A 72089-nucleotide genomic window follows, 5' to 3' on the forward strand; every position below is an offset into this window, starting at 1 on the left:
TGCATACAGAACCATCTTAACAGCAGAACCACACATTGTGTTAGATGGTATACGTCTCCGGTCCTTATTAAAAGCCGTGCCCTCCAGGTGTCACAGGAAATCCTGGTAGCAGCTTCATTAAAAAAGCAATTTCAACAATAGGAAGTTGGACTTGATTTTTTTTATTACAAAATGAAATAGCTACAGTCATTGTGCATTTCTTGTACATTTATTCAACATATACTACATTAACCTGTACAAAACCAGTAATGTACACTAAGGGTTTTTGAATAAATTAAATAGTCAGGAATAAAACTCCATGCTCAAGAGAGGTTCCACACTTAACACTGACACAGGATGAGAATTTTTTTAAATATACAAGTTATTTATTGTGCATTGTGATTTTTTTAAGTCATGTCGGTCGATCTCTCAAACCCTTTACATTTTTATCCCCCCCCCCACCCCCAGGTCTATATAAATGAAACCATTTACAATTGGTCCCAAAATAATTACATAATATACATGTGGTATTCATGTGGTTTTTGCGCAAGTACAGAGTAGCTGTTCCCTTCCCCATGGCTCAGTTGCTAATTGCACTGTCTGGCGCGGTGTGGAGTAACCTAGGTTTGACTCCTAGTCCAATCCGAGTTAGCTATTCTCAGCTGGGGGTGATGGCGAGGGCTATCGAGTTGGCTTCAGCAGCTCTAAGTAGGGAGGGAAAAATATCAGTCGTCTTTACAGCTCCTGATTGCTACCTAGAGTGCTCCGCCGTAATGGACATAAGTATGGGCATTGGGTGAAGATAAGACTGAGATTGGCAGCGACGCCCACCCCACTTGTAAATAACCAGCTTGCCACTCTTACACCCAAACTTACTCCTGGAGAATGGACACTTGGGCGAGAGACTGAAGCCATGGAATCATACCCCAGCAAGAGTCAGTGCCTTCAGGAGAGGAAGGGAGAAAATGGGGGTGGGGGTGGGTTAAGGGAGTGAGAGATCAAGAGAAAGAAACGAAAAGGATAAAGGGGAATGAGATAGACAAAGTAAAAGATGAGTGTTACCAGATTAATTTTAAGGTAGTTGAAAACCCCAATATTGCAGAATATCTTCAACACAGCTATTTTTTTCTGAACATTTAATTTGTTCATTAGAAATAAGACAATTAAAAAAAATATTTAAAAGGCCTTTTAATTTAATGGTCCTGGCCCACTTACAACAACATCACAACCCCAATACTGTGCGTTCCTCTAATAGGGGAGGGATCCGTTTTCTTCAATACTCTTTGTTGACTTTTGTGCTGCCATTTTTACTAGCAAGGCAATGTAAAATAATTTTAATTTTATTTAAAAAAGCACATTCTTAAAGTGAAACAATACGTCTGGAAACACAGTAAAAAAACAACAGATTTGGGCTCCACCTCTTGGCAGCCATTAAATGGTTCAAATGGTCGACAATTATCACCAGTTAAAAAGATCATTTTCCTTCTATATATTGCAATGCTAAGAGACCTGGATGGGATCCTGCAGCCTACATAACAGTGCAAGACACATTGGGACAGGAAAACCCACCAGCAATTGATAAAATTGTGCTTGAATGAAATGTTTTTATTTCCCTCCACCACCCATTTATATCACAAAATTAACTTTTTAACAGACTAGCCCCTCAATATAAACACGTCCTACACCATGACCTCAAAATATTGCAGCTAGCTCCCTCTGTAGCAGAGGACAATTTTACAAAGAAAATACCCCCTTAGGGCTATAAAGCTTTCTTTATCTCTCTCAAGGACAATTTTGTTAATATAACTTTCTAGATCTGGAAAGGGATTTTTTCCCCTCCCCTCTGTGAGGTGGCGATCAGTCTCAGGACTCGATACAGAGTTGGTTTGCAGCACAGATGACGTATCGTATGGCATGTTGTGAAACCTGGGCTTGTCCAACACAGGAGCGATTCAGTTGGTGTAAAAGCTGTAGTACCCAGTATCACTTCCGTTTTCCTTCTCGTACTTCTCACCGTTCTGATTGGGGGGAGAGTTCTCGGTGCTTGAGGTATAAGGAGACACTTTCCTCCGTTTACATTCAACCTCGTACAATCCTGAATCCGAAGAGTCCGCTGACTTTACGGAATGAGGCTCGAGCCAGGAAGAGTCCTCTGTTTCCTTGCTTTTGTCCTCTATGCTGGCCAGCGTTGGCCTGGTATCAGTGACTGGTCTGTACCAGGTCAGTGCGGAGCCAGGCTTGCTGTGGTGATACTGAGAAGTTCCCCGGGTACCCCATGCATTCCCTGAACTGAACGGATGCTCCTGGTAGTAGCCAAGAGCATGGGGGGTCGCTTGAAGAGGAAAACCTTTCATGCTGTAAGTCATAAATGCATTCCCTGTGTAGTCGGGATCGTACGAACTGAAATCCAGCCGGTTGGTGCTGGTCTGTTGCACTGGCGACATGAACCATCGGTGAGGGTTTGTAATGTCTTCCCTGTGTTTGGACGTGTGGGACACAGTCCGATCTCCATTGTAGTACCTGCCCTGTGGCAGGGCATTCATGTACTGATCGTGCAGGAAAGGCTGGTACCGTGCCCCTGGAACCAACTGCTGGCAGTTTTGCTGGTCCGGTGGCGAGGGAGTTAGTCGGTCTCCTTCGGAATTGCTGTACATTCTGAAAGAAACAATTAGAGGGGGAATCAAAATGTTTTGAGACATAAATGTACACACTCTGTCCACTAAATGGATGATTAGATAACTAGATGGTTAGATATTACATACTGAAAATGAATTGGTAGATCATACCCAGAGAAGTGATTACAGAACTATAGTAAATTCTCAGGTATGAGTAGGATTTTCCTAGAACAATTCTGGACTATCCTCCTTTGGGGGGGAGGAGTTAACAGGTCTCATTGTAATGGACATGGCTACAAGATGGCACACTCAATGATGAGAAATTGGAATCGAGTTGATCTGAATGTCAGGCTCGATATGCCAATACCTACCACGGCCCAACCAGTTTCACTTATTGTAGGTACCCAGAAGGGCAGGCTAGAATGCTTCCCACGTGGCTCCAGGTAACCCAGCAAGATGATGCCCCGGTGGGTAGTCTGGTCCTTGCTGTACAAGCAGCGGAAAGCTCTGCACTGATAAGTTGTGTGGTTTTAGCCATTGACTTCCTGCAGTAACTCTACACACACTTAATAAGAATAAGAACTAGAAGTAGGAGTAGGCCATTCAGACTTTGAGTCTGCTCCGCCATTCAATAAGGTCGTGGCTGTTCTTCAACCTCATCTCCACCTTCTCGCCCATCTCCACATCCCTTGATTCCCTTAGTGTCCAAAAAATCTATCAATCTATGGCTTGAGTTTCAACGACTGAGCCTCTGGGGTAGAGAATTCCAAAACTCCACAACCCTCTGAGTGAAGAAATTTCTCCTCATCTCAGTCCTAAATGGCTGACCCCTTATCCTGAGACTACATCCCAAGGCACTTCACAGGAGTATTATAAGACAAAAAAATTTGACACCGAGCCACATAAGGAGAAATTAGGGTGGGTGACCAAAAGCTTGGTCAAAGAGGAAGGTTTTAAGGAGCATCTTAAAGGAGGAAAGGGGGGTAGAGAGGCGGAGAGGTTTAGGCAGGGAATTTCAGAGCTAGGGCCGAGGCAACAGAAGGCACGGCCACCAATGGTTGAGCGATTATAATCAGGGATGCTCAAAAGGGCAGAATTAAAGGAGCGCAGATATCTCGGGGGGTTGTGGGGCTGAAGCAGATTACACAGATAGGGAGGGGCGAGGCCAATGGAGGGATTTGAAAACAAGGATGAGAATTTTGAAATCAAGGCGTTGCTTAACCGGGAGCCAATGTAGGTCAGTGAGCACAGGGCTGATTGGGTGGTCAGCAGTTTAGTGGGAATAGGGTCGAGGGAGCAAGAAGTGGGTCTCATGGACAAGATGAGCGCAGAGAGGTCATGAGGGGAGATCGGAGAGAAACTGGAGAAAGATGCGAGTTCAGGGCTAGGGCAGGGAGAACCTTAGAGGAAGTTTGGCCTAGTGGGCTAGGGGAAGGAAGGGAAGTGGCAGAGGCAGCTGAATGGATGGTCTCAATCTTAGAGATAAAGAAGTCCATGAGCTCCTCACATTTGTTGTCGGAGCTAAGGGTGGAGAAGACGGGAGAGGGGTTTAAGAAGATTCTGTACAGTATAACGTTTAAGAATAATTGAGGTAATTTGCAGCTTGTGTAGATACTACGTGATAAATATACTTACGAATCAAAATTGTCTCGGAAGCCTTTTGCAAAAGGGTTGTGGTCTATTTTAAGTTGTGTGATCTGGAAAGGAAACATTCCAAAACAGTTAAGCACTGTTACATTCCCCTTTACATAGCCAAGCATTGTCTGCCAACAGCAGATTTATTTGTTGAATGTCTTGCTGAATAAGTCAGGTCAGTCTTTTCTATTTAGTGGAAAATATTTTTTTAAATGATTCTCTTGTTCCTTGAAGTTCCTCTCCTAGGGTTAAATATATTTAGAATCTGTTTAACCCATTCAGTACTACAGACCCAATTTGGCCTTATTCTCACTGGAGTTAATGATCAAAAACAAATGCTCAGTGAGTCAACGCCTCTGGTAAAATCAAAGTGTGTCGTACAAGCGTAATAAGGGCATCGCCAGTGGTCATTTCTAGTCTCATATCTCCAGACCAGTGCTGAGGGAGTGCTGTATTGTCAGAGGTGCTGTCTTTCGGATGAGACGTTAAACCAAGGCCCCGTCTGCTCTCTCAGATGGACATAAAAGATCCCATGGCACTATTTCGAAGAAGAACAGCAGTTATCCCTGGTGTCTTGGCCTATATTTATCCCTCAATCAAGATCACTAAAAACAAATTATCTGGTCATTATCACATTGCTGGTTGTGGGAGCTTGCTGTGCGCAAATTGGCTGCCACATTTCCTACATTACAACAGTGACTACACTTCAAAAAGTACTTCATTGGCTGTAAAGCACTTTGGGTGGGATGTCCTGAGGTTATGAAAGGCGATATATAAATGCAAGTCTTTCTTTCCTACAGGGTTGCAAGAGCGATCTGTAAACCAGCTTTCGTAAAATACATTAATCCATCACGATTTCCTGTGGATGCACATGTTACGAATTCAACAGTAAAAAGCCTCGATTTTGAACATCACTCTGATACTTGTATCACTGATATATTCGGACACAACAACACAGCACGGTGGCATAGTGGTTAGCACTGTTGCCTCACAGCGCCAGGGACCCGGGTTCGAATCCGGCCTCGGGTGACTGTCTGTTTGGAGTTTGCACATTCTCCCCGTGTTTGCGTGGGTTTTCTCCGGGTGCTCCGGTTTCCTCCCACAGTCCAAAGATGTGCGGGTTAGGTTGATTGGCTATGATAAATTGACCCTTAGTGTTAGGGGGATTAAATACGTGGGGTTACGGGGATCGGGTGGGATATGTGTTGGTGATGGGGTCACGGGGATCGGGTGGGATATGTGTCGGTGCAGGCTCGATGGGCCGAAATGGCCTCTATCTGCACTGTGGGGTTTCTGTGATTTCTGTGAAGTGATGCATGCTGCAACTATAAGCTCTCTTACTCCTCTCTTCCCAATAGCTTGCTCTAATGTGCGTTAGAAAAGAAGTCACCAAGTTCAATCCATGGTTGTCCTGAGTTGGTTGATCTCAGCTGGAGTAGCAGTCAGAGTGCCACAATTGGCCTGTTTGGGAGCAGGGGAATCCACCAGGCTTTCTGCTCCCAATTGCTTTCCAGTGACCCTTACTGAATAGTAGCTGTGAGTGGCTATCAGGTGAGAGCAGGGTTTGACTCGGCTATAATAGAGCCATCCCCCCAGTTGCACAACCTGCTGATTCTCACTGTTTAGGCTTACATGTGAAGAATGGTGAAGTTGGCGAGATACTATAGGGCGCCCAGCAGCAGTGGGACCATTCCTCAACACAAGTCACTGCCTTTGGGAGGGGAAAGAACCCTTTAATGTCCTCAGCTTTTAAAACCACATTCCATATGCCTTTGGGACCTCTTCACATTCAATGCTGAAGGTGCCAGTTGGCATTTTACATCCCAGGGAAAGATTGCTAATACTTAAGACTTATGCTGGGAGAAGGCGCAATGAGTAGGTGTCCACTCCACGGTTTGTGTTAGGACTTACAAGAGATACAAACGGATGAAAAGAAGAGCGAGAAAACACCATGCGACCCGCCCATGCTCACCCTCGCCATTAGATGGTACAACCTCATGCACCGACCTCCCCAGCCACTAGCAATGCTAATTCCTAGGAGATTAAACAATTACGGTCAATCTCAGCAAATTACTCTCCAGGAGACCACGAACTATTGCTAAACATGCTTAATTAACCCGCCCACTAATATATCCCAATTGTCATTAGGAACATGCACTAGATTCCACTCTCTCTCATATCCCCCTCAATAACCCTGACTGACAGAAATGTATCATCAGCTGAAACGTTTACGGATGCCAACTCACGTCTGCGTTCTGGTAGGCAGTAACTGCGATGAATTGTGTTTCGGGGAAGGTGAACGCTTGCATTTTTGACGTGAGGTATGGGTCTTCGGTGCCGTCCTCCTTTACTTGTACAATGTGGAGCCGCGGCTGGTACTTGTGTAGAGACTGCAAAACAATCATCTGCAATAGAATCGGCACACGTCAGTGAGATTGGAGGAAGCCCCTCACAGTGCAATGCCACCTAGTTAAATGAAATGTGACCGTAGCATGCTCCTGGCAAGACTCAAATGCCCGGATAAGGTGAACACTTGTTGATTCTCACTGTGCTCACGCGCAAAGAATGGTCATGTTGGCGAGATACCAGACAGCGCCCAGCAACAGTGGAACCATGACTCAGAAAGCACAGCAAGTCTCCGACCGCCTGAGATCCTTCCAAAATTTGGCCTCGGGCCTCATCAGGCAAGCTGTGGATGCCAATCAGGCAGTTCAGTGGTAGGGCTGGTAAATTTTGGCCGACCCAGCCCACAGGTAGGTCAGGTCCCGGGAGAAGAGGTTGGGGGTGGGGGGCGCGGTGAAGGAGAAGCAGAGCGGGACTAGCCCAGACTGTCAGCAGCTGTCAGTATCCTGATCCTCCCGGCTCCAGGGAAAGTTAATCGTTAATAGGTTTTCTGGCCTCTTTAAGGACCACTGGAATGGTCGCTCACAGCACGGTACAACTGGGTGGAGCATGTGCGACGCAAACACTGCCCATTTTTAAACCAATTTCAACCGGGTTCCTACAACTGGTATTAGGACCCCACTTTTCATATGCAAGGCACGTTTCAGCAGGCGCCCTGCACACCCAACAGACCCCTGCTTCCAGTATGGCAGCCAGCGCACTTCTGCAGACTCCTGTAGGCACGGGAGCTCATGTCACAATATTGGTCTCCCCAACCCTCATTGCACACCCAAAAATCAGGTGATACAATGCAAAATTTCTCCCCCGATAAGTGTCTTATACCATGAGCTCTGATGCATTAGCTAAGCTTCTCTATTAAATAAAACCCTTTACTCAAACCTCTCAGGAGATATTCCTTCCCCTCCTTTGTGCCTGTCAATGACCCTCTCAGTCCTCCGGCAGTGGCTGAATGTCCATCCCCAATTCTGGGCGCAGACAAGAAACAAGGCCCCTGCCAGAGGGTTGGGCCTGTTCCACGAGCTGTTGAGGCCATTCTAATGGACCTGAATCCAGAAATACAAGTGGGTGCCGGTCATTGCGCCGTCCACGCTGGGGCAGTGGCGATCGCATCATGGAGGGAAATCAGCCCCTTGTTAAATAAAATGTACTTGTAGGACTGAATTTTCTTCGGTGAAATGGAAGGGGTCGGCTTACCTGAGTGACGTTGTTAGATGCTCCTTTGTTGTTGGTTAGCTTGAGTTTACCGAAGGAGATTTCCTGGCGCATCCAGTGCGCCCCTGTGTTTGGTGAGTCTGGGTGCATGTACATCCGGTTACCTGCAATGGGATGATTGTGTTCGAATCACAAAGTCAATCTTCAGGCAGATTTAGTGCATTTGTAACCTGACTTCGCGAGGAACTAATGACTCACAACAATCGGTACTGAACGATGCACTCAACAGAATTTTAAATGACTCACACGTGCTTCCAAGAAAGGGATTAGCCAGTTACAGAGTTAACAAGCAGCCGCTTCCAGGCTATTGCAACTGGTGATCAATTTTATAGTGCGTTACTACAATTTTTAGTTGTTGGCTGTTTTCCCGTTGTCACCGTCCAGCGACTGTAGAAATATTTCCACGTGGAAATGTGCCGCTGATTAACGCGAAGCCGAATATGGTTTCCTAGAGAAACGGCTATAAAAGTGGCCCACTGACCTTTAGGCAGAGTCACTCTACACCGTGCTAAGACCAGCGCTGGCTCCCACTGCCTGGGTCTCATGCAGTTGGCTGCTATCCAAAAGTTTAAAAAAAAGGGTCTTCCTGCTCTCCGGCCTTAGAAAGGCCCGGCAAGTTTACTTTTGGATCACAGCTGACAGATGAAGACCCGAGCATCAGGAGGTAGCACGGTGGCTTCCAGGCTGTCAAAAACTACTCGGCAACTTCAGCAAGACACGGACAATTAAATACCATTTAAGTGTGGCCACTGTTGTAATGTAGGAAACACGGCAGCCAATTTACACACAGCAAGCTCCCACAAACAGCAATGTGATAATGACCAGATAATCTTATCTTTATAAGTGATGTTGGTTGAGGGATAAATATTGGCCAGGACCCCGGGCAAACTCCCGCACCCTTCTTCAAAGAGCCATGGGGTCTTCTACGTTCACCCGAGAGGGCAGAGGTTTAACGTCTCATCTGAACGACGGCACCTCTGAAAGTGCAGCACTCCCTCAGTGACAGCACTGAAGTGTCAGCCCGGATTGTATGCACTCTGGACTGGGGCTTGAGCTCACAATCTTCTGACGCAGAGGCAGGAGTGCTACCACTGAGCCATGGCTGACAGCTTGACTTCTACTTTCTTCTGGGTTTGTAGACCAAGAAAGAAGCTCCATTTTTTTTTAGTAAAAGACTCACTAGGCCAGAAGATAACTAAATGCAGAGCACTGGGAGAACCAGCACTGGGTCCAGCAGAAACCTCATTCCAGGGTTGTTGATGTGAAAGCACCAAGCGGGGGTTGGGGGCGGGGGGGAGGTCTTCCAAGGGCCGCTCTAGTGCCTCCTAGTGGCCACCTCAGAGGCCAAGGCACAGGTTGGCCTCCCACCCTCAGCTGCATGTCTGTAATGGTCTCAGCCGTGGGAGGAGGGATGAGGTGAGCATGCTCAGTATGTTCCAACTTTTGAAATTTATTAGTCCAATTAATATTCTGATCTTTTCTAATTTGGGAAATAGACCCCAGTGGTTTAACTGGTAAATCCATGGGCCAATATGGATCTGAGCCATACAGACAGGAAGACTGCCAGATTAAGTTTCCTCAGTCTGTGTTGGGTCAGCAATCGGGATGTCACAACCAACCCCCAGCACCCCTGGGGAAAACCAGCCAGGGGGCACCTCATTTCTGATTGGAAAAAGGGGAGAGAAAATGTTTTGGTGCATTTCTCCAATATTAACCATTACAAAATTTCCTGAGCTGCTCTTTCTGGAGACCACATCCTAGGCCAGTCTGAATGCTGAGGGGGTTAACTCACAGGAATGTCAGCTGGCGAAGGCGCTTAGGATGATGTGTAGGGAAACAGCTGCTGTAATACTAGATTGTTATAAAATAAAGAATTGGCTGGAAAATGTTACAGTGCAATGGCTGCTGGGACCGCTGATCATTGTCGGAAAATTCGTGAGTCATAGAAACTGCCTGTCTAAATGTCTGAACCCCAGTTGCAGCACAATAGGTTGGGGTGATCCATTTATTTACTTTTCAACAGACTGGGCCATTCTGCCCTGGATAAGGAACAGCATTAAGACAGAATAACAGGTTTGTATGTGTCAGGACAGGAACTCTACCAGCCGTAGGGCAATATGCAGCCCCACAAGCCCTGGCAACATAAGTCCTACTTGTATTGCTCACTTGCTGGTTTGTTTATCTTTCAATTTTCTGGGCTTGGGAGTTTGGAATAGTACTTGCATTCCACCATTTCACTGTTGCTGCAGCATTCGCCCTTTGTTAACCAGTATGATTCCACAGTGCCGGCAGCCCCAGCATATCTTAAAAGCAGTTCAGTATTGTAACAAGTTCTGTCAATTCTCCACACTGTTGTAACAGGTGCCACAGATTTGCAATGTGCGCTGGATTTGATACAGGTATGTACAAAGTTCTCAGTCACTGTGGGACCTTAATAGCTGGAAATCAAGCCATGACATATCTACTCATTTAAACAATAGCCAAAATGTTCTACTCAATGTTCAGATGAATGGGTGCCTTCAAGATTGGCTGTTAATGTAGCTATTAACAAGTCATTAAGATGAGGGAATGTGATCTTAAGCTGCATTTTATGACCCTACTGCTGCCAGCAGCCAACTTCGATGCCAGAACCGTAAGGTGAATGAGGCGGCCCATGTATACTGCAGGGTGGATTCAGCAACAGCAGAACTGTGCAAGTGAATTTCCTTCTTTAAAAATAGGAGGACAAAAACTATTTTAAAAACACCATGAGAGCCAAGGTTTTACAAACAAGGGGTGCAGAGGACAAAATCAGAGGTGATGCGAAACATATACAAATCATTGTTTGAATCCAGTTTTCATAGAATCATAGAATGATACAGCACAGAAGGCTGCCAATTGGCCCATCGGGCCTGTGCTGGCTCTTTGACAGAACTATCCAATTAGTCCCGCTCCCCTGACCTTTCCCCGTAGTCCTGCAAAGTTTCACATTCAAGTGTTTATCCTAATTTCCTTTCGGGTACCCTACTTTAGGAACCTTGCCAACATTATGGAGAAGTACAGAAGAAATTCACAAAGATGATACCAGTGATGGGAGGCTTTAATTATGAGGAAAGTCTAGAAAAACTGGTGCTGTTTTCACCAGAGGGGATCTGATAGCTGTTCAAAATGATGATGTGCTTTGATAAAAGTAAAACGGGAAAAACTATTTCCACTGGGTACGAATTTAATATGATCACCAAAGGGAGTGGTCAGGAGAATCTTTTTATGCAGCGAGTTGTTCAGACCAGAAACAGGGGTGGAAGCACAATCCATACTATTTTAATAGCGAAGTGGTCCAATATTTGAAAAATAAATGTTTTTAACAAAAAGAGAATGGGGTAAGGGCAGGGGGGGAATATGAGATTAAATGGAAAACTCTTCCAGAGAACCGGCATGATGGGCTGAATGGCCTCCTTCCGTGCTGTAAAATTATGTTTCTCTGCTCACGTCTGTAACTTTGCCAGCCAACCTGACACATTCCCTGACGCTGGGAGTAGGTTCTGCACAGTCTAGTGATTGCATTACTAGCCTGCATAGCTACCGCTAATTTAAATCAGGCACCAATGGCGGCCAGAGGTCAGGCGCACAGACCAAAAGCCCTCTGAAGGTCATTGCTATGCCGACAGTTATCTCCGCCAGCATACAATCCACTGTTAATTGATGCTGGACTGAAAGGATGAACCAAGATTGGATTCTGTTATCCCCCCCCTGTTTACATTGACAAACTGTTGGCAACGGTAGTGCAAATGATGTCACACTGCTGTGTTCGAAGGGTGGAAACGACCACCAAACGAGTATCAACAGCTCTAAAGGTAACTTCAGAGTTACACTGCCACTTTAAGCCAGTTCCCATCCCAGAATTGCTTTGCATGGATACAGAAATGGCAGTATAACTGCAATAATCTGCTGCATTCAGAGGTTGTAAAATACAGAAGACTGTGTAATGCAAACAGTCCTTGAGCTTTAACCACGGTTCGTAATATCTCAAATACACTGCAGAAATAAAGAGGAAAATTACAAGGAACAAAAAGTAGCGTTCAAATTCCCCACTCTCTGCTACTTTAATGGAGGTGTTACACCATTTAAAATAAACAGGCTAAAGTAGTGGAGAGGGAAACTGCTAGCGAATGTTAAAATTAAAATGAGAGCCAGGCCGTTCAGGGGTGATGTCAGGAAGCACTTCTTCACACAAAGGGTAGTGGAAATCTGGAACTCTCTCCCCCAAAAAGCTGTTGAGGCTGGGGGTCAATTGAAAATGTCAAAACTGAGACTGATAGATTTTTGTTAGGTATGGGTATTAAAGTTTACGGAACCAATGTGGGTACATAGAGTTAAGATACAGATCAGCCATGCTCTAACTGAAAAGCGGAGCAGGCCCGAGGAAGTCTGAGAGATCCCCTCATTCAGTTAATCTGCAAACCTTCTGTTCTCTCTGGTGTATGTATGTACACTCAGCGAGGTGTGTGTCAGCCATGGCTCAGTGGGTAGCACTCTCACCTCGGAGTCAGAAGGTTGTGGGTTCATGTTCCACTCCAGAGACTTAAGCACATAAATCTAGGCTGACACTCCAGTGCAGTACTGAGGGAGTGCCGTACTGTATGTAATCCGTGGAGCTCTTTCCTTTATCTCCTCCAACTCTCTTCTTCTCTCCCAGCTTTTAAGGGCTCTAAAACCCCATCATTTTAACCATGCCTTCGGTGCTGATCTCTCCGGACTGTTGTCTCCTAACTCTTCTAATCCCTCTTGAAATCCATTTATCCTCCGTTGAAAATTACCCCCCATATAAAAGTGAGTTGCTGTCCTGAAATATTACCTGGATTTCTAAAATATCTTTCCTAACATTATAGTGTTCAGTCCTTGGGGGAAGTATTATTGTGGCTCCACAATGGGCTGGTGAATGTAAATAAAGAATTATGTTAGGGTGACCATATTTTCTAAATCGAATCCGGGGACACACAGAGTGGAAGCACAGCAATTTTTTAGCCGCCTGTATTTTAACAGTTGCACAGATACACTACAAATGCAAAACAAATGTACATATAATTACCGCAGATGTGACGTCACACTATTGAAGCGCATTCAGACACTGTTTATAAATAATATATAACACTGTTCAGTCCATCGACCTGAAACTGTGATTCTGTCCAACGGTATGAAATGCATAAATTCCAATGACTATGGCTCTAGTCTAGTCGGGGATGAGTTTCGTGAACCGGGGTCTCTTCCGGGGACATTGTTTGCCTGGGGACACAGTACCTCACCCGGGGACCGTCCCCGGAAAACGGGGATGTATGGTCACCCTAATTATGTTGCAGCTTTCATCTCCACAGAACAACTCAAAGCATTCCGATTTTGCTTTAAGGCTGAAAAAAACTCTGCTCTGATGGGACCAATTTTTAAAAAATTATTTGTTCATGGGATGTGGGCGTTGCTGGAAAGGCCAGCATTTATTGCCCATCCCTAATTGCCCTTGAGAAGGTGGTGGTGAGCCGCCTTCTTGAACCACTGCAGTCCGTGTGGTGAAGGTACTCCCACAGTGCTGTTAGGTAGCGAGTTCCAGGATTTTGACCCAGCGATGATGAAGGATCGGCGATATACTTTCACATCAGGATGGTGTGTGACTTGGAGGGGAACTTGGAGGTGGTGGTGTTCCCATGCGCCTGAGAAGTTTTGGGCCTTCAGTTACAGACTATAATGAATGGGAAATAGTTTGGTATTTTGTAGCTCTATTTGGAACAAGTATGCTTTTAGAATAAATTGGCCAGTGCTCACGAATGCAGTGTTGCAATATCAAGTGCCCCATCATGCGCTAACATTGAGTTTTCACCATTATCCATTAACATAACATTAAGTGTTATGGCGTAAGTTTGATTTTTCCTACAGTGTATCAACACCACTACATTAAAATATACTGAGTGAAAACATTGCGACAAAGCTATTTGCGCCCTGTAGAGTTATGACTGAAGAATTATATATGTATCTGGGTCTATGCACAAAGCCTTACATCTGCTGTCTTGTATAAAGTCTACACGCGTACCTAGGCAGCAGGTGGGCGGCACATTTCAGGCCCCAAGTGTGCATCTCTCTTTCCTTGTGGAAAGATTTAAAGCACAACGCAGAACAATCTGGAACACTACCCATGGGTGTACACTCTAGGGCCTCTGGCACACTGACCTTGCATATTGCCTTCTGCTTTGCCACACTGTACCCACTTTCCTCCCTGGTACCTCCAGTGATGCTGATCTGCCAGGACAACATCCACATAAATATTATAATGAGCAGAAGGATCCAGCCCCGTGATGTTAAAACTCAGGAAAGGAAACATCCGCCTGGAAAAAGAGGGGGAGAAAAAGGTCAATACTTTGCATGTTTGGAATAGAAAAAAAACTGGTCGACAATATAATGGACTTTCTGCCACCCAGCCTACATTCACGTTGTTGAGGGAATAGTCTCTAATTGTCAGCTTTTGACTTTCATGGTGATTGTCATTTCCAGAGACGGACACAATGGTTAATCAGAAACCCAGTAGCCTGGTGTCCTGGCTAATATATATCCCTCAGCCAATATCGCTAAAATTACCTGGTCTGTTATCTCATTGCTGTTTGTACGACCTTGCTGTGCGCAAATTGGCTGCCGCGTTTCCAACAGAACAAGAGTGACACCACTTTTATTTTTTTATGTAAAGCGCTTTGGGATGTCCTGAGGTCATAAAGGCAAGTCATTTCTTTCAAGAGGGGAACGATGAAGAACCAAAAAGGCATCAAATTGGAAAGAATGTCAAAGGTTTGTTTCTACACCACAGCCAATTGTTTATTCAGTCGTGGAATTTAAATAAAAATAAAGCACATAAGAAACCATAATTTACACAAAAGCCACCAGGAAAATGGACAGCTGTCTTTGGATGAAAATTGACATTTTGTCCAGTGACCAGCAAAGGATAACTGGGGGGCGTATCACGTGTCTGTGCTGTGCCTGAATTCAGCGATATTGATGAATTAGAACCTTCTGCTTAGATCCGGATTCTCCTTGGAACAAGCGACATGTGTTGGATTTATTTTTAGGATTATATTAGATACTTAAGTATGAACCAAACTATTTAAAATGAGTTAAAAACAAATAAAATCAAGAGTTTGTAACCGGAATAATAGGGTGAGGGAACAGACTAAGGTTCATTAGTTACAAATGATTTTTTTGACTTGCTCACTCTGGTGAGTGCAGGAAAGGGGAGTGGATCACATGGGCGAAAGGTTCTCAGTAAAAACCACTCGAGCGGAGAAAGAAAACACAACAGCCGAGTTCCATTATTGGTTTCCAACTAAAGTGTTGATTCAAAATAAAACAAGTTCTGCTGTGAGTAGGGGGAAGGGCTATGAGCCTCATGTCATAGTTGGGTAGCATTTACCTAGGGGACCTGAGCTAAAATGGATTCCAAAATGATTCAGCAAAACAGTTTCCTCTTCCTCACAAGGATGCTAACTGAAGTTTTGAGACAGCACCAGCCCACTAGGCTTGGGTCCCTACACACAAAACCGCCCAGAATTCAGCGTTAAATTGTTAATGCTGAGTGATTCCTGTGGCTCAGTGGGTAGCACTCTCACCTCTGAATCAGAAGGTCGTGGGTTCAAGTCCCACTCCAGAGACTTGAGCACAAAATCTAGCTGACACTCCCAGTGCAGTGCTGAGGGAGCGCTGCACTGTCAGTGGTGCCGTCTTTCAGATGAGATGTTAAATCGAGGCACTGTCTGCTCTCTTTGGTGGATGTAAAAGATCCCTTGGCACTATTGGAAGAAGAACAGGGGAGTTCTCCCAGTGTCCTGGTCAATAATTATCCCTCAACTAACATCGTTTAAAAAACAGATGATCTGGTCATTATCACATTGTTGTGGCAGCTTGCTGTGAGCAAATTGGCCACCACATTTCCTACATTAAAACAGTGACTACACTTCAAAAGTATTTAATTGGCTGTAAAGCATTGTAGGATATCCTGAGGTTGTGAAAGGTGCTATATAAATGCAAGTCTTTCTTTCTTTGGCCACATGGCTGGCAGCTGGAGTAAATGGAAGCTTTACCCTGCTACTGGTATCTCACATTGGAAGGTCCTTTTCCCCTTTATCCACGATAAAGAAAAATCCTAGAGTTGAATATGTTGGCTAGCGAACACGGGGATAAAGACATTTTTACATCCAGGCTTTGTCAACAGTGAGGCATTTCCACTTTGCTGGGTCCTGTCAGCTTTTAGTTTTGAAGTAATTTGTGGGGGAGCATTGCACAGAGTTTCAAACACATGTATTAGGCAATGTACTATCTGAGGAAATTAAGCCCCAATGTGTCACTCACTGCTTATAAAACAACACAGCAGTTGGAAAACACAGTTCGCAGACTGAATTTGTTTTAGCTTAAGAATTGTCTACACTTCTAAGTCAACATTTTGCACATCAGACCACAATGATGCAGAAGGATAGTGAAAATTAGAGAAAAAACATTCATTATTCTCTTCAGGCATGCAATATGACGTCTCTATGCACAAGCACACGGAAGCATTACAAAAAAGAAGTTCACTGGAAAAAGACTGCACGATTTTCAGATTTGAAATACAGAAAAGTCAAAACACCTTACGTCCTTTGCTGTATATGTTGTAGAATTACTGGTTAACTGCTACTAGGATCGTTTGTTTCTATTGTATATTATAGTGGCTGCTGGAACATCTGATTTTAGCTGTTTTTCATCTTGTGGTGTTGAAAAACCACTGCAGTTCTGAATAGATTAAATGGCAATTTAATGATGGGTAGATAATTCAGATGTTGGGATAGGGTTGACTAACCAGCAGTCATTAATTCCATCTAAATATTTAAACAGTCAGTGTAAGTTGGAGTAAAAACTAAATGCTTAACACGACAGGCAAAAGAAAAATGCTAGTGTTCATTCTATCCCAGGCATCTCTCACTATCCAGCTCACACCCAATCTCGCACTGGTTTCCGTACATCTTACATTCCATAATATGCAATGACTCTACACCCCTCATTCCATCCCCCAATTATACCATCCCTATCTGAGAGCAGTGATTCATATCAAAAATAGCACATTTAACAATATTCCCAGGTACCATGCAAGAAAGACAGACGCCAATCCACCCAGCCGCAGCAGCTCATGAAATTATAGCAACACAATCAAAGAAAAAGATCAGTGGCCATCGCCATTGTTGCAACAGGCCATCCAAATATCACCCGAACTAGGCCCTGGGTAGTCCATGCTTACATCTACCAGTCTGTACTATGTACTTCCTGTATTATGTACACTTAATGCTATGTACTGAGGGAGTGCTGCACTGTTGGAGGTGCATCTTTCAGATGAGATGTTAAACCGAGGCCCCATCTGCTCTCTCAGGTGGACATAAAAGATCCCCATGGCACTATTTGGAAGAAGAGCAGGGGAGTTCTCCCTGATGTCCAGCCCTATATTTGTCCCTCAACCAACATCAGAAAAACAGATTATCTAGTCATTATCTCACTGCTGTGTTTGGGACCTTGCTGTGCACAAATCACCTGCCACGTTTCCCTACATTACAACAGTGACCACGCTTCAGAAAGCACTTCATTGGCTGTAAAGTGCTTTGTGTTGTCCTGAGCTCGTGAAAGGCGCTATAGAAATGCAAGTTCTTTCTTTAACAAGTGTGCGAACTTATGCCTGACTATATTTTGTTCCTGAACAACAGTTGCAATTTAAAAAGAAGAAAATACATACAAAAGAAGGATTCCATTACTACAACACATCTAAATAAAATATCGGATGTATATTTTGAACTCAGTCAATATTATTGCACTAAATCTGTGTTGGGAACATCTCTCTTCTCTTTCTGTGAACATTTCTTCCCTGGCAGACAATATTTAAAACTGTTCATTCTGAGCCATCTACTAATGTCTACAACGGATGGTCATACAGGTTATACGCTGAAACAAGGCATATTGTACCAACTAAAAGAACTCAGCTCTGCATCTCCTTGACATGAAGCCTGCTTCACCATTCACTATGACAGCAACAATACAACAACAACATAACGCCTTTAATGTAGTAAAACATTCCCAAGGTGCGTCACAGGAGTGTTATCAGACAATTAATTACGCCAAGCCAAAGAGGGCAACGTTAGGAGGGCTGGCCAAACACTTGTTCAAAGATGTAGGTTTTAATGAGAGTCTTAAAGAAGGAGAGGGAGGCGGAGGTTTAGAGAGGGAATTCCGAGCCTAGCCAGCTGAAGGCGCAGCCGCCAATGGTGGAGTGAAGGAAGGGGAGATGTACAAGGGGGCAGAATTGGAGGAACGCAGTGTTCTCGGAGGGTTGTCGGGCTGGTGGAGGTTACAGAGATAGGGAGGGGCATGGCCATGGAGGGATTTAAACACAAGGATGAGAATTTTACCATACACGTATGTACTAACTGACATGGGGGGCCACATGGGGGAGGGGAGTTTGCATATATTTAAATGGAAATCAGACTGCGAAAGTTAAATGTTAGGAGTCTCTGCATTGTCCAGGTCGCAGGTTGCTTAACCTTTGTAATGTACACATGGACCATGAAACTGCTGAACGTGTAAATTCTATATTTAATAACAGACTCCCTGAAACTAATGTCAGTGAGTTAAACTCGGTTTGCTGCTAATTGCTGATTAAAACATAGGAACCAGAGAAAGCAAGCTCAATGATTATGTGCAGCTCTGTGAATCTAAGTATCAAAGACTCTACAATCCAAAACATTTAGTTCTTCTGGTAAATTTACTTCCTAGCGAGTAATGGAGGCACATAGACCAGGAAGTGCTGAGGTATCTGATCTCAGCCGTGGCAGTGCTGCATTTAGCTTCACTGCCGCGGGAGGAGAAAAATCTGCTATGATTCCTGCTCCTGATCACAATCTAACTAGACTTCTACAGAGCAGTGTGTGTGTGTGTGTGTGTGTGTATGTGGATGTCAGGATTACAAGAACAACATGCATTTATATAGCGCCTATATCAGAATGTCAGAAACGGCCCAAGGTGCTTCACAAAACCATAACCAGGCAAAAATTGACACAGAGGCAAAGAAAAGAAAGAGATTCACATTTCTAAAGCGACTTTCACGACCTCAGGATGTCTCAAAGCGCTTTACAGCCAATGAAGTACTTTTTGGAGTGTAGTCATTGCTGTAATGTAGGAAACGCAGCAGCCAATTTGCACACAGCAAGCTCCCACAAACAGCAATGTGATAATGACCAGATAATGTTTTTTTTTAGTGATGTTGATTGAGGAATAAATATTGGCCGGGACACTGGGGATAACTCCCCTGTTTTTCAAAATAATGCCATGGGATCTTTTACATCCACCTGAGAGAGCAGACGGGGCCTCGGTTTAACATCTCTTCCAAAAAATGACACCTCCGGCAGTGTAGCTCTCACTCTGTACTGCACTGGAGTGTCAGCCTAGATTTTTGTGTTCAACTCTCTGGAGTGGGACTTGAACCCACAATCAAAGAAGGAAATATTAGGAGATGTGAATGAAAGCTTGGCCAAAGAAGTGTTAAGGATTACACTTCAATAACCTGCTAACACTCAGTCTCGGTTTAAATATGACGAATGGCCATTTGATGATGTATTCAAGGGAAGCTGGAACCCATGGAGCTGTACTCGGGCTTGATAAGGCCGCAGGTTACACACAGACCCACAAGCCTAGCACCTGCCGTACATATTTTACTTCCCAAATTAAATTTTTGTAACTTCAACTAATTAAAAATCCAGCATCGTTTAAAAAGTTTCAACTCTCGGATTTCAAGACAGATCTGCAATGAAACAGAAAACCTTTCCAGGTTGATTTGATTTTGGATTCCAGATTGATGTTCTATATTTGGTTTCCTTGCAACTATTTTTTCTAAATGATTCATGATTCTTTTAAGAGACTTTTTTCTGGGTCAATCTTCACTGTGCAGTGAAATCTCCTATAAGTAACTCCAGTTAGGAACATAGGAATTGCTAGATGAAAAAAGATCACAACCCATCTAGTTTATCTTCTACCACCCTGGTAGCCACATGATATGACGATAATGGAGTTCTTGGCTAATCATAGCAATCAATCTCTATCAATTAGGCTACAACAGACCCAAATATGAGGCAAGGAAATCCTCAGTAGGTCTAAAGTCATACCAAAGTGCAGTCGTACCAATGATTTATAATGTGTCAGGATTACCGCACTACTTTGGCTCAATGTTGACCTATTGAAAGATCCAAGAAGGGTAGTAGGGATAAACCAGGGAATTACAGGCCAGTGAGCCTAACATCAGTGGTAGGGAAATTATTGGAAAAAATTCTGAGGGACAGAATTAGTCTCCACTTGGAGAGGCAAGGATTAATTAGGGATAGCCAGCATGGCTTTGTCAAGGGAAGATCATGTCTGACCAATTTGATTGAATTTTTTGAGGGGGTGACTAGGTGTGTGGATGAGGGTAGTGCAGTGGATGTGGTTTACATGGATTTCAGTAAGGCTTTTGATAAAGTCCCGCATAGGAGACTGGTCAGGAAGGTAAGAGCCCATGGGATCCAGGGTGCCTTGGCACATTGGATCCAAAACTGGCTTAGGGGCAGAAGGCAGAGGGTGATGGTGGAAGGTTGTTTTTGTGACTGGAAGCCTGTGTCCAGTGGGGTACCGCAGGGATCGGTGCTGGGTCCCTTGCTATTTGTGGTCTACACGAATGATTTGGATGTGAATGTAAAAGGTATGATCAGTAAGTTCGCAGATGACACGAAAATTGGTGGGGTGGTAAATAGCGAGGAGGGAAGCCTCAGGCTACAGGACGATATAGATGGGTTGGTCAGATGGGCGGAACAGTGGCAAATGGAATTTAACCCTGAAAAGTGTGAGGTGATGCATTTTGGACGGGCTAACAAGGCAAGGGAATACACAATGAATGGTAAGACCCTAGGGAAGACAGAGGATCAGAGGGACCTTGGTGTGCATGTACATAGATCCCTGAAGGCAGCAGAACAGGTGGATAAGGTGGTTAAAAAGGCATATGGGATACTTGCCTTCATTAGCCGAGGCATAGAATATAAGAGCAGGGATTATGATGGAGCTGTACAAAACGCTGGTAAGGCCACAGCTGGAGTACTGTGTGCAGTTCTGGTCGCCACACTATAGGAAGGATGTGATTGCTTTGGAGAGGGTGCAGAGGAGATTTACCAGGATGTTACCTGGGCTGGAGCGCTTCAGCTATGAAGAAAGACTGGACAGGCTGGGGTTGTTTTCCTTGGAGCAGAGAAGGCTGAGGGGGGACCTGATTGAGGTGTACAAAATTATGAGGGGCATAGATAGGGTAGATAGAAAGGAACTTTTCCCCTTAGTAGATGGGTCAATAACAAGGTGGCATAGATTCAAAGTAAGGGGCAGGAGGTTTAGAGGGGATTTGAGGAAAAACTTTTTCACCCAGAGGGTGGTTGGAATCTGGAATTCACTGCCTGAAAGGGTGGTAGAGGCAGGAACCCTCACAACATTCAAGAAGCATTTGGATGAGCACTTGAAATGCCATAGCATACAAGGCTACGGACCAAATGCTGGAAAATGGGATTAGATTAGACAGGGCTTGATGTCCGGCACGGACGCGATGGGCCGAAGGGCCTCTTTCTGTGCTGTATAACTCTATGACTCTATCCCAACATCTGATTTGCTTTACTCACTGCCACCGAGCGCTATTGCGATAACTTCAATTTATTGTCAATCAGGACCCCCAGATCTCTTTCACTTTCCATGCACATTATTTTCTTTCCATTTAATTAATAGTCCCTTCCTGGATTTTTGTTGTCCCCGTGTGAAGCACTTTGCATTTCTCTACACTGAATTTCATCTGCCACCCGTCTGCACAACGCTCAAGTATATTCAAATCCTCCTGCCGCTTATAAGAACATAAGAAATAGGAGCAGGAGTAGGCCATACGGCCCCTCGGGCCTGCTCCGCCATTCAATAGGATCATGGCTGATCTGAATCTAGACTCACGTCCACTTCCCTGCCTTCTCCTCGTAACCCCTAATTCCCTTATCTGCTAGGAAAATGTCTATCTCCATTTTAAATTTATTTAATGTTGCAGCTTCCGCAGCTCTCTGGGGTAGCAAATTCCACAGTGAAGAAGTTTCTCCTCATCTCAGTTTTGAAAGGGCAGCCCCTTATTCTAAGATTATGCCCCCTAGTTCTAGTCTCACCCATCAGTGGAAACATCCTCCCCGCATCCACCCGATCAAGCCCCCTCACAATCTTATATGTTTCGATAAGATCGCCTCTCATTCTTCTGAACTCCAATGAGTAGAGTCCCAACCTACTCAACCTTTCCTCATACGTCAACCCCCTCATCTCTGGAATCAACCGAGTGAACCTTCTCTGAACCGCCTCGAGAGCAAGTATATCTTTTCTTAAATATGGAAACCAAAACTGCACGCAGTTCAATTTTGAGTCTACCACCTTTATTAGATTTGTTTCATCTGCAAATCTAGCCCTTATGCTTGTGACTTTTAGCTCCAGATCATTTATGAAGATTTTAAGCAAAATCCCAAAACATACGTTCTTGTGGAACCGCCCCCCCACACCACCCCACCACAGAAACGTCAGCTATTAACCATAATACAACTGGTCAACTATTCCAGTACCAAATCAGAATCTGAACCATCTCCTTGTATTCGCTTTGCATATAAAGTAAATCTGAAAGTAACGTCGCATTGATGAGGGGATGGATTCATTGGCACGGATTCTATTACTACAAGAGTGGCACTCAGGTTTATTGGGATTACAAGGTTGTTACGGGAATGCCTGTAAATTGTAATAGCGTGGATGAAATTCTTGTTCAACAATCAGCTGGTCAGGCAGCATCTGTGGAGAAGGAACAGCAACTTGTATTTATATAGCACTTTTAATGTAGTAAAACGTCCCAAGGTGCTTCACCGGAGTGTTATAACACAAAAATTTGACACCGAGCCAGATAAGGAGATATCAGGGCAGGTGGCCAAAAGCTTGGTCAAAGGGGTATGTTTTAAGGAGCATCTTAAAGAAGAAGAGAGAGGTAGCGCAGGGGAGAGGTTTAGGGAGGAAATTCCAGAGCTTAGGGCCTAGGCAGCTGAAAGCACGAACGATGAAAATCGGGGATGCGCAAAAGGCCAGAATTGGAGGAACGCTGAGTTCTCGGAGGGTTGTAGGGCTGGAGGAGGTTACAGGGCTAGAGAAGGGCGAGGCCATGGAGGAATTTGAAAACAAGGATGAGAATTTTAAGAAAACATAGTGTTAACGTTTCAGGTCGCTGACCTTTCGTCAGAACCCAAAGATTTTGTTAGTTGTGTCTGGAGAGAGAAATTTGTGTTACAGAAATTACTGTTTGTGATATTAGCATCTGACCATTTGTGTGACATTCCTTTATCTGCTATTTTAACAATGACGTTAACCAGACACAGTGAATTAACAAGTGTACAGGCGCACTGTTAGACAGTAATAGTTTAAGTGAAGTTTTTCCTATAGCCTATTGGTATCAACATGCTAACTCAGCCTAGTGCATGAATTATGAAAACCTTTGCAAGATGAATTAATGCTTTGTAACCCTTCCGTTTTTTAATTTATTTTTGCAGAATATACAGATTGTTGATTAGTCTCTTATCTGCATTGAGAACATTCTCTGATGTGGTAACTTTGCCGATAACTGCAGTTTTGAAGAGCGTTGTGTGTAAATACAGGTGTAAAGGGATAAGTGTTGAGGTTGGATGACCTGAATAACATGATCGCTACTGTAGTTTCTTCCTTCTCTTCCCCCCGCCCCACCAATTTTCCACCTTCTGCCCTGACGATGCTAACTCGTGCCAGGGACTTGATCCAAAATGTACTGGCATCTCTCCAGTACCTGAATCTGGAGAGGGGCCATTCTTCATGTGTGAACCCAGAAATGAAATGCCACCAAACTATTTGATGGTGGTTGCAACCCAAACAAATCCAGTGCCCACCCAACATTATTGCCTTTATTAGCCGAGGGATAGAATACAAGAGCAGGGGGGTTATGCTTGAACTGTATAAAACACTAGTTAGGCCGCAGCTAGAGTACTGCATGCAGTTCTGGTCACCACATTATAGGAAGGATGTGATTGTACTAGATGGGGTGTAGAGGAGATTTACGAGGGTGTTGCCTGGGCTGGGGAATTTTAGCTACGAGGAAAGATTGGATAGGCTGGGGTTGTTTTCTTTGGAACAGAGGAGGCTGAGGGGAGACTTAATTGAGGTGTATAAAATTATGAGGGGCCTAGATAGCGTGGATAGGAAGCACCTATTTCCCTTGGCAGAGGGGTCGATAACCAGGGGAGCATAGATTTAAAGTAATTGGTCAGAAGTTTAGAGGGGATTTGAGGAGAATTTTTCACCCAGAGGGTGGTGGGGGTCTGGAACTCACTGCCTGAAAGGGTGGTAGAGGCAGAAACCCTCATTGCGTTTAAAAAGTACTTGGATATGCACTTGAAGTGCTGTAACCTACAAGGCTGGAAGTGGGATTAGGCTGGATAGTTCTTTTTCGGCCGGCACGGACAAGATGGGCCAAATGGCCTCCTTCTCTGCAGTAAATTTCTATGATTCTATGATTCATTTTCACAACATGTGGGGGGAGGAGGCGCGGTCACTGGAGATTAATCAGCAGTGGAAACCCTGGCAGAATTTTCCCCTCCTTAAGCCTGGGATTCTGAGGTCAATTGTAACACCCCAGTTGATGTCTGCCTGAGATCAGTCAAATCAATCCAGACCAGGGATTGAACTTGGGCTGGATGGGGCATTTACTGCTCAGGTTATTGGGGAAGCTGTACAACATTACTTTTTTTCAGCAGTCACAGGGGAACACTTGTATCTTAATACTGCTCTGTAATTATAAACTACTAGTTGTGCAGAGGGTTATTGCTTATGTGGTCACTGTTGTGAACAGGGAACCTTTCACCCTGCACACCGCAGTTTGAAAGAATAAAGCAATAAAATTGGGATAGCGCTTTTAGCTCTTTGACCAGCCAAGGCGGGGGTTTTCTACTGTCAGTGGTCTGTGTACACTCTCCCCTTCCTCCTCCTTCTGGCGTGGGACTGAACCTCCCGAGATTTGAAGATGGGAGTTAGCCGGAAGGGCACTACAATTGGCCTCAGCACCCTTGAACTGGGCAGGAATCGGCCAGGGTTCCAGTGAGTTCTGCTGGAAAGTGAATGTCAGGTGGGAGTGGGGATTAGGTTCAGCTTCAACTTCCACCATCCCCCCCCCCCCCGCCACCCCTCCCCTACTCCCCCAGTCAGAAAGTCTACCAATAATCACCATCTAGGTTCCCACATGAAGAACCGCCACTTGAACAAAATGCTGGAAGAGCGGACAAGGATCAGCACCTTCTATAGAGAAGTTTGGTGGCAAAACAGCTACTAGCAGAACTATTTAAGACACACGTAGAGTACAACATATTTATCATACAGAGTTAACCTAACCAGTCCTAGGCTTTAGGAACATGCTTGCATTTAGGAATTACAATTCTGGGTAACTATTACCTCCTGGGCATTCTCGAAAGCCCACTGAACTGTGTTAAGGATGACATGCAGTTTTGTATACGGTATAAAATACTAATTTATTTTTTGAGCTGTTTCTTGTACTGATCAGATAAAGAATGACAGCTAATGTCAGCTATACAATAGTAGGTCACTGGGAAACAAAGAATAAACATCAAATTCTATTGTAAAACATCTATAAAACAATTTGCAACCTGACTCAGATTAATTCCAGAACTCAGTGGGATTTAGGAATTCCCTTGCATGACAGGTTAGAGCAATCAAAGTACAGCTCAATCTTTATAAATATATATATAATATCTGATCCAGTCTACACTCTGAACTGCTGTGTAAATTGTGGCTTTTAAGACGCACCCTAATCAAATATTGAAAGATGCAATAGTTGGGACATTGCCATTTGAAATCCTGCCCTCCGAAGTGGGCTTTATTTCATATTTAATGCGGTTTGAGGAAAGGTTGCTTCTAAGAAGCTAGATCTCAACTAGCCGCAGGGCCAACTACGCCGTGGCTCATTGAACAGGTTTATAAACATGTCTCCTGACAGCACTGGGGTAATGCAGAGTTCAGCTACTCCCAGAACAACACCAACACGTGCTACTACAGAGCTGGCAAGAACCTCGCACAGGCCAGGAAGAGGTATGCTCAACATTGAAAAATAAACAACACACCGTACTTCAGTAAAATACAGCAGCACATGATCTCACTCACACACTCTCATTCACAAGCAACACACAAAAGAGAGTCTGGGTAACTAGAGATAAAAGGGGGGGGGGGGGATGACATTCTGGAAATCTGAACTAAGAGCAGAAAATGCTGTAAATCAACAGCAGTCAACGTGCATCTAAAAGGCAGCCTAAACGTTTCAGAATTGAAGGGTCCATCTGTTCAGTTTTCTATGCTATGACTTGCTGTGCATTTCCTGTTCATTTACAATAAGTTCATTTACAATACCTCATTTGAGCATAAAAGCTCCCATTGCATTCATCTGTTCTTTCCAAGAAGAAGAACCCGAGCATAAAGTGTCCTATCAAATTAGGCGTGCATTTATCTCGAGCTTACTGTGCACATTCAGTGTGAACGAACACGCATGGTTATATCAGACACACTAAAGACAGCATGCAGGAGAGTTGCAGATCCAGATATTGCAACACAATCACATATAAAGTGTACGAATATATGAGACAGAAATAATAATTAAAACAGCGTAACACACACAAACACTGCAGAGACTAATAGGTCACGATGATAAACTTGCTGCAGGCCTCCAGTAGTATCTAAACACATGCGAAGACCTCAATGATGATTTGTAAATATTTAGACAAGCTGGCCTGACAGTCGCCCCTCCCTACAAAATATTTCAATATGCTGAGTTAATCAAAAATCCAAAAGGCCGGTTTGCTGAGCTCTGCGTGTACAACTCAGTATGTCACATGTTTGGGCCTTGATATCAAAGGTGGGGTAGGAACTGCTTTTTAATCCTGGAAGTCAAGGATAGGCAGCACTGGTTTAAAGAGTATACATTGGCTGAGAATTAGTAACAGTGGATATAAATAGTCTGCAGGTAAAACAGTTTTAAAAACACCATGTATATTATACCCATACCAGTCTGAATAATGCTGGGAAATCGTAACATGTAATCAAAGAGATTCAGATCCAATTTTTTAAAAAGTAAACTAGGACAAAAACCTGTTGCTTCCTTGTTACTAGGATCATTTCACATATTGGTACCAATATACTGGAGTAAAACTGCACTCAATTCTCAATGCTGCTGTGCAATCTGGTTGCTGCTCTAGATTTGTCATCTCAACCCGTGACAGGCCTGTAATTCACTTTAGTTTGATATAGTGCAAAATATTTCCCTAAACACAACCCGAAGTTTATACAGGGAAAACCTTATACTTTATTTTTCACAGTTCTAGTGGATATGGTACAAAGAATTCGGGCGGCCGCTGTTAAAACTTCACTGAAATACGATCATAAGTTGCAATAGATTACGAGATAACACGTAAATGATGCAGTTTTGCAAAAAAAATGGGCCATTACAGTCCCATCATTCAGTCTGCTAAAAACATGTAAGAAAACCAACTCTCAAGCCATCCCATCATTATCAATTATCATTCAAATGCTTCCACGATGGGTCACATAACTGAGAGCCATCCAGACCCCGTCTCAGGTTCAATTCCTGGTCTGTGCTCAGTTAGATCAACAGTTGCGATGCTACACTTGGCCTCAGTATCTTTAGCCTTGGGATGGGAGAAGCGTAATTGGCCACAGCTCCTGCTTCTGATTACCATCCAGTGACCCCAGCTGGAAACCGCATATGTGTGAATGTTGGCTGAGGACCTGCTGACACTCACTGTCTAGACATCACGCATGAAGATTGGCCACATGAGTAAGGCACTGGTGGGTAGCCAGCTCCAATGGAACCACATCAACAGCGGAGATGGGGAGAAAGAAAAACTATTATAAGTAATTTAAAATAAGGAATAGACCTGTTGGGCCAAATGGCCTGTTTCTGTGCTGTAAATACTATGTAATTCTATGAATGAATAAGAGACTACTGATTTTGATACATCTGGAAAGAATTTGCATTTGCATAGTGCCCTGTGATGCCTCTCAGAAACATCCCAAAGTGTTTCACATACAACGAATTGCTTTTGTTACTGTTTGTGATGTGGGTAAATTGGGCCACCATTTTGTGCACTGCAAGGTTCAACAAGCAGCAATGATATCTGTTTTTAGTGGTGTTGCTCAAGCGAGGCGTGTTGGCCAGGGCACCGGGCAAGCTGCTTGCCCTTGTCCCAGCCATACCATAGGATCTTTTAACACCCACCTGATCCAACACCAGAACGCTGGCTCAAAATCCTGGAACTCCCTCCCTAACGGCACTGTGGGAGTAGCTTCACCACATGGACTGCAGCGGTTCAAGAAGGCGGCTCACCACCACCTTCTCAAGGGCAATTAGGGATGGGCAATAAATGCTGGCGTTGCCAGCGACGGCCACATCCCATGAACGAATTTTTAAAAACAGTACTTGCAGAGGACAGAGATATATTGGGGCATGATATATTTATAAAATGAAAAACTTAACTTGCTTTGTTCTATTAGGAGTCTGCGATACTTTAAACATTGCTATTACACACTGAAGCGACATGAACTCTGCAACGTGTAAGCTATGAAGTGTACAGAACTGCTCCTCCAACCACCCCCCCCCCACCGAATAAATGAGGTTTATTTATAGCGTTATACTGGTAATGGCTAACTATTGGCAGTGCTGTGGCACAACTACTAGTTACAGGGAGAAGATGAACCTCTCCGTGAACATAAAATAGACAGTGGAAATACGTTGAATGGATCAAGTTTTTATTTTCTCGGCAGAACAAGCTGCCAAAGTGACAGAAAGGGGTCGGCAGTCTCCAGATGATTGACATTAGCTGTTCAAGGGTTCAGGCTGCAGTTCGTATTTCGGTTTAAGCGAGTCATAAATACAGGAGCAAGAGAGTATTATTTTCTACCAGCGTTCCCTTGAAGTGGAGTGTGCAATGAAGACGTCTGGTTAAGTCAGCAAGGTCGACTTTAATCGGTCTGTTTTTTTTTATATTGAAGGCTTTACTATAGAGGCGAGATAAAGAAAGAGAAGACACAGGAGAGGTTTGTGTAGGTTTCGTCCTGCAGAGTGTACCATGTACAATACTTACTCAGTTCAGATGGTCTTTAGACCATCTTATGGGCAACTCAGTAGGAATTGGGAACCAATAATTTGGTGCACTAGAGGGGAAATCGAAAAAGCACTTGAACCTCATGAAAGGCAAACACTGCAGATAGAAATCGGTTTAGAAAAAACTGAACCAGGAAGCGTCATTATTTCACTCGATCCCCTGAACAATGTGCTGCAAGTTTGCGAGAAGTCTCTTTCTCAAACAAACTATAGGTTTGAACAACCCGATTAGAACTGAAGTAAGCAGCTGTAGAAAACTGTATATATTCTGCTGCACACTGTTTTAGACTCCGAAAGAAGGGGCAATCATGCGGGGGTGCGTTTCACATAACAGGGCGTTACTCAAAAAGGGGATGTATTTAGAAGAAATTTCAATTGTGAGCAGGGGGAGAGCTATTTTTGCGAGAGAATACTGTGTTTTTTTTTCTTTTAGACGGTTATGAATGAAGTGGGCGAAAGAGAGGAAGGCGATTTCTTTGAAGAGGAGAGGATTAAAATAAACTCCTACACTTTAAAAAAAATGATCTCAGCTTGATGAATCACCTCCTAGTTACTCATTTCACAGCGATCTATTCTGACGAAGCCAGTGCAAGGGGCGAGGGCTTGCTTTTTAGAAACAATTCCATACCAAATATCTCTGTACCTCTCCATTTCAAAAGTGCAATCCGCCCATCGAAAATTCAGCTAGTTTTTCCTGCCTCTTTAGACTCAGTGGGAGGGGCAGTAATCGGCGGTTATTGCAAAGTGCTGCAGAAACATTTACAATACAGTGCTGTTCATGGAGAAGAGCCTCCGTGCTGGGGAGAAGATGCAGAAAAAATCAACTTGCGGTTTGAATATTCATTTCCGTAAAATTGAGATGAAAGCACAGTCAGGTTAGACACACATACACAATGCTAGTATCTGCTGAAACTACTTCAAAATAAAGATAGGACTCTTCAAGAAATTCCAATATAGTGATTTAACATACATGGGCAAGGAGAGAGAAACGCACAAAGAAAGACTTGCATTTCTATAGCGCCTTTCACCTCCAGCGGACGTCCCAAAGCGCTTTACAGCCAATGAAGTACTTTTTGAAGTGTAGTCGCTGTTGTAGTGTAGGAAACACGGCAGGCGATTTGTACTCCCACAAACAGCGATGAGATAATGACCAGATCATCTGTTATTATGATGTTGGTTGAGGGACAAATATAGGGCTGGACATCAGGAAAACTCCCCTGCTCTTCTTCCAAATAGTGCCATGGGGATCTTTTATGTCCACCTGAGAGAGCAGACGGGGCCTCGGTTTAACCTCTCATCTGAAAGATGCACCTCCGACAGTGCAGCACTCCCTCAGTACACAGCATTAAGTATACATAATACAGGAAGTACATAGTACAGACTGGTAGATGTAAGCATGGACTACCCAGGGCCTAGTTCGGGTGATATTTGGATGGCCTGTTGCAACAATGGCGATGGTTACTGATCTTTTTCTTTGATTGTGTTGCTATAATTTCATGAGCTGCTGCGGCTGGGTGGATTGGCGCCTGTCTTTCTTGCATGGTACCTGGGAATATTGTTAAATGTGCTATTTTTGATATGAATCACTGCTCTCAGATAGGGATGGTATAATTGGGGGATGGAATGAGGGGTGTAGAGGCATTGCATATTATGGAATGTAAGATGTACGGAAACCAGTGCAAGATTGGGTGTGAGCTGGATAGTGAGAGATGCCTGGGATAGAATGAACCCTAGCATTTTACTTTTGCCAGTAGTGTTAAGTATTTAATATTTACTCCAATTTACACTGACTGTTTAAATATTTAGATGGAATTAATGACTGCTGGTTAGTCAACCCTATCCCAAGATCTGAATGATCTACCCATCATTAAATTGCCATTTAATCCATTCAGGACTGCAGTGGTTTTTCAACACCACAAGATGAAAAACAACATAAAATCAGATGTTTCAGCAGCCACTATAATATACAATAGAAACAGATGACCCTAGTATAAGTTGACCTCAGTAATTCTCCAACATATATAGTAAAAGACAATTAAGTACTTTTGAAGTGCAGTCACTGTTGTAATGCAGGAAATGCAGCAGCCAATTTGCGCACAGCAAGCTCCCACAAACAGCAATGTGATAATGACCAGATAACCTGTTTTAGTGATGTTGATTGAGGGATAACTATTGGCCAGGACAGTATTTATCACACATGAGGAGGGAACTACACAGGCAGACAGAAAGAAAAAAAACAGGGGGGGAGAACACGGCCAGAAATATGCTCAGAGAATAATCACAAGCAGAAAGAGAGCGTACACAAAGGAAGGAGAAAGGGGGGGGGGGAAGGCAGAGAAAAAAAGCAAATTGAGAGGCAACAAGGGGGATAATGGAAAAAAATGCACAGATATAGGAGGATAAAATCAAATGCAGAGAGAGAGAGATACAAACAAAAACAATGGGGGGCACAGAGATAGAGAAAAAATGCATAGGCAGAGCGAGAGATACAGAGGAACAGAAAACACAGGTAGTGAGAATGAAAAAAAATCACGCAGAAAGGCAAAAATACAGGGAAAACAGGGAGGGAGAGAAAATATGTTGTTGGAGAAAATACTTTAGACAGAACAGAGAAAGGGAGGGGTACAAGCTGTTTAATTTGTTTCACAAAATGTATCTTTTTAAAAATAACTTAGGCAGAAATATTTTTTGAATGGGGAGAATGTCACTTTTCTTCAATCATCTTGCCTTTGCCTAGACTATTTATGTGTTCAAATGGCTATGGATTCCACACAGCAAATATCATCATAATAGACCTAGTCAATTTTACAAAAAATATTTTAAAAATGAAAAGTGACATGATAATACAGCTCCTCATAAAGACAGTATAATCTTAGTCATAACAGCTCATCTACACGTTCCTCCAAACTGAGATTCATTGGGTTGACTTTGAATCTAAAAAGGCAGTGATTAAACTGTAGAAAAGATATTTTAGAATTTAGCCAAACATGAACATCATTACTGAAATGAAAACTGAAAATTTGCGTGTATAGGGTTGAAATTATTGTTTATATTTTATGCACTCTGCACATTATCAAGCGTATCTCCCAAGAAAACTTTGAATAATTGCTTTTTCTATGTGCAAAGAGCCGAGTTGTAATGCATTTTTTTCTGCAAACGATCTCAACTCCTATTTCCTACATTACAGCGGTGACTACACTTCAAAAGCATTTCCTGGGCTGCAAAGCACTTTGGGACGCCCTGAGGTCGTGAAAGGCGTTATATAAATGCACGTTCTTCCTTTCTTGTGTCTGTTGATACCCTGGTGCTAAAGGGCACAGCAATGTTTATTTAAAAAAAGACCCTAGCCTCACCAAAAAAGTACTGTCATAGGATTTCTGTATCAAGTATAGTAATACACCCACGTTAGTTTCTTTTAAAATTGTGCGTAAATTCTCTACTTGTAACAGGACTCAGCTGGTTAAAACAGTGAGTAGTTGAGTGGAGACAGACCAATAATGTCTCAGGTTATATCCTGGTCTGTGCTGAGTTATCTGAAATAAAAACAGAAAATGCTGGAAATACTCAACAGGTCAGGCAGCATCTGTGGAGAGAGAAACAGAGTAAACGTTTCAGGTCGTCAGAACTGGTCATCGTTCTGATCAAGCCAGTTCTGACGAAGGGTCATCAAACCTGACACTTTAACACAGTTTCTCTCTCCAGCCTGGCCTGCTGAGTATTTGCAGCATTTTCTGTTTTTATTTCAGATTTCCAGCATCCGCAGTATTTTGCTTTTGTATTCGAGTCATCTGAACTAACCCAGGCGTGCAGTACAGGAGCTGCAATTGGACTCGTTCCTGGATAGGGAGGAGAATAGACCAGAGCTTCGGATCCCGCTTAACCAACTATATATTGTAGGTATGTCAGGCGAGAAGAGGATTGAATTTGCCGGAGATATCACCTCCTCCTCTTTGTAATCTAATAATCTGTAGACATGCTAGTCAGGCTCATACATGAAGAATGCTCACTTAGTTAAAATGTCTGGAGGTGGCTGCGGAACCCGAGGCCCAGCAAAACCCTCAACAAGAGATGGGGAGGCGGAAAAAAAGTTTTAAAAAAATAATTAGGTATTTATGTGTTTCTGGATAATCGTGAGAGGGAAAGGTGAATTTCGACCTGTCCCTCCCAAAGCTCGCCAGCGCTGGGGTTTTCCTGGTGTCCTGTCTGGGTCAGTTGTAGATTAGTCAACAACTCCATTCTCATTGTATCATTCGACTACCAGGATGGTAGAAAGTGAGCTTGGTCTTTTTCCGTCCAGCAATACCTATGGCGCTATGTACAGTCACATCTTACAAAAAAAAGATGTGGTTCTATAAAGTTTTTTTTTAATCCAGTACTTAATGGGTTAAATGGCTTTGGGTTTGGTGGTACCAACAACTCAAGGTCCACACGGCAGTCGATCTCCAACCTCTGTGTAGACCACATGCACTGCAGACTGGCTGTGGTGCAGGAACATGAGCGCACACACGCGCAGCAGGCTCCGGGTAATAAAGGAGTTGATTAAATTTACAAACCTCAAGACTAGTCAGTCATCAACACAATCTCTGAAATGGCAGCGAGACTGGTGGAAAGAAATTGCTTAGTGCAGCTGAACCGGCTCTTGCACCACTGGGATGTGTGATGTCAGGTTAAACTGTCCCCAGCCATATTCAATATTCTATAAACGCTTTGAATACCGACATTAATTTAGACATGTACTGACTAAATAAAATGTTTTGAAAATTGTGTCTTTAGGAGTCTTTAAAATCATCCTCAAATACAGGAAATTGGGTGTCTCTGAAAACCTGAGTGACAGGTGCGACTTCAGGTCTCCTCCTCCCCCCCCAACACACAGATTCAAACTACAGTTTATCGAGCAGATCATTTCAGAAACCAGAAAGGATTTCACAGCCACCTGCACTCTGGTCTATGGACGGTTTGTTTCAAATACGTTTCAGATTGGGGGAAGGGGGAGTTGCTACAACTTCTGAAATCACCGTTTAACTTTTTTTCAAACTCAGATTTCAACTTCAGAGAGAATTAGAAGGGCGCATCTTAAACCATTCCCATTCCCTCCACCCAACTATTAACGCCTTCAGTCACTGAACGTTTGCCAACCGATTCGATTCCGAGCCACTGTCGACCGATGTTGTGTATCGATTAGGGAAGGCGCCGATTACAATCGCTGTTTATAGTCGAATTTTCCAAAAGCTCCTTAAACTCTCTTAAAGGTAAAAGAGCAAAACTGTTAGCTCCTGGAATCCCCCGCCCTATATTAGATCACCCATTTGAAATGCTCTTTTATTCACCTTCCCAGTCAACCGGTTGCTAATCCTGTTCGGGGAAGTGGAATAAAGTATTCCCGAAATCGTCGAAAGGAGTGTGTTAAAAGCGGCTGGAAGTTGGGTGGCAACTTCTGCCGCTCAGCCCTGTTGTCTCCGGGACGTTCGCCGTGCGGGGCAGCCTAAAATTCGCATTAAACCAGGGGCAGGCAGTCCGACCAGATCATGCTGGGGGCGACGACTGGCTATTTGGAGAAGTGAACGGCCCCGGAGTGAAACTTTTAAGAGTTCTCATCGGTTTAATAAATTTGCAACACAGCGCACTGCAAATGGGGCGACATTTCGCCTTAAAGGAACCCTGATGTCAATCTTTGTGGATCATGAAACAATGTTTTAAAGGAAGGGCGCGCATTTATCGTCACCCCTCTCCCCCCTCCCCCAAAAACCCCCGCCACGGGAACAAACAAGCGAATCGCCTGTGTTCTGACGGGTGGGGGGGGGGGGGGACACAGAAGGCTTGTTTTAGTTTTACAATGTGTTTTTTGCCCCAGATCTTATTATCCACTGCATAATTTATAACCTTTAGTGTAAAAGCGGAAGAGATTTTCAAGTTTGGAAACCGCACGTACTCAATGTAATCCTGAAACCCAGACCTTTGGTTTACAGGCAGCCCCCGTTTAACCTCAGCACCTATCAAACATACAGTGGGTAGAAGACACGGAGGGAGCGCCTGAAATAAGTGCAGGGGCCGAAAGCGGGCAGGCAGATGTCAGCCAGAAGCGCAGCCGAGTGTGTCCTGAAATGCAGCGGATCTGAAAGCGCCGTTACAAGAAAAAGGCATAATATCGTCGAAATGTCTAAATTTGTCGTGTTACCAGTCTGAACGTTCGCGTTTTAGATTCGATCGGTTATTTGACATTTAATTCATCGTTTCCCTCCCCCCCAACATGAAATCCAAGTCGGAATGGGGTGGGAATTAAAGAGATATATGACCCATCAGAGGACTTACCTGCCCTGTTTGGTGATGATCATCTCCGTCTGGTGTTTGTGAAATTTAGACCAGAGCTGATAGTTGCAGAGTAGAATCTGCACTTTGCCGGATACCTGCAACCCCGGCACGCTGTAGAGTGAAGTCCGCTGGAAGGAGTGAGGGTACGGGGCCGGGAAGGAGTCAGTGCCCGTCGAGTAGACCTCGGCTCCCGGGGCCGGGTAGCTCGGCGCCCCGGGGACCTGCGACCTGTTGGCAGGGTAAGGGCAGTTGGGCAAGGCCGGGCTCAAGTACCTGCTGGCGTTGCCCACGGCGATGCCCGTTGCCGACAGCTGCTGGCTCGGGTACGGGAGAGGGACAGAGTCCGGGGTGGTTTGGCATTGGTCTCCGGTTAAAAAGAACCTGTCCTGTATCCCATATCTCAGCTCCTGGTAGTCTTGCATGGATTTATTCCTCTCGGCTTCTTTGCTGAAGTTCTCGCTGGACTGTGGCTGGTTCAACATGCTGATGGGGAAGTTGGAGCCGGAGTTTGGAGTCGATCCTCCCATGGACTGTCCAGAGAGAGAGAAAAAATGTAAACTTTAAAAATAACTTAAAAGTGATTTAACTTTGCTGGAGCTACTACAAAGTGATAATGTCCATCCCGGTGCCAACCTTCTTGTACCAACCTCCCAGGTACCAGCGCCTATTAAAGATTACAGTCTACTGCCTCAGGCTCTTTCACCTCCGATTGGCTCCGATCTATTAGTAGCCAATTTCAGCCTGTGCCTCATTGGTCTAGGGTAATGATTCATTTGCATAGTCAACGCTGATTTGTCCAAACCCCGCCCAGGACAAAAGAAGGGGGCGAGAGGCTGAGGAAAGCTGGGGTGTGTTGAATGGAGAGAGTTGAAAAGAGGGGAAAATGAGTGGTATGAATTCATAGAGGATAATCTTTTATATAAAACATGATCCTTCAATGTCTATAGTGACACGAGAAAAGGAGGAGAGGCTTTGATTACTATGTCTAGTGCCTTTCAAAATGCGATTGGACATGTATTGGAAGAGGACTAATTTACAGGGTTATGAGGGGTAAAAGCTGGGGTGTGGGACAGCTCTTTCAAAGAGCCGGCACAGACACGACGGGCCGAATGGCCTCCTTCTGTGCTGTAAGTGGGAACTTAAAAACTGGGTCTTACTAAGAAAATTCCAAGATAGGCAACCCTTCAAACCAGCACCAGCCCAGACATCTTGTGTGATCAATTTCATTTCAACTCGGCATTCTGTTAAACATGCACCATTTAGTTTAACTCATTTGGTCTAATATTCCCCTGTCACTTTAGTTTCATGTTGTTATTTATGGCAGCTCCTAGATACTGACATATTTAAAACCTATTTGCCAACTGTGTTTTGACGATTATTTTAATTGTCCTAATAACTTTGATCCGAAAGGCAACTTAAGTATCGATGAGATTATCAGTTCAGTATTTCAACTTTCAAAAATATCGTTGAGTTAATTTGGAAAATATATGTGACCCATTCGGGTAGAAATGTTTTAATTACGAAAAATAAATCAGATTCCTATCAGAGGCTGGTTACAATAAATAACATGGAATCTATAACAAATCGAGTCATCGTTTCCAGGAGGGCAGAACGGTGACGAAAATGGCAGTGGGGTTGGGGGAAACAACAGCGACAAAAAACAATGGCTTTAGTTAATCGGATCACACACTCACGTTTTGAGTTTGTCTTCATACAAGTTTACGGCAGTTTTGTGTAGGTGAATTGCTCCACAGCAGCTCACGAACCTCAGCCTGTTCCATTCATGTTTACCTGGCATTAGGGGCAACGCTACATCGATAAGAAGTGATTGTACCCATTTAAAATCAATATATAGTCAAAGGACTCTTGCCATCTTTATAAGGAGTGGAAAGTACATTAATAATTAATGACAAGACATAATGTCAACCCATCCCCAACCGAAAAAAAAGTCTTAACATTTAACAAAATACATTCGAAAGAAGACTAGGGTGAAATGCTAATCATTAGCACTTTTCTTTCCATTTCACATGAGAGTAGGATAGGAAACGGCCCCTCTTGTGTTTCTGTAATAAAGGTGATAGCAAATATGGGAAGCGGAAAATGCAACGACTCAGTAAGAACATTATCATCTCTCCCCACCCCCCCCCCCCCATTCCCCCTTCCCCCTCTGTATTTTGCAGCCAGACCTGAGTTGCAGCCAGTTTCGTGCAGTTGTGTACTGGGACCGAGACAGCTGCCCTCTTACACGTGTTAAATAAACCATTAGCTCCCCTGATTGAGTGTGAAGTGTTCAAGTACTAACCTGAAACTTGCCCCATTGTGCCAACCCTCTCCGACCTGCACTCCACAACAAAGCAAGCGTTTAAACAGCCATTAACTCATCACAGAGAGCCCCTTCCTGAACGTCACAGCAGATCTAACATTGACGATCCTTCGGATCCAGGTTAGCATTTCACTTTAAGTGCCGCCGATAGTGCAATAGTCAGGATTAGGATTGACTAGTCTCACACTGATCCGAGTAAAGCGACAGAAACTTATACACTATATTAATGGTCAGAACCGATAACCTATTTATGAAGTTAATGCAGCACATTCAGGTTTATTTTAAAACAGCAAAAAGACAAGAATGAAATGAGGCATATAACAAAGGAACTGTTAGAATAAATTAAAGAAATATACAGCCTACAGTTTGCATATGATGTAACCCCAAGGCAGAGTAGGACCTAGGAGCATAGATTATTTAGTGTAACTAGAAAGCAGCGTGTTAATTAAATATATATATATATATATTATGTTGTACCTAATGAAAAACCGTCTTCCCCTCTTGATAAGATTTTTGGTATGTAGGAGATCTAATTTGTTGATTATGAATATTTGTGTGGCGCCCAAAAAGACAACTTTTATCAAGAGAAATGATTTTTCAGTACCCCGCTAATAAGACGACTAGTTGCAGCAGGTTGGTAACGTGGATGCAAGATTTAACCAAATACTTTTCATAACTCAAATCAAAGTGTACGACTCCCCAAGTAAAACACCGCCATCTTCAGAATCTGGCAATTTAAGATACAGACTCTTACCTTTTACACAGACACCACACTCATTCATCGACTTGCTGGCTCTGTGATTTAGGAGATTCTTGCCTGCGATCTCCCCCACACACTAGAACGGAATATGGTTTCATTAACTGCCCATTATCTATACAGTCGTTGTCCATTTGGTCAACCCGAACAGTTTAATCTCGATGGTTGATTTAATGTGAACGAACTGCGGTGTTTTCATGCACATGTTGGATGACCAAGACAGTGACATTAAAAAAAAACTCATAAAAAGAAATTTGAAAAAAGAACTGGGACAAGGGGACGAAGTGAGAATATGGGGATAAAAGTAATTTATCCCCATATTAACCAGCGTCATTTCACATCCCACTAAATCCAAATTGTTAGCTGGTGCCGTACAACAGGTAACTGTATGTTCAGACTACTTGCTGCCAGTGGATAGGCTGGCTATTTATTTTAAACCATGGACCTACCTATTCTGCAGCTAAATGTCTCAACACATCTTTGTGTAGAAGGTACAGATTGTTGAGTCTGAATATTTACAGCACCCCTGATATAAACCCCCTTCACAAGCGGCCGTACCTAAACTTTCACTAAACCTAAACATATCCCACATCAAACAACCGGCATTTTCTTCTCGCAAAATAGAAAAATGTATAATTCCAAAACAGCTACTTTTAGAAGTTAGTTAATTTTAGTAACATACACTTAAAAAAACTGCTATATTTTGCATCGCAGGAAACCCTTTACAGATCTATTGAATGTGCCTTAAACACTGGCTACAGTCTCCTAGGATTTCTACGTTAACCAAATAAAAAATAAAATTTCACTACAACCTAACAAATCTTACATTTTATGATAGTGATATTTCCAACATAAAAAGATTGCTTAATGAACACCACACTGGTCGCATGATATGTTTAGATCTCCCTTCCCCAAAGATAGATAAAATTCAAAGTACATTGGAACGGTGGTTGAACACTGGTAAGTGCAAAAGGAGGACTCGTCAGTGCATAAACCACTAGTGATTAAATGTCGATACCTTCCAGTCTAGCATGATGAACTTAGTGGCTCAATGGCAGCACTCTCTCAGTCTGAGTCAGAAAGTTGAGAGTTCAGGTCCACCCAAAAGAATTGAGCACAAAATCTAGGCTGACATTGCAGTGCAGAACTGAGGGGATGCTGCACTGTTGGAGGTGCCATCTTTCAGATAAGACATCTGCTCTCTCAGGCGGATGTAAAAGATCCCAGGGCACTATTCAAAGAATAGCATGGTGTCCTGGCCAACATTTATCCCTCAACCAACACCACAGGTCTTGACAAGGGATTTCGACCTGAAACGTTGACACTGTTTCTCTCTCCGCGGATGTTGCCTGGCCTGCTGAGTTTTTCCAGCATTTTCTGTTGTTATTTCGGATTTCCAGCATCTGCAGTATTTTGCTATCGTACCACAGGTTGTCTGGTCATTTATCCCAATGCTTTTCATGGGAGCTTGCTGCGCACAAATTGACAACCGAGTTTGCTTACAAAACAACATTGGCCCCGCTTCAAACGTACACCCTGACTTCATAACCCCAAGCAATGCTGCAAGTGAGTCCTGTCTGCCCTTTTAGGTGGGTGCAAAAGATCCCACGGCACTATTTCGAAGAACAGCAGGGAGGTGTACCTGGTGTCCTGGCCAATACTTATCCCTCAGCCAACAGTTGGGGAGACCAAACGCAGATTGGGCGGCCGCTTTGCAGAACACCTCCGTTCAGTCCGTACGGGTGACCCTGAGCTTCCGGTCGCCTGTCACTTTAATTCACCGCTTCACTCCCACTCTGATCTCTCTGTCCTCGGCCTATTGCATTGTTCCAATGAAGCTCAACGTAAGCTTGAGGAACAGCACCTCATCTTTCGATTGGGCACTTTGCAGCCTGCCGGACTCAACATGGAGTTCAACAATTTCAGGTAATTATCCCTGCCCCCATTTTTCATGCAGTATGATTTTTGCCATTCCCATTTGCAACATTTCATCTTTCCTGCCTCTTACAAAAGTACAGGATGTTCTTTCTATTTCTTCCTCCCCTCCTAACCACCCCCCCCCCTGTCTCTGCACCTGCTTAATATCTGTTACATCTCCAGCTTTTTCCAGTTCTGATGAAGGGTCCCAGACCTGAAACGTTAACTCTGTTTCTCTCTCCACGGATGCTGCCTGGCCTGCTGAGTATTTCCAGCATTTTCTGTTGTTATTTCAGATTTCCAGCATCTGCAGTATTTTGCAATTATAATAGTTAAAACAGATTACCTGGTCATTGTCACATTGCTGTTTGCGGGATCTTGCTGTGTGCAAACTGGCTGTTTCCTACATTACGACAGTGACTATACCTCAAAAGTGCGTTATTGGCTGTAAGGCACTTTGGGACGTCCTGAGGTCATGAAAGGTGCTTTATAAATGTAAGTTTTTCTTTCATAGAATCATAGAATGGTTACAGCATGGAAGAAGGCCATTCAGCCCGTCGAGCCCGTGCCGGCTCTCTGCAAGAGCACTTCAGCTAGTCTCACTCCCCCGCCCTTTCCCCGTAGCCCTGCAAATTCTTTCCTTACTTATCCAACTTCCTTTTGAAAGCCGTGATTGAATCTGCCTCCACCACCCTTTCAGGCAGTGCATTCCAGATCTTAACCACTCGCTGCATAAAAACGTTTTTTCTTACGCCACCTTTGGTTCTTTTGCCAATCACCTTAAATCTGTGTCCTCTGGTTCTCGACCCTTCTGCCAATGGGAACAGTTTCTCTCTATCTACTCTGCCGAGACCCCTCATGATTTTGAACACCTCTATCAAATCTCCTCTCAACCTTCTCTGCTCCAAGGAGAACAACCCCAGCTTCTCCAGTCTATCAACAAAACTGAAGCCCCTCATTCCTGGAATCATTCTCGTAAATCTTTTCTGCACCCTCTCTAAGGCTGTCACATCCTTCCTGAAGTGTGGTGCCCAGAAATGGACACAGTACTCCAGTTGGGGCTGAACCAGTGTTTTATACAGGTTCATCATAATTTCCACACTTTTGGACTCTATGCCTCTATTCATGAAGCCCAGGATCCCGTAAGCCTTTTTAACTGCTTTCTCAACCTGCCCTGCCACCTTCAGTGATTTGTGCACACATACCCCCAGGTCTCTCTGTTCATGCACCCCCTTCAGGATTGTACCATTTAGTTTATATTGCCTCTCCTCATTCTTTCTACCAAAATGTATCACTTCACACTTTTCTGCGTTAAATTTCATCTGCCATGTGGCCACCATTTCACCAGCCTGTCTATGTCTTCCTTAAGTCTATCACTCTCCTCCTCACTGTTCACTATACAGCGTACTTCCAAGTTTTGTGTCATCTGCAAATTTTGAAATTGCGCTCTGTACACCCATGGCCAAGTCATTAATATATATCAAGAAAAGCAGTAGTCCTAGAACCGACCCCTGGGGAACACCACTGTATACCTTCCTCCAGTCCAAAAAACAACCGTTCACCACTACTCTCTGTTTTCCATCACTTAGCCAATTCCGTATCCATGCTGCCACTGCCCCTTTTATTCCATAGGTTTCAACTTTGCTGGCAAGCCTATCACTGAGACCACTTGGGGCCCCATGCATTTGCATGGGACTATTTTAATTGGACCAAAAAGGGTGGCAATTGGTAACCCAGAGTCATCGGGACAGAAATCAACACCACAAGTGCCCCAGTGAGAGGGGAGGCGTCAGCACGCATGGCAAGGGTGAAATGGATGGGAAGGAGAGTGGAGAAGGAAAAGAACTGGGAAGGTAGGAGAAGAAAGGGTGGTGAGTTAGATTGGATGGAGTGTCTCAGAACTGGGTTAGAAGTGGGCGCAGAGTCTCTGTGAACTGGGCTGGGGGATGAATGTCAGAATGTGACTACTGAGATCATTTTGGGACAAATGATGCTATAGTTGGCCTGTTTTACAGTCGTATGTCATTGTTTTTCCTTTCTAAAATTAAAAATGTATTAATTGGGAAATATTAAAATGCTTATTTTTAATGTAAAATTTTTTAAAATTCTATGGGGAACATCAGCTCTCCAGAGCCCACTCGAAATGTAATGTTTGTTTCTTCAATGTTTGGATTCTCCCTTCAGTCTTTCATGTCCTTATGTTTTTGAAGTCTCCAATACAAGTAAAGGAATACCGTGTATACCTACAGCTTAAGATGCAAAGCCCATGTAATTACTGACTTGCAGATTGTTAAATTGTCATCTTTTTGGGTGTTTTGAAGCTGTTGGTCAGCTTTTGCTAGTTTTTTAGCTTGGCATGTATGTTTGAGTCATTATTCCATTGTGGTAAACCACTGTTTGTATTCCTGTTTGTCCTGTTTGTATTCCACTGTGTACATGCCTGGACATGCCTCGGCTGACTCCTCCCACAGGTCCTAGTATAAAGGTGACTGCTCCCCAGCCCTTGTATCCTGGACCGGTCGACCACTCGAGGCAGACCTCCATTCTGTTGTTAATAAAAGCCTTTAGTTACTCTTCTAACTCTCAGTCTTTTATGAGTAATTGATAGCGCATCATCCATGCAGGTCAATGTCATCACAGATCTCAAGGGCAAAACATGACATTAAATAAATAGGTTGTTACCCACTGCTTACCATCCATATTTATTATTGAGAAACGAAGGGCCAAGGGAGGACCATAGTGCTGTAGAAGAGAAGAGGTGAATCAAAGCAGTAGTTAGGTGCGACTAAATTGGGATTTTAAAACCTGCAGCTTGTGGAAGGAGAGGAAGACTGATGAGGTGTTTTGCAGTCCTGTGAATTTTAAAAGTAAAGATATTAATAAAAAGAAAAAATAACTGCAAATGCTAGAAGTATACAGCAGATTAATCAACATCCGTGAAGAGAAAATATAAGTTATGATGATTTGGCTGTGTAACCCTTCATCAGAACTAAAGACTGTAAGGATATTGATCATTTTTTGAGGCTCTTGTGATGTTACTACTTATTGCAAATAAAAACGTTAAGGCCTGTTAGGCCTAGAGTTTCACAGTAAACTTATGAAGGGACTGAGTGTAATGTATCCAAGTTTGCTGATGATACAACGCGAGGTGGGACAGTAAGCTGTGAGGAAGACACAAAGAGCCTGCAAAGGGATATAGATAGACTAAGTGAGTGGGCAGTAAGGTGGCAGATGGAGTGTAATGTGGGGAAATGTGAGATTATTCACTTTGGTAGGAAGAATAGAAAAACAGAATATTTTTTAAATGGTGAGAAACTTTTAACTGTTGTGTTCAGAGAGATTTGGGTGTCCTCGTGCAAGAAACACAGGAAGCTAGCATGCAGGTACAGCAAGCAATAAGGAAGGCAAATGGCATGTTGGCCTTTATTACAAGGGGTTGGAGTATAAGAGTAAGGAAGTCTTGCTACAATTGTACAGGGCCTTGGTGAGACCACACCTGGAGTACTGTGCGCAGCTTTGGTCTCCTTATCTAAGGAAGGATATACTTGCCTTGGAGGCGGTGCAATGAAGGTTCACTAGATTGATTCCTGGGATGAGAGGGCTGTCCTATGATGAGAGATTGTGTAGATTGGGCCGATACTCTCTGGAGTTTAGAAGAATGAGAGGTGATATCATTGAAACATACAAGATTCTGAAGGGGATTGACAGGGTAGATGCTGAGAGGTTGTTTCCCCTGATTGGAGTGTCTAGAACTCGGGGGCACAGTCTCAGGATAAGGGGTAGGCCATTTAAGACTGAGATGAGGAGAAATTTCTTCACTCAGAGGGTTGTGAATCTTTGGAATTCTCTGCCGCAGAGGGCTGTGGATGCTGAGTCTTTGAGTATATTCAAGGCTGAGATCGATAGATTTTTGGACCCTAGGGGATCAAGGGATATGGAGATCGGGCGGTAAAGTGGAGTTGAGGTCGATGATCGGCCATGATCTTATTGAATGGTGGAGCAGGCTCGAGGGGCTATATGGCCCACTCCTTCTACTATTTCTTATGCTCTTATGAGCAGAATTTTGCACTCGCTAACCCACACTCATTCGCATTTCAAGTGTTAATCTGCTCTTTGTTGATTAATCTATGGTGTGTGACAAAGACAGAGGCTACTGAGTTCCTTTTTCAACCCAGATCATCATTTCTATGCAAATTACATTAATGTAAATTTATAATAGCATTAGATTACAATGATTAGTTTTACTACTATATTGTACAGATATCCCTATAATGTATACTAATATCAAACACTTACTTATTCCCAGAACAAATGGCTATTTTTTACAGGCATTTGTTGCACTGTGTTAAACCACACACTTAAAGCTAGACAGGGACCTTTCTGAGAGTCTCCTTTTTGATAAATTGTACAGAATGAATTTCTCATCAGTAGATCTTAGTTATGTCACTAAAAGGGCACCTTATCTCTCTTAAGACACAGAGTTCCGTTGAACAGACCCACCTGAAATATTTATCTTCCGCTTTCAGATGCTGACCTACCCGCTGTGCATTTTTGCTTTAACAGGCCTGTTGCAAACTGCATCTTATCACAGTCATTTTAAAATATGTAATTGTGTTAGTTATTGGAAACAGCGGGTTCCCAAAAATTTCGAGGTGTTTATTAAGTTGCAGAAAGCTGTGAAATGTGCTGTTCTCCCGATGATCTGCTACTGCTTCCCTCTCAGAGAAAATGGATCTGTTCTGTTCCAGTTTAGGTTGACGCTGTTATCTGCAGACTGGCAGAGTCAATCTGAAGTCATTTTTTAAAATCACAGTTGACTCAAAGACTAGTACAGATGGCGGGAAGGTTGTGTGGTTCCTTTCGCTTCTGTAAATATCTCTTTTAGTCAATTACTACTTTTTTATAACTGTTTCATAGTCGCTGATTTGAAATCTGCTGTACAGCGACAGAGACTGCAGTTGAACATTAAAGGGTTAATGATGACTCTCTCTTTCTGTCGCTCTCTCTGCCACCACCCCCCGCCACCCCCACAAGCAGGTGGTTAAGTGAATGGTTCCACCTATTGTCTATCCGAACTAAACAATTTTCACAAAGTATTCAAAAGGATCAAAGTGCAGAGTTTGAAAGTACAAGACTAAACTGAGAAAGAAAAGGGGAAGGGAGAAAGAAGGAGGAAAGGGAGAAGAAAGAGAACAGAGACAAAAATGAAAGAGAGAGAGAGAGAGAGAAGGGAGCGAGAGGTCAGACTATCGTGGTATGGTACAGAAATTTTAAGTAGAGGTGGGAGGTGCTTTGGATTGGTTATGTGTGTACAGTCTTAAAATGCCCCAATACTGAAACAGAAAGTTTTTCTCTTCTGTTTGATTTCAATCTTAGTTCGACTTTGAAGCGGTTTGACATTCACAGAAGTTCGATGGCAGATAATTCTGTTAAACCATGACATCTGAATTTATACTCACCAGACACTGAACCGCCCCTCGCCACCCCCCACACCCTCCCTCCACTGCATTCTCAAACTGAAGGACTATTTGCTTTATGTCATGGGTATTGTGGTCAGAAGATGCCATATGAATATAGTTAACTCTTTGACGCCTAGGGCTAGAAATTGCGCTCCTTTGCGCCTCCTGTTAGCGACTGGGCACGGTGATATCAACGCCTCCCGCTACATTTGGCAGGAGTTTTGCGACAGGAGTAAGGCGTTGCGCCCCGATCTCCTGCGCCCGGAGATTGTGACGTCATTGCCGTGTGCAGCGCCCCGGATGAAAACTTCCCTCTCGTCCCCCTGTTTGTGCGCCTGCCGTTAACAACGACCGGTATAGGAGGCGGCTTTCAGTCGGGTGTCCCCTGGAAGAGCGCTATTTAAAGGCGTCCACATCCGGTGTAGTTTTTGTCGGCCAACAATGCTGTGTTGTTAGTTTCACATTGGCAAAGAGGCCTTTTGACTGATTTCAGTGTTTTGCATTTTAACGAGTGTTGTGGCACATAAAGAATCTTCAGTTTCATTGAGGGGAGATTTGAAAGTGCAATATTTGGATCCTTTCATGGAGGCTGTACTGGCACTGGACCTCACCCTCCAGCATCAATGTCAGAGGCAACTGAGGCACAGAGAAAGAGTGCAAAATGTGGCCAGCGGTAGGAAGGCCAACAGGGCTCTCAACAGGAGGCCTTACCCTCCCAGGGTATTCCGGCACCAGTTCTCCTACATGAATTTCACTGAGGACCAGTGTGTTAGAAGGCTCCGCTTCAGCAAGGACGTGGTTACAGAGCTCTTCCACCTCCTGCAGCCAGACCTCAAGCCTCAGATCAGAACCACCACGGCTCTCTCAGTGGCAGTCAAGGTCATCATCGCCCTCAATTTCTACACCAGTGGATCATTCCAGTGTGCGGCAGATGAAGTCTCCAACATCTCCCAGTTTGCCGTCCATTGCTGCATCCGTGAGGTCACAGATGCTCTCCATAACCAGAGAGAAGCAGCGCGAGCTTGCATGTGGCTTTGCCAGGATAGCGGGCTTCCCCGTGGTGCAGGGCGCCATTGACTGCACCCACGTCGCTTTGCAGGCACCTCATAACAATCCTGAGGTATTCCGTAACCGCAAAGGCTACCACTCACTTAATGTGCAGTTGGTGTGTGACCACACACGGCGAATCCTGACCGTCAATGCCCGCTATCCTGGCAGTAGCCACAGTGCCCTCATCCTGCGCCAAACCGGTGTGCCAGATCTATTCCAGCCACCACATGAAGCTTGCGGCTGGCTGCTGGGAGACAAGGTGTATCCGCTCTCCACCTGGCTCATGACTCCCCACTGCAACCCCAACACACCTGCCCCAGCACTCATATAATCAGAGCCATGCCACCACCAGGAACATCATTGAGCAGACTTGACTGCTCGGGAGGAGCCCTCCAGTACTCGGCTGAGCGGGTGTCACTTTTTGTCATTGTCTGCTGCATGCTGCACAACTTGGCCATTATGAGGGCGTAGCCATTGCCACCGGGCATAGCCACACCACCTCAGGAGGAGGAAGAGGAGGAGGAGGATGATGACAAGGAGAAGGAGGCAGAACAGGAGCATGAACAGCAGCGACGGAGGATCCAGCCACTCCATCGTCTTGTAGAAGGGCGGTCCATGACTGCCTCATCAGACTGTGGTTCAAATTAATTCCAGGCCACTTCCCGGTTGCTCATCCAGTCCCCATCATTCCATTAATTTCTCATTCCATACCACACCCCAAAGCTGGAATGAGACACAGCACCATTTCTGCAACGTTCCAATAAGAAATGTATCCAAATTCAGCAACCATATATATACAGCAACAATATTAACTAACCACCCTTACTTGCCCTCTTTACAGTGCCTTTTCCTAATCTACTGCTCCTACGTAGTGTCTCCCCAGTGGCAGCAGCAGGGCTGGTGGAAGGCTGCTGAGTGTCGGTGCCAGAGACTACAGATGGCATTGCAGGATGCCCTCGACCAGCTCTGGGCCTGGAAGGCCAGGCTGTACACTGCGCCACCTCAGGATGGGCGGCGGCAGTCTGGGCTGGCTGGATGACAGGCAAGGGCAATGGCAGAGTGGCATTGGTGGGACCAGGAATGCTGTCATCCTGACATACTGCGACTCCCCCGGGGCAGCACCTCAGCATCCCCGCCAATCTGCTGCAACACAGATTGCTGGGCTGCTGCGACACCGTGAGATCCCTGGTGGGCTGTGGTGGACCCAGCGATGATGGCAGCAGTCAGAGCTTTCATGGCATCAAGCTGAGACTGCATGAGTGCAGTCTGAGATTGGATGGCATCAACCATTGACTGCATTACAGCACTAAGACATTGCGTAGCTTCTGCCTGTGCTGCAATGGAAGCTGCCACATCGCCCATGACACACGGCATCAGATCTGGGTCCCCACGGTCTCTCACGGAATCCGCCACCCTTTGCAGACTGCCAAGGATGGGCTCCATGGTGTGCACAGAGCTTTGTGCAATGTTGGAGGCGGACTCCTCCACGCTCCTTACCATTGCCGACAGGCTCTCGGGGACCCTTGCCATTGCACCTATCATCTCGGTGTGCATGGCTGTCATCCTTCTTGTGAACGCCTCCCCATCGAGGTCCTCATCTGAGTCCTGTGCAGCAGAACTCGCTTGCGAACTCGCCCTCGGGGGAGCTGGCCCCCGAGCTACCCTTTTCTCCTGGCCTTGCTGCAGCCTGCTCGTCCCCGGTGCCTCACCCTGTGCAGACCCCTCTACTAAACTTGCCTCTAAAGATCGCGTAGTGCCAGTATCTGAGGTGATACCTGCGGGTGAGAGATGCAGTGACGCGGTGCTTTGCTCCTCCTCCTCTTCTCCTTCCTCACTCTCAGTGGGAGGCTCAGGGACAGGTTGGTCACCTGATTGCTGATTCTCTGAAAGCATAAAGGCACAAGACTCGCGTTAAGGTGAGAGAAGGGGGGCAAGAAGGGAACAAGGAATACAGACAGTGTCAGGAGCTGGAAATTGGGAAAGGCTTGTGGTGTGAGGGGGAAGTGGGATGAGAGAAGGAGAGGGGATGAAGATACCGTTGTTGCCCCCAAGGGAGTCGACGTCGCCGACGGCCGCGGCCCCCACCACCTGCTGCCCAATGAGTCACAGCACTCGCTCCTCCAGGTCTGAAAGCTGCTGGAGCTGCGCATCACCCCCGCCTGTTCTCTGCTGCTCCCTCCTATTGGCCTGCAAGAGAAACGAATATGTGTGAGTCAGAGTCCAGCTATGTGTTTGGGAGATATGCCTGCTGTAGTTGAATAGCTGTGATTGTAGGCAAGGCGTGAGATGTGGATGTGAGTTTGAGTAGGTGCAGATGCTTGGTGGGTGAGTGGTGGTGGTGTGGTTCTTTGCGCAGTGTGCACAGACTGAGGTTCAGATGCTGGTATGTAGGACCTGTTGATGCATGTGCTCACCTTGACCACCCGATTGAGGCCGTTGAATTTCTTGCGGCACTGTCAGACTGTGTACGACCACACTACTGGCCGAGACCTCCTGGGCCACTTCCCTCCACATTGCCCCAAAGACCTGGGGCAATGGCCTCCTTCCAGTGTCCTGGAACAGCACTGCCCTCCTTCGCTCCACTCCCGCGACCAATGCCTCCAATGCCTCGTCCGTGAAGCGACGAGCTCTCTCCCTGGGAGTGGGATGAGCCATCACGATCAGGGGATTGAGTTCCTTGCAGGGCGCCTTCACAGCCAGCAGTGCTGATAATGAGGATCTGCACAATGATGTAACCTTCCCTTTAAGAGCTGGAAAAGGCCAGTGTGAAGGATCATTCTCGATTGCATAGCACCTGAAATTTATTGTCGCTCTGCTGATAGCACCCCTGTAACGTCCTGCTTAGGTCATTAACGCTTAATTTTAGCGCTCCAGATCTTTCCAGGGGCGTTAAAAACCAATTTAGGGAAACCTCAGACTCATTAGCGCCAGGCGCTAATTTTTCACGATTTCAAAATTTAGCGCCCCAAATGGGGCGATACCGAATTTCTCCCCCAATATTGAAAACTAGAGAAGAGAGAAAAGGGAATCCATGCACTTCCCCTCCCCATAAATATATATTAAATGCCACACATTTTAGTAAGAATTATTGTTACTTTATTCAGACCTGCCATTTAGTTTTAAAAAAGATAACCGTTCCAAAATAATCAGGAACAGTGTGTCGGTAACTGCTTTGGAGGATTTTTTATTTCACGTTTTTCTCTACCGCTCCCCCAGTCCAAAATACTGAAAATATTGATGGGACTGTAGGAATAACATGAACAAAGTGCAGACAATTGATCTGTGTGAGGGATGGCGACTGACACTGCACTCCAAAAAGTGATTCATTGTGTGAAGTACTTTGAGACATTTCAACTGGAGACTTTTTGACCTGATAAGGTGCTATATTAATGCAAGTATCACTATTATATCTAACTGTTGTGATTTAATGAGTATCAAACACACCATCTGTTGGCTGAAAAGTGATTAATTAACGATAGAACAACGTTCTTCGGAATTGAATTCAGTGTGAAAAAAAAAGGTTGAAAGAAGCAGTAGTACAAGGAGGAAGCAAGAAAGGGCTCAGCTCTCTGTCCCGTACGTCACCTCGGAGTTGCACTCTCCAGGGTAGATTTTGACTTTGTGCGATAGTGTAAAACGCGTGATAGCGAATCGGCAGCTATCACCCAGTTCACACCAGTGCACAATGTCAAAATTACCCCCACTCAACGGTCTGGTATTTGGTTGAGTACTGCTACTGCAGCAAAGCGTCTTCATCTATTCTAGGATTTAAAAAAAAAAAAAATTATTCATTGATGGGATGTGGGCGTCGCTGGCTGGCTAGGCCTGCATTTAGTGCCCATCCCTAATTGCCCTTGAGAAGATGGTGGTGAGCCGCCTTCTTGAACCGCTGCAGTCCATATGGTGTAGGTACACCCACAATGCTGTTAGGAAGGGAGTTCCAGGATTTTGGCCCAGCGACAGTGAAGGAACGGCGATACAGGTCCAAGTCAGGATGGTGTGGGCTTGGAGGGGAACTTGTAGGTGGTGATGTTCCCATGCGTCTGCTGCCCTTGTCCTTCTAATTGGCCGGGTCGGATTTGTCCTGCTTTTTGTAGACAGGACATACTTGGGATTACACAGAATTACATAGAGTGTACAGCACAAAAACAGGCCTTTCGGCCCAACTGCTCCATGCCGGTTTTTATGCTCCACACGGGCCTCCTCCCACCCCTCTTCATCTAACCCTATCAGCGTTACCTTCTATCCTTTCTCCCTCATGTGTTTATCTAGTTTCCTTTTAATGGCATCTATGCTATTTGCCTCCACTATTCCTAGTGTTAGCGAGTTCCATATTCTAACCATTCTCTGGACAAAGGAGCTTCTCCTGACTTCCTTATTGGATTAAATAGTGACTATCTTATATTTATATCCCCTAGTTTTGGTCTCCCCCCACAAGTGGAAACATCTTCTCTGTGTCTATCCTATCAAACCCTTTCCTAATTAAGACCTCGATCAGGTCACCCCTCAGCCTTCTCTTATCTAGAGAAAAGAGCCCCAGCCTGTCCACCTAGAATTGTGCAAAAATCATAGGGAAAGAATCGTATTACATTAATTAAGTAAGCCATAGTTTAAGGATCTCAAAAGATACATTAGCTGTACTCTACAAATTGGATAATGAGGCATCACATCAATCTGTGTAGGTGGACAATGAACAGAAACAACTTAAAGGAAATGGTTTATACAGCATTGAGGTGTTCTGGGCCAATCATTCCTTAAATTCAAATGGTTCTGGAATGTTCCATGGTTGTTTCTCAGATTTCTATTTTTCTTGCTATTTAATATCTTATGCCAGAGAAGATGACCATATTGTTCAGTTATAACTTTTACTCAGTTCAGTCGACTTAAGCGCATCATATTCCCAAGGTTAAATCTATGGTTCTCTTGCTTCTCCGTTTCATTGGAAATCGGAAACACTCCCACTAAAAGCTGTTGAGGCTGGGTGGTCAATTGAAAACTTCAAAACTCAAATTGATAGAGTTTTGTTAACAAGGGTATTAAGGGTTACGGAACCAACGTGGGTAGATGGAGTTAAGATACAGATCAGCCATGATCTAATTGAATGGCAGAACAAGCTTGAGGGGCTTAATGGCCTATTCCTGTTCCTATGTTCTGCTAAGGTTTAAGACCACAAACTCAATGAAGATATCGGCAAGAGATAGATAACCATCTCCTTTAAAAAAGAAAAGTACTGCAGATGCTGGAAAATCTGAAATAAAAGCAGAAAATGCCGTAAATACTCAGCAGGTCAGGCAGCATCTGTGGAGAGAGAAACAGAGTTAACGTTTCAGGTCGATGAGCTTTCATCAGAGCCTTTAAGTTGCTTCTGTTCATTATCCACCTACACAGATTGAGGTGATGCTTCATTATCCAATGTGTAGAGTAGAGCTAAAGTAAGTACATTTTGAGGTCCTTAAACTATGGGTTACTGTCAATGTAAAGTATGATTCTACTCGGAGCTCTGACACGGCAGGAGAGCCCCAAGTGGGTAGAGGAAACACTTCAAGGACACCCTCAAAGCCTCCTTGAAAAAGTGCAACATCCCCACTGACACCTGGGAATCCCTGGCCTAAGACCGCACAAAGTGGAGGAGAAGCATCTGGGAAGGCGCTGAACACCTCGGGCTGGATTTTCATTCAGCAGTCGGGAAGGAGGCGGAACTACAACTTTCAGGTTTTAGTCCCGCCTCCATCGAGATGCAGCCAATCCACGCGATTTTCCCTTGATTGACCTTGTTGAGCCCGCCCAGCGGGCTCAGCAGGCCAATTAAGGGCCACCCGGCAACAGGTGATGTCACAGACTGAAATTTCATCTGTCAGGACGTGCTGACAGATGAAATATCAATGTTTCACAGCTGTTTGAAGCTGTCAAACACTGACAGTCTTACTTCTAACCTGAGTCCTTCTACGCAGACTCAGTTAGAAATCACGCCGGCACTGAAAGCTGAAGGCTGTCACTTTTGACAGCTCGCGGCCATTCTGCTTTCTGTGCCGGCTGAATGATGGACTCCCGAAGCCTAGAGGAAGAAAGGCTGTAAAGGTAAGTACAGGTAATTTAAACTTCTTTACACACTTTAGACACACCAGACACTCTTACCTTTGCACTCATGCACCCATCACTCACCTGAACATTGACATCTCGACTCCTCCAAGTCCTTCAACCCGACGGCCCGACTCCTCTAACCTGGCGTGGTTTGGAGCCATCGGGAATCCCACACGACAACCTTCAAAATAGGGATTAGGCTAAAAACTGCCTGTTAACTACCTGTTAACAGGCGGTTAATTGGTACTAATCCTTTCCCGCCTTGGGTCGGCGGGTCCCAGTGCAGGGCGGGTACCCGCCTCTTTTGAAACTTACGTGGAGGCGGGTTTTGGGCGGGATGGTGTCGGGACCCCCGAATTCAGGATTTTTGCCCCCCCCCCACGCCTAAAAGCCCGCCTCACGGCACACTGAAAATCTAGGCCCTCGAGTCTCTTCGCCGGGAGCAAGCGGAAGCCAAGCGCAGGCAGCGCAAGGAGCGCATGTCAACCCAAGCACCCCACCCACCCGCCCCTTCAACCACCGTCTGCCCCACCTGTGACAGAGACTGTAGGTCCCGCATTGGACTAATCAGTCACCTGAGAACTCATTTTTAATGTGGAAGCAAGTCATCCTCGGTTCCGAGGGACTGCCTAAGAGAGAGAAATTACGATTCTTTCTCTATGATTCTTGCATAATTCTACGTGGGCACCAATTCAATCTGTACATATCCTTAATGATTAGTTATGGGGTGCTGTGAAATTTCAGCATCTTTAAGGTTTATTGACTCATTCAATGAAACACCCAACAGTTCACTGTTCTCTATTTAACATTTGAAATGGTCCAATGGATTTATATCTGCTTAAACTAAAAAAAACTTCAGTTACACGCATCAGGTTTGAACATTTATTCAACACTAAATTTTGAGTATCCACAAGCTCTTCTGACTACAGTATACTCTCGATAATTCAGTCACTTTTTATGCTAACCACAAATGATCCAATAATTCAAATTAAGCAATAGAATTAACACATTAAGTAGGAATGTAGTGCTAAAAAATGAATGGTTAGATAATTCAAATTAAGCAACTTCAAATAAAGAGGAGTAGACTGTATCGCACAGTAAACAACAAACAAATCAGCAGCTTAAAGGACTTCAAAATATATTTACATCAGCTGTATTCTACGTATTGGATAATGAGACATCACATCAATCTGTGTAGATTCCTGAGAAAATAATTTTAAAGGTAAGTTTAAAACTTCCCTTGTGGGGCCAGGAGCAGTAGGAGCGCTCCCCCCAGGCCCCACGAGGGAAGTGGAGGCTGCCCCTGCCTTCACTCCATACGGCTTTCTGAAGCACTGACCGCCCCTGAAATCTCCGTTCCCTCCTCTGTTCCTGCACTTACCTTGGGCCTGGCTTTCGAGCCTCCGGGCTGCCCAACTTTCCACTGCTTCCCGTCGACTTTCCGACCGTTTTGGTCGGGGAGTTGGCCAGCGGCACGTTAACGAGGCTCAGCCGTTTAAATCAGGCCTTCCACTTCTGCTTCCGGATGGGTCGATGCTCGCGAGGTCTCTTTCCCGCCTGGGAGTTAAAATTCCCACCTTAGCCTTTGCTTTGCATGCAATTCCATTGCCTCCTTGAAATTGCTTTTAAATATGAATATCATAAAGTGAGAGTTGCGCAGTAGCACATCAGGCAATGTATTCATCCCTTGTACAATTGGACAGCCTAAAATAGATTCTTTACTTTTTATTATAATTATTATTTCTAGCTTAAAATGCCCTAGTTTTCAAAAAAGAGTCTGGTAAGTAATGCAGAATCAAATGTTTTTCCTTTGGTTTGCGGCAGTCTTCAGGGATCCTGATATCATTAGTGAGCTGACAGAACCAAAATAAACAAGATATCCTGTACATGAGTAAAATACGGCTCCTAGGACATTCCTCAGAGTGTGTGTAAGAGAATGGGGCCTTGAGAAACAGCTTGGATAACAGACACAAGCGGGAGTAAGAATTCCTCCAGTCACCATGTGCACCAACATCAAGTCCATTTGTAAATGTTTTTCTCTGTTCGATATTGCTAGCAAAATTGTGAACATTTTGAAGCGTTTTTGATATTGCCAGAAACACCAAGCTGAACAAACCTCCACAAACACATTGGCCTAGAAATTCAGTTGTTAGCGCCAGCCGCTAGCGCCTTAAGAGGCCGAGAAGTGGGGCACGAGGCAGATAGCGCCCGGGTGCGGCACGATCTGCGCCTCTCCCGAACTTCAGTCAAGAATTAGCGGCGGCGCAAAACCGCAGCGCCCGCTCAGCTGCGCGCGCAGATCCTGATGTCATTTGATGGTGCAACGCCCTTGGTGCACCCCGAACCGGAACTTCAGTGGCGCCGTCCTTCTGTGCGCCTGGCGCCCCCAGCGACTGGTTGAGTGGAACGGTTCCCAGTCGCTGGGGGACGCGGGGGGCGCTATTTAAAGGGGACTCTTCCTGCATTCTTTGTGGCAGCCATTTTGTTCCATGCCTTCTGTGTGAGAGAGAGAGATTTGGAGAGAGACAAAGGCAGAGAGCTTTCTGCTTTGACTCAGCGCTCGCACAGGTACTTCTGGCTTCAGGCCAGAGCTTTGCACTTGGATTTCACTTTCAGTGCCATAGCCTTGAGTCGCCACATATAATGGGGGCTGCAATGGGTGGAAACGTTGGGTTTCTGCATTGCTTTGAAAGGGCTCAGAGACGCCGAGAGATAGTGCCAATCATGGCCAGATGGAGAAGGGCCAACAGTCGTCGGCACAGGAGGCCTTACCCACCCAGGGTATACCGCCAGCAGTTCTCATACCTCAACATGTCTGAGGAGCAGTGCATTCGGAGGCTGTGATTCAGAAGGGAGGTGGTCACTGAGATCTGCCACCTGCTTCAGAGAGATCTGCAGCCACAGCTGAGGAGCAGGACGTCTCTGATATACCTATCAATTCAGTTCATGAAAAGCGACGAGTTAAGTTAGTAACTATAGGTTTTTATTGGCTAAATAACAGAGCCCACCCTCGTGGGTGATCGGATCCAACAAGGAGGAATACCAGCCAGTCGACCACCTTTATACCTGGGCAAGCAGGCGGAGCCATGGGCGGAGTCAGCTGTGGTCAGCCCAGGTATAACAGCGTGGCAAGAGGTGACCTTGTGTAGTGATACAACAGTGTAAACAGTGATAACCATAGTGTAATGATATAAACAGTGATAACCATAGTGTAACGATAGTGAACGATAAAAGTGGTTTACCACATTCACCCCTTGTTTAAATTTGAGTCCGGCGGGGTGAAGTGTACTACCAGTTCGGGTATGTCAGTCTGTCCGGAGGCCTCGTAAGCCTTTCTGATCGGCGCAGCAGCGGCGGCGGTGGTGCAGTATCCGATGTTAATGCTGGTGTCTGCGTGGTCGGCGAAGGCTCGTGGGGTTCCGGCATGCCACCTACCTGGGCTGGATTTGGGGGGGTCGTGGGGGGTAACGGTGGTGTCTCAGGGGTGCCCGAGGGTGCGAGGTCTCATAAGGAGACTGTGTCCTCCCGCCCGTCTGGGTATGCCACATAGGCGTACTGGGGGTTGGCGTGCAGGAGGTCCACCCTCTCGACCAGGGGGTCCATTTTATGGGCCCTCACGTGCTTTCGCAGCAAGACGGGCCCCGGAGAAGTCAGCCATGTTGGTAGCGAGGTTCCCGTAGTCGACTTCCTGGGGAAAACAAACATTCGTTCGTGGGGGGTGGCGTTAATGGCGGTGCAAAGCAGTGACCGGATGGAATGCAGCGCTGCCGGGAGGACTTCCTGCCAGCGAGAGGTTGGGAGGCCCTTAGACTTTAAGGCTAAGAGAACGGCCTTCCAGACAGTCGCGTTCTCTCTTTCCGCCTGGCCGTTCCCTCGGGGGTTGTAGCTGGTGGTCCTGCTTGCAGCAATACCTCTCGCTAGTAGGAACTGGCGAAGTTCCTCGCTCATGAAGGATGAGCCCCGGTCGCTATGTATATAGTTCGGGAACCCGAACAAGGCGAAGAGGTCGTTCAGGCATTTGACGACCGTGGTACTGGTCATGTCTGGGCAGGGGAAGGCAAAGGGGAAACGGGAGTACTCATCAATAATGTTGAGGAAGTACACATTACGGTCAGAGGATGGGAGGGGCCCCTTAAAATCGATGCTCAAGCGCTCGAAGGGGCGGGTGGCCTTGATTAGGCTTGCTCTGTCCGGCCTAAAGAAATGCGGTTTGCATTCGGCACAGGTTTGGCAGTTCCTGGTCATGGTCCTGACCTCCTCGATGGAGTAGGGCAGGTTGCGGGCCTTAATGAAGTGGTAAAGTCTGGTGACCCCGGGGTGGCAGAGGTCGTTGTGGAGGGTCTGCAGTCTATCAATTTGCGCGTTGGCGCATGTACTTTGTGATAGAGCATCTGGGGGTTCGTTCAGTTTACCAGGCCGGTACAAGATATCATAATCGTAGGTGGAGAGCTCGATTCTCCACCTCAAGATCTTGTCGTTCTTGATTTTGCCCCTCAGCTTGTTATTAAACATAAAAGCGACCGAGCGCTGGTCGGTGAGGAGGGTAAACCGTTTGCCTGCCAGGTAATGCCTCCAGCGTCGTACTGCCTCCACGATCGCCTGGGCCTCCTTCTCGACCGAAGAGTGTCGGATCTCAGGGCCCTGGAGGGTCCTTGAGAAGAAGGCCACAGGTCTCCCCGCCTGGTTAAGGGTTGCAGCTAGGGCGAAGTCGGATGCATCGCTCTCCACTTGGAAAGGGATAGACTCATCCACCGCGTGCATTGTGGCCTTAGCAATGTCTCCCTTTATGAGGGAGAAGGCTGCGCATGCTTCTGCCGTCAGGGGGAAGGAGGTGGACTTCATGAGGGGTCTGGCTTTGTCTGCATAATTGGGCACCCATTGGGCATAGTAGGCGAAGAGCCCCAGGGTTCTCTTCAGCGCCTTTGGACAGTGGGGGAGGGGAAGTTCCATGAGGTGGCGCATTCTTTCGGGGTCGGGGCCGATGACTCCATTCTCTACTACGCAGCCAAGGATGGCAAGGCGCGAGGTGTTAAACACACATTTCTCCTTATTGTAGGTGAGGTTCAGCCGTTGGGCCGTACGGAGGAATCTCTCCAGATTAACATCATGGTCCTGCCGGTCGCGGCCGCAGATGGTGACGTTATCTAGATAAGGGAACGTGGCATGCAGCCCGTTCTGGTCAACCATCCGGTCCATCTCCCTTTGGAAGACCGAAACCCCGTTGGTGATGCCGAAGGGAACCCTAAGGAAGTGGTAGAGGCGGCCATTCGCCTCGAAGGCGGTATACTGGCGGTCCTCAGGGCGGATAGGGAGTTGGTGATAGGCCGACTTAAGGTCGATGGTAGAGAATACCCGGTACTGTGCAATCTGATTGACCATATCAGATATGCGGGGAAGGGGGTATGCGTCCAGCTGGGTGTACCGGTTTATGGTTTGGCTGTAGTCGATGACCAGGCGGTGTTTATCGCCGGTCTTAACGACTACGACCTGGGCACGCCAGGGGCTGTTGCTTCTCTCGATGATGCCCTCCTTCAGGAGTCGCTGCACCTCGGAGCTAATAAAAGCTCTGTCCCCGGCGCTGTACCGCCTGTTCTTGGTAGCGACGGGTTTACAGTCGCGGGTGAGGTTAGCCAACAGGGAGGGGGGCAGGACCTTGAGGGTGGATAGGCCGCAGGTGGTACGCGGTGGGCGGTTTAAAAGCTGCTGGTTGTAGACTGTGAGTGGGGGGAGGGGTCCACCGTATGCCAAAGTGACACTTTGAAGGTGGGATTGGAAATCCAGCCCTAGTAGGACGGCAGCGCAGAGCTGGGGCAGGACGAGAAGTTTAAAATTTTTATACTCCGTGCCCCTAACCGACAGGGTCACAACACAGTAGCCGCTGATGTCTGTAGAATGGGACCTCGACGCCATCGAGATACGGTTGCGCCTTGGCCAGACAGTGAGGGAGTAGTGGCTCACCGTGCCTGGATGGATGAAACTCTCCGTGCTTCCGCTGTCGAACAGGCAGGTCGTGGCGTGGCCGTTTACTTTGATGTCCATCATGGACTTGGACAGGTGGTGCGGGCGAGCTTGGTCAAGTGTGACGGAGGCTAGTGTATGGCTGAGCGAGCTGCTGTAGTCTGCGGGTGAGGCGGTGGTCAGGTCTGGAGACAAGGTGGCGGTCGAGTGTGGTGAACAAAATGGCGGCGCCCACGACGTTGAATAAAATGGCAGAGAAGATGGCCGCCCCCACAACTCACATGAGGCACTGCCGGCGTCGGTGGCCTTGATCAAAGATGGCCGCCCCCACGACTCACACGAGGGGATACTGGCATCTGTGGCCTTGATGAAAGATGGCTGCCCCCACAACTCGCATGAGGCACTGCTGGCGTCTGTGGCTTTCCCCCTGCAGGCCTTCGCGAAGTGGCCTTTCTTGTGGCAGTCGGAGCAAGTCGCGTTTCTTGCAGGGCAGCGCGCCCTCGGGTGTTTCGCCTGGCCACAGAAGAAGCAGCCGGCGGCCCGATCGCGGGGCTCCGATGTCGCAGCCGGTACCGGGGGTGGCGGTCCCGATCGGTTCCGGGACACCGACGCTGTGGTAGGTCCCAGAGGCGGCGGTGCGAGGGGTATTGCGGCCGGGGTCGGGCCCGAGTCCCAGGGTCGCGCAGCACAGTACCTGGAGTACGCCTCGAGGTCCCGATGGGCCACTTCCAAGGAGCGAGCGAGGATAGCAGCTGTTTTCAGGTCGAGGTCCTTTGATTCCAGCAGTCTTTGCCGTGAGTAGTCTGACCGAAGGCCTTTCACGAAGGCATCTCAGATGTTTCCATCTGTATGTTCTGCAGCTGTTACGGCTTTAAAGTCACAGTCCCTGCCGAGTATTTGCAGCGCCCGTAAGAAATCATCAACCGACTCTCCTGGCTGTTGCGAGCGGGATCTTAGGAGATGCCTGGCGTACATTGAGTTTACAGGGCTCCGATGCTGTTCTTTTAGCAGGTTGAGGGCGTCCTCGTATGTGGCAATGTCCCGGATGAGTGCAAATACTTTAGGGCTCACCTGAGCGGTCAGAACTCTTAGTTTGGATGCCGGAGGCACGCCGGATTCTCCCAGGTAGGCTTCGAAGCAGCTCAGCCAGTGTTCAAAGTCGAGGGCTGAATTCGCAGCCTGTGGGTTTAGATCCAGGTACAGCGGCCGGAGGGCTCGTAGCCAGGCCGGCTGCTGGGGCTGTTGTAGATGGCTGTTTGGCTGAGGCTGTACGCCTGACTGGTCGTTTGGCTGCTCCGTTGTAGACATTTCAAAATTTAGCCAATAAAATTGATATACCTATCAATTCAGTTCATGAAAAGCGACGAGTTAAGTTAGTAACTATAGGTTTTTATTGGCTAAATAACAGAGCCCACCCTCGTGGGTGATCGGATCCAACAAGGAGGAATACCAGCCAGTCGACCACCTTTATACCTGGGCAAGCAGGCGGAGCCATGGGCGGAGTCAGCTGTGGTCAGCCCAGGTATAACAGCGTGGCAAGAGGTGACCTTGTGTAGTGATACAACAGTGTAAACAGTGATAACCATAGTGTAACGATATAAACAGTGATAACCATAGTGTAACGATAGTGAACGATAAAAGTGGTTTACCACAGTCTCTGTCGGTGGCAGTGAAGGTGACAGTGGCTCTCAACTTCTATGCCACCGGCTCCTTCCAATCTGCTACTGGGGACATTGCCAATATCTCCCAGTTCGCGGTGCATTGCTGCATCCGCCAGGTGACGAATGCCCTCTTCAGAAGGAGACGTCAGTACATTTCCTTCCCCATGACCCTGGACAAGCAGCAAGAGCGGGCAATGGGATTTGTGAGAATAGCGGGCTTCCCCATGGTCCAGGGCGCCATTGACTGCACGCATGTGGCTTTGCGGGCGCCTCTACAGAATGCCGAGGATTACCGCAACCAGAAGGGCTACTATTCACTCAACGTCCAGTTGGTGTGTGACCACAGGCAGCTCATACTAGCTGTCAATGCCTGCTTTCCAGGCAGCAGCCACAATGCCTTCATCCTGCGCCAGACTTCTGGGGCAGACATTTTCGAAGCCCCGGCTCACCCAGGAGGCTGGCTTCTCGGGGACAAGGGCTATCCTTTGTGCACCTGGCTGATGACCCCGCTCCGTGCGCCCAGCACCCCTGCTGAAGAACGATACAATGACAGCCATCAAGCAACCAGGAACATCATTGAGCACACAATCGGTGTGCTGAAGCAACGGTTCCGCTGTCTGGACCATTCCGGGGGAGCCCTACAGTACTCGCCTGAGCGAGTCTCCCATTTTGTTGTAGTGTGCTGCATGCTGCACAACCTGGCTATCCTCAGGACTCAGCCACTGCCAGCAGACATTGGAGGACCACCAGAGGAGGAGGATGAGGAGGAGGAGCACCCAGACAGGAGGGTGGCACAAAGTGCAAGGGCCGTCCGTCGGCGGCTTATTGCAAGTCGCTTCTAGGCCCCCTCTCAGGGAATGGCTTGTGCCATTGAAAGAACATGAATGGAGCCACTCCGCAAACCCTGAGGCAGTCAAGGCAACAAATAGTTCAAAGTGCAAACATGGACAATCTGAATAAAGAAAATTTTTTATTTTACAAACTCTGTGCCCTTCCCGCATGACAAACCAAAACATAGAAACCCCCCAAAAAACATGTCAGGCACATAACTGGCTCTCACAACCTGGTGAAAATCATAAAAACAGTTAAACAAAAATGACCATGATCCTCGGCCTTCATAAAAACTCACACAACATTCTCGGCCTTCATAAAAAACTCAACATAACATTCTCGGCCTTCATGAAAAACTCAACATACCAATCTCGGCCTTCATAAAAAACTCAACATTTTGCCACAACTCCTACTTTTTGGCCTGCGAGGGTGATCCGCCTCGCTTGCGCGAATGGCCCCTTCCCGCCCTGCAGCTCCTCCTCAATGGGACCCCAGTGGCTGCAGCAAGGCTGGGGGAAGGCTGCTGAGGGTCACATAGTGAGTCGGCAGATGCCCTTGGGGCCGGCCTGGACCAGCTCTGGGCCTGGAAGGCCCGGCTGCTGACTGCTCCAACTCTGCTTGGGCAGCAGCAGTCTGTCCTACGGGTGGTGGTAGCTGCAGTGGAAGAGTGACAATGTTGGCAGCAGGAATGCTGCCAACCTGACAGAGCACAGGCACTCCCTGGTCAGCCGAGACACTGGCACTCGCACGGGCCAGCACTGAAGCATGCGCAGCAATCTGCTGTGGCACGGCGAGGGCCCCGGCGATTCCTGGCCGAACCAGTGAGGGTGGCAGCAGTTAATGCCCGTGTGGCCCTGATCTGTGTCTGCATCAGACCAGCCAGTGAATGCATGGCACGACTAAGCACTTGGCTGGAAGCCGCCTGTGATGCAGTTACGTCCTGCTGGCTCCTGGCCTGTGCTGCCCCGAAGTCCTGCAGACTCCTGGCCTGTGCTGCCCTGAATTCCTGCAGACTCCTGGCCTGTGCTGCCCCAAATTCCTGAACACTCCTTGCCAGTGACTCGATGGAGTCAGGCATCCTTGCCACTGCAGCCATGATCTCAATGTGCCTGCGCTCAGCCTGGGTGCCCATTTCACCAAGGAGCCGCACCTCCTCTGCGCTCACTGTAGCAGGACTGGAGGCCGCACTCACCCTCCGGGGAGAAGGCCGCCGAGCTTCCCTACCCCTCCTGCGTTGCTGCAGCCCGTTGGGCCCCGGAGCTTCACCGTCATCAGACCCTTCCCCCCTGCTCCCCTCCAGGGAAGACGTGTCCCCATCATGGCCATGGGCTGCCTCGGCTGAGGGTGGCACTGATGATCCGGCTTCCTCTTCCTCCTCCTCGCCTTCCAAATCACTCACAGTGCCAGCTTGAGGGCCCGCCTCCTCACCTGGCGAATCAGCATCTGAAAGCAGGGAGGCACAAGAGTTGCTTTAAAAACATAGAAACAAAGAAGATACATAAGAACATAAGAACATAAGAAGTAGGAGCAGGAGTAGGCCATACGGCCCCTCGGGCCTGCTCCGCCATTCAATAGGATCATGGCTGATCCGAACCTAGACTGACGTTCACTTCCCTGCCTGCTCCCTGTAACCCCTAATTCCCTTATCAGCTAGGAAACTGTCTATCTCCGTTTTAAATTTATTTAGTGTCGCAGCTTCCACAGCTCTCTGAGGTAGCAAATTCCATAGAGTTACTACCCTCTGAGTGAAGAAGTTTCTCCTCATCTCAGTTTTGAAAGGGTAGCCCCTTATTCTAAGATTATGCCCCCTAGTTCTAGTCTCACCCATCAGTGGAAACATCCTCACCGCATCCACCCGATCAAGCCCCCTCACAATCTTATATGTTTCGATAAGATCGCCTCTCATTCTTCTGAATTCCAATGAGTAGAGGCCCAACCTACTCAACCTTTTCTCATAAGTCAACCCCCTCATCTCCGGAATCAACCGAGTGAACCTGCTCTGAACTGCCTTGAGAGCAAGTATATATTTTCTTAAATATGGAAACAAAACTGTACGCAATATTCCAGGTGTGGCCTCACCAGTACCCTGTATAACTGCAGCAAGACTTCCCTGCTTTTATACTCCAGCCCCCTTGCAATAAAAGCCAAGATTCCATTGGCCTTCCTGATCACCTGCTGTACCTGCATACTAACCTTCTGTGTTTCATGCACCAGGACCCCCAGATCCCTTTGTACTGTCGCACTCTGCAGTTTCTTTCCATTTAGATAATAACTTGCTCTTTGATTTTTTCTGCCAAAGTGCATAACCTCACACTTTCCAACATTATATTCCATCTGCCAAATTTCTGCCCACTCACTTAGCCTGTCTATGTCCTTTTGCAGGTTTTTTATGTACTCCTCACTTACTGCTTTCCCTCCCATCTTTGTATCGTCGGCAAACTTGGATATGTTGCACTTGGTCCCCTCCTCCAAATCGTTAATATAGATTGTAAAGAGTTGGGGTCCCAGCACTGACCCCTGCGGAACACCACTAGTCACTGATTGCCAATCCGAGAATGAGCCATTTATCCCAACTCTCTGTTTTCTGTTAGATAGCCAATCTTCCACCTATGCCAGTATATTACCCCCAATCCCGTGATTTTTTATCTTGTGCAGTAATCTTTTGTGTGGCACCTTGTCAAATGCCTTTTGGAAGTCCAAATACACTACATCCACTGGTACCCCTTTATCCACCCTGTTTGTTACGTCCTCAAAGAATTCGAGCAAATTTGTCAAACATGACTTCCCCTTCATAAAACCATGTTGACTCTGTCCGATTAAATTATGCTTATCCAAATGCCCTGTTACTGCTTCCTTAATGATGGACTCCAACATTTTACCAACCACAGATGTTAAGCTAACTGGTCTATAGTTTCCAGCCTTTTGTCTACTTCCCTTTTTAAATAAGGGCGTTACATTAGCGGTTTTCCAATCTGCTGCGACCTTTCCTGAATCCAGGGAGTTTTGGAAAATTACCACTAATGCATCCACAATCCCTACCGCTACTTCTACAGGAGCAGGAGCAGGAGTAGGCCATTCGGCCCCTCGAGCCTGCTCCGCCATTCAATGCGATCATGGCTGATCATCCAAGTTCAGTACCTGGTACCTGCTTTCTCCCCATACCCCTTGATCCCTTTAGCCTTAAAAAATATATCCAACTCCTTCTTGAATATATTTAATGAATTGGCCTCTAATGCCTTCTGTGGTAGAGAATTCCACAGGTTCACCACTCTCTGGGTGAAGAAATTCCTCCTCATTTCTGTCCTAAAAGGCCTACCCCTTATCCTTAGACTGTGACCCGTGGTTCTGGATTCCCTGACTATCAGGAACATCCTCCCTGCATCTAGTCTGTCCAGTCCTGCCAGAATTTTATAAGTTTCAATGAGATCCCCTCTCATTCTTCTAAACTCCAGCGAGTACAAGCCCAATCGACGCAATCTCTCCTCATACGTCATTCCTGCCATCCCTGGTATCAGCCTGGTGAATCTTCGCTGAACTCCTTCCATGGCAAGACTATCCTTCCTCAGATAAGGCGACCAAAACAGCACACAATACTCAAGATGTGGTCTCACCAAGGCCCTGTACAACTGTAGCAAGACATCCTTGTTCCTATACTCAAACCCTCTCGCTATGAAGGCCAACATACCATTTGCCTTCTTAACCGCCTGCTGCACCTGCATGCTTACCTTCAGTGACTGGTGCACAAGGACACCCAGGTCTCGTTGCACTTCCCCTTCTCCCAATCTATTGCCATTCAGATAATAATCTGCCTTCCTGTTTTTGAAACCAAAGTGGATAACCTCACATTTATCCACGTTATATTGCATCTGCCATGCTTCTGCCCAATCACCCAACCTGTCCAAATCATCCTGTAGTTTCTTGGCATCCTCCTCACAGCACACACGTCCACCCAGCTTTGTGTCATCTGCAAATTTGGAGATATTACACCTAGTTCCCTTGTCTAGATCATTAATATATATTGTGAATAGCTGGGGTCCAAGGACCGATCCCTGCGGCACCCCACTAGTCACTGCCTGCCACTCGGAAAAAGACCCGTTTATTCCAACTCTTTGCTTTCTATCTGCCAACCAGTTCTCTATCCAAGTCAATACCTTGCCCCCAATCCCATGTGCCTTAACTTTACACGCTAATCTCTTATGTGGGACCTTATCGAAAGCCTTCTGAAAGTCCAAATACACCACATCCACTGGTTCTCCCTTATCTACTTTACTAGTTACATCCTCAAAAAATTCCAGTAGATAGTCAAGCACGATTTACCTTTTGTAAATCCATGTTGACTTTGTCCAATCCTGTCACTGTTTTCCAAGTGATCTGCTATTACATCTTTTATAATGGACTCTAGCATTTTCCCCACTACTGATGTCAGGCTTACTGGTCTGTAATTCCCCGTTTTCTCTCTACCACCTTTTTTGAATAGTGGGGTAACATTAGCTACCCTCCAATCCATGGGTACTGTTCCAGATTCCATCGAATTTTGGAAGATGATCAGCAATGCATCTACTATTTCTAGGGCCACTTCCTTAAGTACCCTAGGATGTAGATTATCAGGCCCTGGGGATTTATCGGCCTTCAATCCCATCAATTTCCCTAACACCATTTCCCTACAAATACTGATTTCTTTCAGTTCCTCCCTCTCATTTGACCTTATGTTCCCTGACATTTCTGGGAGGTTATTTGTGTCCTCCTTTGTGAAGACAGAACCAAAATATGTATTTAATTGGCCTGCCATTTCTTTGTTCCCCATTATAAATTCCCCTGATTCTGACTGCAAGGGACCTACGCTTGACTTCACCAATCTTTTTCTCTTCACATATCTATAAAAGCTTTTACAGTCAGTTTTTATGTTCCCTGCAAGCTTACTCTCATATTCTATTTTCCCTTTCTTAATTAATCCCTTTGTCCTCCTTTGTTGAATCCTAAACTGCTCCCAATCCTCTGGATTACTGCTTTTTCTGGCCAATTTATATGTCCTCTCCTTGGATCTTATGCTATCCCTAATTTCCCTCGTTAGCCACGGTTGAGTCACCTTTTTTGTTTTACTTTTATGCCAAACTGGGATGAACAAATTCTGTAGTTCATCCATGTGGTCTTTGAATGTTTGCCATTGCCTATCCACCGTCAACCCTTTGAGTGACATTCCCCAATCAATCCTACCTAATTCGCGCCTCAGACCATCGTAGTTTCCTTTATTTAAATTCAGGACCCTAGTCTCTGAGTCAACTACTTCATTCTCCATCTTAATGAAGAATTCGATCATATTATGATCGCTCTGACCCAAGGGGTCTCGTACAACAAGATTGCTAATTAATCCTTTCTCGTTACATAACACCCAGTCTAAGATGGCCTGATCTCTGCTTGGTTCCTCGACATATTGGTCCAGGAAACCATCCCGTAAACACTCCAGGAATTCCTCCTCCACAGTATTGTTACTAATTTGGTTAGCCCAATCTATATGTAGATTAAAGTCACCCATGATGACTGTTGTGCCCTTTTTGCACGCTTCTCTAATTTCCCTTTTAATGTCATCCCTAACCTCCGCATTACTGTTTGGAGGTCTATATACCACTCCCACTAACGTTTTCTGCCCCTTAGTATTTCTCAGTTCTACCCATACAGATTCCACATCTTTAAAGTGAGGACAGGGCAGCAGCGAGGGAGGCATGAGTGCTGCAATGCACTGCATTGGTTCAAGAGTGGCAAAGGATGCTGGTGTGAGGCACAAGTGGAAAGAGAGAGGTCAAAAAGGTCATGACCTTACCATTGCTGTCCAAAACGGGGTCGGCATCTCCAGTAGCGACGGGGCCAATCAGCCGGCCTCCCATAATCCGCTCCACTCGCTGCTCCAGGTCGGTGAGGTCTTTAAGTTCTGGACGGCCTCCCCGGTCCGTCGCTGCTGCCTCCGATTGTGGGCCAGCTTGCCCTGCAAGAGAAAGGACGGGCTCTAAGTACAGTGTCAAGCCCTGATCTTGCCTGCACTGCCTCCCATGGTGGAATAGCCCTGACAGTGTCAAGCCCTGATCTTGCCTGCACTGCCTCCCATGGTCGAATAGCCCTGACAGTGTGTAAAGTGGTGAATGTGCATGTGATTTTCATGAGAGTCCCATAGGTGTTGGATGAGGGCTGGGCATTGGGGCTTTCAGGACCCTTTGGCCAGAAAGTGAGGTGCACATGCAGGGATGCAGGGATGAAGAGGAAACTGAAAAGGGTACTCACCCTGACAACCCGAGTGAGGTCGTTGAACTTCTTTCTGCATTGTGTGGGTGTCCTGGGGACCCTGCTGCTGGAGGTCCCTCTGTTCGCCAACTCCCTCCAAGCTTTCCTGTATTCGCTGGGCAGCAGCCTCCTGCCACTGTCAGGGAAGAGGACAGGTCGCCGGCGCTCCACTGCGCCAACCAGAACCTTCAGGGCACCCTCACTAAAGCGCTGCACTCGCTCCCTGGCCTTCTCCATGGTCCTGGGTGTTGCGTGGTCGAAGCAGGTCTGTCCAGGCCTAGATTCAGGGCTGCAGTGTGCAGGGCGTGGCAGCAAACCAATTCGACCCTCCCCCTTTAAGAGCTGAACGGCGCCAGCGTGTCTGCCTGTAATCGATAACTCGCCGCACCTGCGCTGTGCCCGCCCTCGGTGTTAGCGCCTCGGCTCGCCGGCTTAGCGCCTTATGATAGTCGTGCACCGCCTGCTTTAGCGCTGCAACAACCTCTTGGGGCGATGCAACTCAATTTTGGCAAAGGTGGCGCTAAGTAGTGCCGGGCGCTAAATTTAGCGACCGCCCGGCTGCAGCGCCCCAAACGTGGCGATACTGAATTTCTAGGCCATTTACAATATCAATACAAGCAGTAGCCAGAGCAACTGTTCTCCCCTGAAAAGGTACAAAACCTTTATGGTGTCTTTATCCTTCTTCTTAGGCAATCCCTCGGAACCGAGGATGACTTGCTTCCACACTAAAAATGAGTTCTCAGGTGACTGATGAGTCCAATGCGGGACCTACAGTCTCTGTCACAGGTGGGGCAGACGGTGGTTGAAGGGGCGGGTGGGTGGGGTGCTTGGGTTGACGTGCGCTCCTTGCGCTGCCTGCGCTTGGCTTCCGCTTGCTCCCGGCGAAGAGACTCGAGGTGTTCGGCGCCTTCCCGGATGCTTCTCCTCCACTTTGTGCGGTCTTGGGCCAGGGATTCCCAGGTGCCGGTGGGGATGTTGCACTTTTTCAAGGAGGCTTTGAGGGTGTCCTTGAAGCGTTTCCTCTGCCCACCTGGGGCTCTCTTGCCGTGTCGGAGCTCTGAGTAGAGTGCTTGTTTTGGGAGTCTCGTATCAGGCATGTGGACGATGTGACCCGTCCATCGGAGCTGATCGAGCGTGGTCAAAGCTTCGATGCTGGGGATGTTGGCCTGAGCGAGAACACTGACGTTGGTGCGTCTATCCTGCCAATGGATTTGCAGGATCTTGCGGAGGCAGCGTTTTATACAGGTGTCTTTATATGGCACTGGTAACAGAGCGTGCAGGGGTCAGAGGGAGTGTGTAGGCTACTGACTATTGGTTTGCATTGTGATGGAGTGGGAGAAAGGTAGAGCTTTGTGTAAGGATGGTCATGCATGGTGTCTGTTGCCATTTGTTGGTCTGTGGTCATTGAGATATTTGAGCGTCTCGGCTTGGCTCAGTGGTAGCACTCTTGCTTCTGCCCCACTCCCTCAATACTGCATTGAATTGTCAGCTTAAATGAGGCGCTTAAGCACAAGGTGACAATTCAATGTGGGGCTAAGGGAGTGCCCCACTGCTGGAAGTGCTGCCCTGCCAATGAAACGTTAAACCAACTGCCTGCTCAGGTGAACGTTAAAAATCCCAAGGCACTATTTGAAGAATAGCAGGGAGTTCTCCTGGAGTAACAACAGAAAATGCTGGAAAAACTCAGCAGGCCAGGCAACATCCGTGGAGAGAAAATAGAGTCAACAGGCTGTAAAGTGCTTTGGGATGTTCTGAGGTCTTAAAAGGTGCTATATGAATGTAAGTTCTTCTTCTAACTGGACACTTAGATTGCTTTCACAAGGACCTAGGCTATTAACCTCTCCTTTTTCTTTGCAGATAATGTGTGATTCCAGCACTTTCTGTATTTACTTCAGTTTTCCAACACTTGTAAGTTTTTTTAACCTCTGAAGGTATTTCCAATTGGAATGGTATCACCAACACACTAAGTGGTTCAATTGTGAAGTAAGGAAGACCCAGATTGTAACACCACGGAAAAGACGTTCAAGCACTATGCAATTGTACCCATGAAAACATGCTTCTCAAATGAAGCTAGTTGTTTTTGGTTCCTGTCTGGGGAGACAGAGCTTTTGCACTCCTCTCCCCCAGTTTAGGTATATCCGCAGCTGCTGTTGGTCACTGCTGTGCAACAAAGACCTGATGGCAGAGAAATGTAGATCAGCCCCTCATGTTTAGCTTCCATAACGGGGGGGGGGGGGGGTGGGGGGGAGGGCGGGTGGGGGGGTGAGGGGGTGGGGGGGGCCCTGATCTAATGGCAGTTTTCTACGACAACAACTTGCATTTATATAGCACCTTTAACATAGTAAAACATCCCAAGCTCTTCGGTCACTGGGGGGAGGCTGCCTCCGCAAGATCCTGCAAATCTATTGGCAGGATAGGCGCACCAGCATCAGTGTTCTCGCTCAGGCCAACATCCCCAGCATCGAAGCTTTGACCACACTCGATCAGCTCCAATGGACGGGCCACATCATGCCCGATACGAGACTCCCAAAACAAGCGCTCTACTCGGAGCTCCGGCACGGCAAGAGAGCCCCAGGTGGGCGGAGGAAACGCTTCAAGGATACCCTCAAAGCCTCCTTGAAAAAGTGTAACATCCCCACCGACACCTGGGAATCCCTGGCCCAAGACCGCACAAAATGGAGGAGAAGCATCCGGGAAGGCGCTGAACACCTCGAGTCTCTTCGCCGGGAGCAAGCGGAAGCCAAGCGCAGGCAGCGCAAGGAGCGCACGTCAACCAAAGCACCCCACCCACCCACCCCTTCAACCACCGTCTGCCCCACCTGTGACAGAGACTGTAGGTCCCGCATTGGACTCATCAGTCACCTGCGAACTCATTTTTAATGTGGAAGCAAGTCATCCTCGGTTCCGAGGGACTGCCTAAGAAGAGGAGAAAACATCCCAAGGTGCTTCACATGAGTGTTATTAAACAAAATTTGACATCGAGCCACATAAGGAGATATTAGGACAGGTGACCAAAAGCTTGGCCAAGCTTTAAGGAGTGTCTTAAAGGAGGAAAGAGAGGTGGCGAGGTTTAGGGAAAGAATTCCAGAGCTTAGAGCCTAGGCAGCTGAAGGTACAGCCACCAATGGTGGCGCGATGAAAATCGGGGTTGCGCAAGAAGCCAGAATTGGAGGAGCGCAGGTATCTCGGAGGGTTGTAGGGCTGGAGGAGGTTTCTAGATCCACATTTCCGTGAGTCTAAGATGCTATTGGTTATCTGCAGGTTTGTACTTGGGTATGGTGGAAAAACTGTGTATCATTGAGTGCATCAACAAAATTGCTTTCATTCTCTTACTTGTGTATGGGCTCTGTGACGTGTGAAACTCATGACTAATCTTCTGTTTTATTCAAGAGTTTCCTTAGCATGCGGTTACTAAGGAAATTCTCTCTTCACCCTAATTTTAGCCTCCGGCTACATGCTGTGCTCCTTTGAATTGCTTCTGGGCAGGAAAATTGTAACTTTCCCATCAGGATGTCACCTGTGTTTTCAAATTACCCGCCTACTTTGAACTTGAGTGAAAGCCTTAAATGTTTATTCTGCAAGTTACATTGTCTGTATATTTTGTGGGACCACTGCCCCTCAATTTCCAATTCAAAGTGACTGTGCCAACACTGATTCCCCGGCTGATTCCATGTCATGGTCCAGTGTTGGGTGTGGGGGGTGGAGGGGGGGTGGCGATCTGTAAAGCCAAAAGCCATGTTGCGGGCCTTTCTGGGTGAGCTTCAAGCTCAGCTAACCTGTGGCCAGCAGGAACTGACAGCTTGTGGCGTGCGACGCTGGAATTAGAATTATTTGCTGAGATCCCAGGTCAGGGGCCCCATGAAAATGGTAGCAAAGAGTGGGAGAGTCGCATGTCTGGTGTCACCTGCGCTCTTTCAAGGTAAACCATGCCTAGGGACCAAGGGATATGGGGAGAAAGCAGGGACAGGGTACTGAGTTTGGATGATCAGCCATGATCTCATTGAATGGCGGAACAGGCTCGAGGGGCCGAATGGCCTACTACTGCTCCTATCTTCTATGTTTCTATGTGTCTTGCCCCGTCAGCAAAGTTGGAATGTGCCATCCTTCTGACAAGGTGAACAGTAGGGTTTTCAGGATGCAAACCCAGAAGGCTAATAAGCTTGCATTTCCCAATGCCTCACTCGGTAAATGCAACGTGCTGTTGAGCCTTACGGACCAGAAGGTCCCAGATTTGATTCCATGTCTTTGCTGAGTTAATGAGATCAGGTGGTATCTGGAGGAGTACAATTGCCCTAAACATCTCAACATCTCAACGTAGAAAAATAGGAGCA

At 46.2% G+C, this 72089-nt stretch overlaps 1 protein-coding gene across 1 annotated transcript; it reads right to left on the bottom strand.

The window, feature by feature from the left end:
• Nucleotides 1-945: 945 nt before the first annotated feature.
• tbx21 (T-box transcription factor 21) lies at nt 946-36100 on the bottom strand. The gene is made up of 6 exons (XM_085966548.1): nt 35449-36100; nt 14040-14194; nt 7827-7948; nt 6476-6634; nt 4230-4291; nt 946-2634 (listed from the first exon to the last, which is right to left on the bottom strand). Exons 1-6 carry the CDS (start codon nt 35973-35975, stop codon nt 1932-1934), a joined length of 1728 nt encoding a protein of 575 aa, XP_085822674.1. The 5' UTR covers nt 35976-36100; the 3' UTR covers nt 946-1931.
• Between the last annotated feature and the right edge of the window lie 35989 nt (nt 36101-72089).

The sequence above is a fragment of the Somniosus microcephalus genome, chromosome 24 (genome assembly GCF_052327205.1).
Source record: "Somniosus microcephalus isolate GS21.2 chromosome 24, FLI_Smic_1.0, whole genome shotgun sequence".
NCBI classification, from domain to species: Eukaryota; Metazoa; Chordata; class Chondrichthyes; order Squaliformes; family Somniosidae; genus Somniosus; species Somniosus microcephalus.

Bases quoted from the DNA above. Each gene is read 5' to 3' on its own strand.
- tbx21 (XM_085966548.1), bottom strand. From the start codon at position 35,975: ATGGGAGGATCGACTCCAAACTCCGGCTCCAACTTCCCCATCAGCATG. The intron at 14,195-35,448 runs GTAAGTCCTCTG...CTCTTTTTCCAG, and splicing joins ATCATCACCAAACAGGGCAG to GCGGATGTTTCCTTTCCTGA. The intron at 7,949-14,039 runs GTCAGTGTGCCA...ATCCCATTGCAG, and splicing joins AGCAGAAGGCAATATGCAAG to GTAACCGGATGTACATGCAC.